We start from the raw sequence: 72089 nt of genomic DNA on the forward strand, positions 1-72089 counted from the left end.
TATTTTTAGCAAAGCTTCGAGTGATCAAGTGATATGGATTTTTTTTTTTTTTTTTTGGGGGGGGGGAAGAGAAAGATTATACTGTTTGTAAATTATTTAACTGTTTGTTTGCAAATTATTATTTTTTTATTGTATAAAATACATTTGAAACTTGATAATGGAGTTTCTTAGGTACACAATGTAAACTATATATAGCCATTAATGTGCAGTGTTTTGGGCATATCTTGACGTAATTTAGTAGTATTTATAAGATTAATGGGGTAACAATTAATAATAAACAAGAAGGTAACACATTTGAAAGAAATTTTGCAATTAATTTAAATATTTTAAGTGATATTTAATGATGAAAGGCATAGACAATATACTTAAATTCTTAAATATATAAAACTGTATATTTGGCAGCAGTATATATAGTTTTTAATGTTCACAACAACTGTAAAATACTGGCCAATATGTAGGATAAGGAAATCTGATTAAAATTGGTTACACAATTTAAATAAATAAGGTACAGTATTTCTCAGCTTTTTTTTTAAACTAGCTGAGGAAAGTGGTTTATAATCTCAGAAAGGGGAAAGAAATAATATAAATAGCCAAGCACTGGAAATCATTAAGGAATTTCTGTCACAAATTACTTGACTAAATCCTGCTTAAATAAAATCACTATTACACGAGATGTTTTTTCAAAGTATGATCGAAGTGGTGATGGTATTAACAATGCCTATCAACCTCTTGCAGGATTATTTAGGATATGACATTAGTATGTTGACCAGACCACACACTAGAAATTGAAGGGACGACGACGTTTCGGTCCGTCCTGGACCATTCTCAAGTCGATTGTGATGAGGACAGGTAGGGACAGGCATTAAATAGGCAAGAGAGAGCTGAGGAGGAAAGTCAGGTGTAGGGGAAAGTAGTAATGAGAACTGGAGCAGGCCTATTGGCCCATACGAGGCAGCTCCTATTATAACCACCGAAGGAGATAGTAATAGGAATAAGAAGAGGATAGCAAGGGAGCGTAGAAGACAATGAACAGAAAAAGGGAGAAGAGAGAAAGAAAGGGAAAGAGAAAGAAAGATAAGGAAGGGGGAAAGCTTATGTTAAGTCACGTTTGTTAGAAAGATTAGAGCATTTGAGTATATACTGTGAAAGGGAAGAGTCCACAGCAACAAAGCCAGGACTCAAGTTCATGTTGGGTACATTGTTAATAAGAGCCGATTCTACAAGACGGCGTCTGTGTAGAGTAGAGGCAGGAAAGATTATTTTGGAGGAAGACCAATCAATGGGATGATTAGAATCCCTCACATGGCAGAAGAGAGCATTGTTAGTGTCTGCAGACATAACACTTCTCTTGTGTTCTTTAAGTCTGTCATTCAGTGTACGGCCAGTTTCGCCAAAGTATTGGAGAGGACAGGATGAACAGGAAATAGAGTAGACACCAGCAGCATTAGAAGCAGGAGGAGCAGTGTGAACTAGATTGCTACGAAGTGTGTTAGTTTGTCGAAAGGCGAGTTTAATGTCAAGAGGACGAAAGGTATTGGTAAAAGTTTTGAGTTCAGATATGAAGGGAAGGCATAGTACAGTGCTACTAGTGTTGGAAGCAGGTTTAGGATGAAAGAAATTTCGTTTAGCTTGAGAGTGGGCACAGTTGATGAAATGCAAAGGATAACCAAGGCGAGAGAATGATTTGTAGATAAAGGCAATTTCAGAATCAAGAAACTGAGGGTCGCTGATGCGTAGAGCGCGGAGGAAGAGAGAGACGAGGACACTTTTCTTAACAGAAAGAGGATGGTAGGAAAAGAAGTGAATGTACATGCCACTATGCATGGGTTTACGGTAGACAGAGAAAGAGAACCCAGACACAGAGCTGTGAACATGAACATCAAGAAAAGGAAGGAGGGAACTAGATTCCCACTCCACTTTGAAATGGATAGAAGGAGCCAGATTGTTAAGAGAGGCGAGGAAAGGCTGGAAAAGATTAAGGTCATGAGGCCATAAAGCAAAAATGTCATCAACATAGCGAAGCCAGAGAGAGGGACGAGTATCAATAGAAGGAAGAAGAATAGTTTCGAAGTATTCCATGTAGACATTAGCAAGAACAGGGGAGAGAGGGGAACCCATAGCGACACCGAAAGTTTGAGTGTAATATTTACCGTTGAAAGAGAAAGAGTTAGATTCAACACAGAGTCTAATGAGATCGAGGAAAACGTCAGTGGGAAGTGGGAGAGGAAGGAGACCCTCTGACGCCTTCTGTCTGAGGAAAGAGAGAACGTCATCGAGCGGAACATTAGTGAACAGAGAGTCGACATCAAGACTAAGCATTTTACAAGAGGGTTGCAGGCGCAGTCTTTCTATGAAGTCCTGAGAGTGACGAATCTGGCGAATCTTAACAATCTGGCTCCTTCTATCCATTTCAAAGTGGAGTGGGAATCTAGTTCCCTCCTTCCTTTTCTTGATGTTCATGTTCACAGCTCTGTGTCTGGGTTCTCTTTCTCTGTCTACCGTAAACCCATGCATAGTGGCATGTACATTCACTTCTTTTCCTACCATCCTCTTTCTGTTAAGAAAAGTGTCCTCGTCTCTCTCTTCCTCCGCGCTCTACGCATCAGCGACCCTCAGTTTCTTGATTCTGAAATTGCCTTTATTTACAAATCATTCTCTCGCCTTGGTTATCCTTTGCATTTCATCAACTGTGCCCACTCTCAAGCTAAACGAAATTTCTTTCATCCTAAACCTGCTTCCAACACTAGTAGCACTGTACAATGCCTTCCCTTCATATCTGAACTCAAAAACTTTTACCAATACCTTTCGTCCTCTTGACATTAAACTCGCCTTTCGACAAACTAACACACTTCGTAGCAATCTAGTTCACACTGCTCCTCCTGCTTCTAATGCTGCTGGTGTCTACTCTATTTCCTGTTCATCCTGTCCTCTCCAATACTTTGGCGAAACTGGCCGTACACTGAATGACAGACTTAAAGAACACAAGAGAAGTGTTATGTCTGCAGATACTAACAATGCTCTCTTCTGCCATGTGAGGGATTCTAATCATCCCATTGATTGGTCTTCCTCCAAAATAATCTTTCCTGCCTCTACTCTACACAGACGCCGTCTTGTAGAATCGGCTCTTATTAACAATGTACCCAACATGAACTTGAGTCCTGGCTTTGTTGCTGTGGACTCTTCCCTTTCACAGTATATACTCAAATGCTCTAATCTTTCTAACAAACGTGACTTAACATAAGCTTTCCCCCTTCCTTTTCTTTCTTTCTCTTTCCCTTTCTTTCTCTCTTCTCCCTTTTTCTGTTCATTGTCTTCTACGCTCCCTTGCTATCCTCTTCTTATTCCTATTACTATCTCCTTCGGTGGTTATAATAGGAGCTGCCTCGTATGGGCCAATAGGCCTGCTGCAGTTCTCATTACTACTTTCCCCTACACCTCACTTTCCTCCTCAGCTCTCTCTTGCCTATTTAATGCCTGTCCCTACCTGTCCTCATCACAATCGACTTGAGAATGGTCCAGGACGGACCGAAACGTCGTCGTCCCTTCAATTTCTAGTGTGTGGTCTGGTCAACATACTTCAGCCACGTTATTGTGACTCATCGCCTGCATATGACATTAGTACATTGAGTTTAGGCAAGAACAGTCCAGGACTAATGTAAACTGTGTATATACATTAAGAAGTATACCTCGAGTAAATATAGCCATAATTTATTGAGCCAGGCTCTGAATCTTGAAAAAAAAAAAATGCAAATTTCAATAGATTATTTTATATTTAGTCTATGTAACCCTCATCTTTAAAATGTTATGAATCATTGATATTTATTATTTATCAATGTACATGTCATCTAATTGAAGCATTATTTAAACATGTTTTGAAGCTTAAATCAAAACTAGCAGTATCTTCACTACAGAAGTTAGCTGTCTCAAATTGTCATCTGCCAATGTATCTATTAATGTCATTAGATGCCATTATTTACAATCAGTTATGGACTTTTGGGCCTAAGCCAAGCACTGAAGACCATCTTATTCAAAACCAATTTCACTAAAAATTTGGTTTTAGGCCTCTTCAATATCTTTCATATTTCCAATTTCTACATGTTTAAATCTATTATCTATTTCCCTCTAATCCCTTGTCTTTTTGCTATTCTCTCTCTTGCATTATTGTTTCTCCTGTTTTCTATTCTATATTCCTTAAGATCACCAATTTTAGGTCCAAGGCTCTTAAATAATAATATTCGATAATTGCACTTATTTATATTAATAAATTTTACAATATAATTACTGTACTTTAAAATTCATGACCAGAGTTAAATAAAAATAATCTACATTTTAAATAATTTATTATTATCTAATAGAGCTGCTGAACATTTTTTTGAAAAGCTTAGTCTAGATAAAAAAAATTATCCTTTATATAATGACAATGTTTCAGCTGGTAACAAAATTTAAACATTTGAAAACAATTACTGCATTAACTAATTTATTTACAATAAACATTAAATACAATACAGTACACTGATATAATTTTCCATTTAAAAATTGTAACAGATGTATTTAGTTACATCTTAAAAATCAAACACAGTATCTTTGATAATGAAAATGGTAGCTAACTACCGACCTACAGAAGCAAATGTGTGTACATTTAACCAAATTTTCTACCATTTTTTCCTCAGTCTATCTAAATGGCCACCTTTCTTCTTTCTAAACTTAGGTTTAGATTTTGATTGAACAGTATTCTGGGTGGGAGCAACAGTCAGGGATGACCCACCAGCTGTGGGTGAATCTTTGTCAGATATTTCTAAACGACTGAGAAGCTTGTCTTGCTCTTCAGAGTCCATGTCTTCATCAGCAGGCAATCCAATACGATTGCAGAATCTCGAGCGAACTACAAAAAAACAAAATTATTTGTGTATAGTAAACCACCTAATTGTAGTTCTTCTAGAAACACAGTGGGATAAAACAAAAAGAACAAAAATGAGAAAGCAAAAACAGGAAACGAAACCATGAACTTAATTAAACAGAACAAAGGTAACCAAGAAATGGACCATAATAAAACTGTCTTAGTAATCCGATGAGGTAGTTTTGAATGACCATCATTGCAATGATGCAATGAGAAGAAATATAAATGATACCTAACAATGAAGATGCAAAATATAGTTGTATAATATTAAGAGCAATTACTGACCATATTCTCAGTCTCCTATGCCAATACACAGTATATCACAAACTTTTATAACAGATTCTTAAAAATGCCAACTTAATGTAGTCAAAATTCATGTCACTTTCCCTACCCCTCCACTATTCTTCCATTCTCTCTATCATTATGTTACCTTATCCCCTCACCTCCCTCTTAGCACTGCTAAGCTCTCACAACTGTACAGTATACACAAAACAGAATGATGTAAAATAAAAGGTTTCAACCTTTCTCCTCTTCGGTAACAAGTGAGCTCTTTCAGCAAGGACAATGTACCACCAAATTCCAGACTATAATTGACTCAAGACTGAAAACAGTAAAAAATATGCACATCTCCTTTGCCCAAACTGTTTTATTTGAGAAAACTTCCAAGCCCCAGGTAGCACATACAACACCATTTAAGCTAAGTGAGAAAATGTGGCTTTTTTTTGGGTCATCAATAACTCAATCCTTGGTGTAATAATCTTTAATAGGGCCACTCTCATGGCATCCTCGGCTGAGGTATGTGGAGTGCTTGATTTTTAGGAAGCACAGTGCTGAGGATGCCTGGTCATATAAATCAGTATGTAAATCTTAAAATAACCCATAAGATTAATCTCACACACATGGGGACACGAGTACCCCAGATTGAGAACCACCCATTTAAAAGATTTTGTCTCCTATGCCACATGACTTGATTAGTCGTGTTTGGTTTAGTTTTGACTTTTTGGTGCCTTGGTTTTGACTTTTTGAATAGACTTGGTTTAGGCCCAGGACAGACCCGAATGTCGTCACTTCATCTTCTGATGTGTGGTTTGGTCATCACTAATTTAAAATATTGAATATATATATATATATATATGTAAATATGCCTGAATTGCTTAAAATCCTTAAATTATCTTAGAATTAAATAGTTACTAAAAAAAAAAGGAAGGATCAAGATAAAGTGCCATGTCTGAGAAACATGAATTTTGATAAATGCTGTTCAAGACAGAACTTACAAAAACTAATTACAAATACCATATAAAAAGCCACTACAAATCCCTACAAATAATTAAGAGATTTATATTCAGCAAAAATTAATTTCAAAATATCACACACTTTAAACCGATTAAAAGTAATGAAAATTGTTACACAAACAGAATATACTTAAGACCTTATTAATTATGATTCATATAAAAGTTTAACATAACAAAGCATGGAATATTGCATAAATATATTAATTATTTCAAGTAAAGCAAAATAATAAACAATTAAATAGTAGCTTACCATTACTTGATTCCCTAATATCCCAAACCTTGAAGTTATTTTCCTTGTTGTCCCCTCCCATGCAAAACACAAATGGAGAGTCGGAGCATGATGCAAGGCACTGGATAGTGCCAAGCCTGGGGTTAATCTCCTCAATAAAGCTTGGTTTTCCATCAGCAATATCCCATATTTTGACACTTCCATCAGCTGATACAGTAACCAAGCAACCAGGGCACTGAGGACTCATTCGTATAGCTGTGAACAAAATGCACAATTAAATAATTTATAAAACGTGATGGAGCAATATATATAGTAGTTTACTTTATTATGGACTATCATATTGTGTCTATCTATACTATCATAACTACTGTGTGAGCTTAAGCCTGCATTGAGCAGTAGTAACATCTAGACGTCTGCTGATTTTATTGGCCTATTCATAGATATTAGGCTCATTCTTGCATGTTAGTGTAAACATAGATGAATAGTTAGAATCATGATTACAAGATATTGTAGCAGAGGGAGATCGATGTGGCTGACAAATAAAAAGTAAAATTTTTTATCCATATTATTACGAATTGAGATTAATAACAAAAGATAATTAAAAATTGAAGATAATGAATCTCACCTGTGCACGCATCATTGTGTGCACTTAAAGTCCATAATGGTTTCTTTTGACGAGCATCAATACCAAAGACAGTTCCTTGATCTGTACTAGCCTGGAACATAATTTCACTGTTAATTTAATAAAATAATATGCATCATAACCATAATTTCACCATTACTTTATTAACCACTTTCTCAGGGTAGGAAAGCACTTGCATATACAGTAATGTGCATTATCATTACTGCATTTATAACTTTCATGGGGTGGGGAGGCATCAACCCAGAGAGAATAAGACGAGTAATGCCATAAAACATTATTATATATTATAATACACTAAAAATACCACATAACCATTCATTCTATCATTCACAATATAAAATAATACACAACATCAATAATTAAAAAGCACAACCCTATCAATGAATTTAAAATATGTATGATAAAAATGGTGTTGAGTGCATTCAACACACGGCACTCTGGTAGGAGCAGCTGGCAACCCCCCACTTAATGGGTTGCCAGCTTCCATTAACCAAAATTACTTACCAAACAGTTGTATGGCTCAGTAGTAACTGTCTCCCACACAACACATTCAATTTCTCCATCAAGATCCCAAGTCTTACAGGTGTCACTACTCCGGCCATCAAAAATTCTTACTTTCCTGTAAAAAAATACATCTAATAATTTCTTCCACATAAATCAAATTAATTACATTCTAGTGGGTTAATTATGCAATTGCAGTCACTTGTACTTGCCTCTTAAGTGATAGATGGTATTGGAAAATCTTAATATATCATAGACAGTATCATAATGATTCCATCTTTAAATTTAACCCCTTACTGTACTTAAAAGTTCCTCGAAGCATTTTTTTATAACACATTCTTTATTACTGTCTTAATATGTTATAAACCAAAGCAAAAAAAAAAAACTTCATCTTTTCATTTATTTTGTGTTAAAGATACATGTTCAAGATTTGTACATTACATAAACTAACATACTTTCACCTCTTCTTTTCTTTTTTGATATCAAGTAATAAATATATAGTCAAGACCTGCCAGAAAAATGTATAACATTTTGGCCATGATTTGACAATCAAATCTATTTATATTATAGTTCTTATTAAATATTAAAATAATTACATGTAACTAGATGTCACTTACCTATCACATGCTCCTGTAAGAAGAACGCTTGCTTCATTCGGGTGCCAGCTGAGGGACTGAACTTTGTCTGTGAATGATTTGATATGTTGAGCAACTGAGCCATGTTGAAGATCCCACAAGATTACTGTCTGGTCTACAGATCCACTTGCTAATACGTGCCTAAGGAAGAGAGAAAAATATGTGAGCATGCATGTGAATGTGTACAGAGAGTGTGTAAATTACCTAAGTGTAGTTACAGGATGAGAGCTACACTCATGGTGTCCCATCTTCCCAGTACTCTTTGTCGTATAACGTTTTGAAACTACTGACAGTTTTGGCCTCCACCACCTTGACACTTAGCGTGTTTCATCTGTCTACCACACTGTTTGCAAAAGAAAATTTTCTCATTTTTTTTGGCACCTACTTCCTTAGTTTGAATGTGTCCTCTTGTTTGTGAAACTGTTGGTTTCGGGAATTCCCCTTTGTCAATTTGGTCAATTCCTGTTAGTTTTTTGTAACTGGTTATCATATATCGCCAACTCTTTATGACTATATAAAATAAAAATTGTGCCCTGATATAGGATAAGAGAACCAGAGAAGTAACGGCCTAAACACTAACTCGGCATGTTTATTCCAAGCGAGGCTCAGGACTGGCTGTTGATGTCCAACTCCAGGAAGTTTCTTTTTCTTCTTGCCTCTCTTACCAAGAGTGTAAGCAGGCTCCATGCAATCTACTAAATCCAAGTCCCAGACATCAATCACAGGTGACATGCTCCCAATGGCTACCAGATTACCTGAAATATTGCACAAAAAGCAAGTTTTCAAGTCTGTACATTTTAGTCATAGAATCTATAAAATAGATTTACTCATCTAACTTTCATTGAAATTCAATAGGGCAAATAAACCAGGCTAAATTAACCATTTATGCTTAACATATAAACTGAAGAGACAAAAATAATTTGATTACCAGGCTGTTGCTCTCCTCTCATTGTATCACTTCAGTAAATTGTTGTTTTAATGAGTAAATTTGAGAACAAAAGGGCAGAGTATTTTTAATTTGAACATTATGAGATATTTTTCTTTTTTTCTCCTACAAAATAGTCTAAGCTTAACAGCAATTCCAGTTGTCAAGATTCTGACAACTGGAATTGTAAGATTTACAAGCAGATACTTGAAGTAATTATCTTCATAAATTTACAATGCTACAGTGGGCCAATTGTTATCTTCTAAAAAACAAGAAATCTTACAAAAAATAATTCACCAATGCAATTGTGCCAAAACTAAATTTTTCATATTTTTTTTGGTCAAAAATATTTTCTAAAAATATTTGTTAATCAAATTTATTTGTTTAAAAAAGTATTAAAGGCACTAAGACTGCAATCCTGCCTAAAACAATACTTTATAGTCTTCCCAATAACTGAACTAGAAAAATCATTACAGTATTTACCTTAATATTTTTTTAAGTTTCACCAGCTCATCCTCCAGTTTACATACTGTATTAGTTTTAGAACCAAGGATCCCATACATAAAACAAATAACAAAAAAGTCTAGTGTACAAATGTTACAATTAGGCAAGGCACTTATTCTGGCTAATGACCTGTGTAGTAACAGAATTGTGGTCAAGATAATTTACAATGTTGTGGTTTCCTCCCTCACTACTTGTGAGGGAGGAAATGTATATTTTTACCTCTCAGAATGTTTGGTAATGTGTTTATTTGTGATGTGTGTCTATGTATATATTAACACGATGTACTGAACGGGGTGAGAATAGCTTGAGCTACCTCATCCCTTTGTGTGTATTTTACCTCAATAAACTTATTTCAATTTCAATTTCAATTCAATGTTGTGGTAACCTATACTGGGGTTTAGAAAATACATTAATAAGTGGTCTAAGGCATGCAAATTGAAACTAACACATCTCAAGATAAATAAATTGGTCTAATTAACTACCAACTAATTATCCTATCTGAGATAACTGCACAAGTCAACAGAACACTTCTGGGTGAGATTAAAAAAGGTAATAAATATGATAGCCAATAGTTAAAAAATAGAGCAATAATGAAAATGGGGAGCAAAGCAGTGCGCGTCCCAAAAAGAAATGTGATGATAGGGGTACCTTTGTATTAAGGTACTCCTTTGAACTTCTGTGGCTTGCCTTCAAAAAACAGAAATTTAGGAAATCTTAAAATATACAGAAATGGTTAAGATTCCTAGCACAACTTTCATTCATCAGAAAACAAAAAATTGCATGCTTAACGAAGATGGTTAATGATATTAAGATCTAAAACTTCTTCAATTTTACTTATGTTTACTTTCTCTTTGTCCAATTAAGCTGAACTTCACTAGTACTACTAAATTTAAACTCCTTTAATACTATTATTCTTGAACTCTCTAAGTGAATCAGATTTGAAATCCTCTAATGCTATTAGGTTAGAACTTCCCAAGTTCAACTAGATTTAAACTTTCCTACTGGTATTTTGCATCTTAAATACAATGTAAAAACAATTCAAATTGTAATACTTGTAATCAAGTATGAACACCAAATGAGATACTGTACCTGGTCTGAGCTGCTCATCTCCTGGGTCATAATTGAGCCACTCCATGCACAATGGAGCAGCAGGAAGCAGAATGTCGTGATGGACATAAAAACTGCTCTCCTCGCCATTATATACTGTAAAGTAAGTAATTAATTATCAAAAGAAGGCACCAAGCTGGGGAGGCTATGTAGCTTCATCAAAAGTGCGGGATATTCAAAAGGCGCTAAATAGCACTAAGGATGCCAATATAAGAACAAAAGTGCATATCTAAACAACATCAAAGGCATCCGATTCACCAAAGACACTATCGAGGGATGGGTGACCACGAGGGACAGGTTCAATCAAAGGCATTAGAGCTAAGACGGAGCCCAGAATGGTGAAGAGCATCAAGACGACGAAGGGGTGGATGGAGAGGCAGACAAGCAAGCAGGACAGGCATAATCGTGTTCAGACAGCACGAGAGAGGAATGTAAAGAGAGGAACATGTACCCATCAGCTCCAGAAGTATGGGACAAGATATTCAGTAAGTTAAGGGCCTTAGAGCATTCAACTCGGAGATAGGAGATATAGGGTAACCAGGACAAGCGAGTGTCAAAGATTAACCCCAGAAGTTTAGCAGAATCCTCATACAAAAAACGATTATCATAATACGACAGGGGGAGGGGGGGGGTCGAAGGACAACCTGCTTCCGAGTAAAAGTCATAGCACAAGTCTTAGCCGGGAAGAACTTGAAGCCATGATTGGTGGCCCAGGATGACAAAGCATCAATCGCAAGTTGAAGCCGCCACTGGAGAAAAGGCGAGTCATTACTCTGACAGCAGAGGGTAATATCGTCAACATAAAGAGTGGAGAAAATGTCAAGAGGGAATGGAGGAAAGACCATTGAGAAGAGTAGTGCTCAGAACACTACCTTGGGCACCTTCATATTGCCGTAAAGAGGCAGAGAGTGCGGTACCAAGCAGCACTCAAAAGGAACAATGAGAGAGGAAGGTCTGGGGGAAGAGAGGAAGATTACTACCATATTCTGGAAGAAAAGAAGATTACAGACCATATTCTTTCCCAAAGTTGGGACAGAATATGGTCTTGCCAGGTAGTCATACGCCTTTTCCAGGTCAAAAAGGTTAGCAACAACAGAGGTCTTCGCAGCAAAGGCAGTACGAATATAGACCTCGAAGTTCACAAGGACATCAGTTGTGCGGCGACACTTGCAAAAGCCAAAATGACAAAGGGAGAGAAGGTGCAGCATTCCAAGAACCACATCAGATGCACATTGACCATATGCTCAGAGTTTGCTGATGCAACTCGTGACAGCAAAGGGGCGGAAGTTTTTAGGGGATGACCCTAGAGAACCAGGTTTCCGAATAGGAAGAACAACCGCCTCAAGCCAGTCCTCAGGGACTGACGACGACTCCCTAACAGACTCCCAGTTATAAACATGCAATAAATACTGAAACGTGCATGGAGGGAGATGGCGAAGCATCTCATAATGAATATCATTCGAGCCTGCCGCCATAGAACCGCAGAGGGCCAAGGCAGACTGGAGTTCTGAGAGAAAGGATCATTATAAAGAAGCTGAAGGGAAGTGCAAAAATCTAAGAGAAGATTTAAGAAGGGGGTTACGAGTAGGGAAAGAAGGAGGAAGATGAGAGCCGGAGATAACAGTCGAAAAGTGAGAACCCAGTTAAGTCACGACCAACACCGGATCCGCCACAATAGAACCATGGAGGTGAAGGACTGGCGAGACATCAGAAATAAACTTACCCGCTATCTTGCGGATTTTCTTCCAGATCAGGGGCAGAGGAGTGTCAGATGTAATGGTGAAAATGAAACATCTCCAACCCTCAAATTTAGCCATATGGATGGCCCTACAGGCCACCGCACTTGCCTTCTGAATCAAAAGACATGGGGTCCTATGGCGACGGTGCTTCTTCCAGGCTGCACGCTTACAGCCAGAGCAGTCTACATTCCACTAGGGAACACAATTCTGTGCACCCCTGGAGGTAGAGCAAGGCACAGAGCAGAGGGCAGCATTAAAAACTCATACAAAAGGAGGGAGAGGGAGGCTCAGGGGAGAGGCAGATCGGACAGGTCAGAAAGAGTAGCACGCAAGGTGAAGAGGTTCCAGTCAGCCCTGGCAATCTGCCACCTAGGGAAGGAGAGGGTAGGAAGAAGAGAGAAAAAGGTGACAAGGATGGGGAAATGAACACTTCTGTAGGTTATCAAGGACCCGCCAGGTGAAGTCCAAATAAAGAGAAGACGAGCAGAGAGAAAGATCAAGCCAGGAAAGGGTGCGAGTGCGTGAGTCAACATGAGTGGGCTCACCAGAATTCAGAAGACAGAAAAAGAGAGGACAAAAGATTCAAGAAAGCAGCCCCGGGTGTTTGTCAGAACACCACCCCAGAAAGTATGCTGACAGTTAAAATCACCCAAAAGGAGCACAGGCACTGGTAAGGAGTCCAACAGGTGGTTTAAGATCAGGAAGAGAAAGTGGGACATGCAAGGGAAGATAAATGGAACAACTGTATACCATTTACTCACAAAGATATGGGCTGCAGAACACTGAATGGGTGACTGAAAAAGTAGGGAGACGAAGGGAATATAAAGACGGATCAAGAGAACAGTCGAGGTATGGGCCACAGCAAGAGCTGGAGGGAAAGAGAGAAAGGAATAATCACGGAAGCAACCAGGACGAGCGCCAAGCATCGGCTCCTGGAGACAAACACAAAGCAGGGAAAACTGCATGATCAGAAGTTGGAGTTCATGGAAGTTGGCATAAAAACTGCGAATAGAGAGAACAAAAACAGATAACAAGGGAGAAACAAAGGCAAAGTAAAACACAGTAGACTAAGGAAGAACAAGATCAGGATCAGTGAAATCAGGGTGACAGGGCAAAAGCAAAGCTAGCAAAGATAACCAAGACAAGGGAGCAGGAGCATGGACCAGAGGAGAATGGACAGAGTCTGGAGCGGGAGGAGGCAATGAATGAATCGGGGGCAGGAAGGACAGAAACAGGTGAGGGCACCAGAGCAAGGGCAGCATCCAAGAGAGGATCAAGGATCAAGGAAACCTCATAGGAGGGACAGGAGACCCCGCCACTGGAAAGGAAAAGAAAGGGGAAGCAGGAATAGTGTCGGTGTCAGAAGGTGAGGAATACATCGAAGCCTTCTTACCCGCTGGGGAGGAAGGAGGAGAGGAGCCAGGTTTACGCTCCTGACAGAGACAGGCATACCATCAGCAATATACTGGGCAACCGTCTCAACAGTTTCAACACGAGAAGGAGAACGGGCATGGGTAACATGACGAACGCTGGGAGGAGGATGGACAACGGGCCTGAACAGACAGGCGGTAAGGAGGACCAAGAGACAGAGGGGAGGGCTGAGAAGGAGTGGGGCAAGAAGGGAAGGGGGGCACAGGAGACAAGGAAGACCAGGAAAGAAGGAAGAAACACCAGACGGAGAACCAGGAGGAAGACCCTCTGGCCCAGAACGCAAAAGAGCAGACGGAGCAAACAAGGTGGTGGTGGTGATGTCGGGGTTCAAGGCCTCGAAATGGTTGCGAAACTGAGAAAGCGGGAGAGGGCGAGAAGAAGGGAACGCAGCACACAGGCATAAGACATGCCAGAGAAAGAGGGAAGATGGTAAACCTGGTGCCTAGCCTCAGGAAAAGACAAATGATCTCGATGCTTCAAATTGAGGATGACTTCCTCGAACTTGTAATCCACACATGCGATGGAGAAGGCAGGGTGGGCGCCACCACAACTGATGCAGAGAGTTTAGGAAAAAGGGCACTCCATCTTAGAATGACCCCGAGGTTCCACACAAGGGGCAGACACACCTCACTTGTGCACCTGAAGGAACCATGCTCAAATCTCCAGCAACTGCTGCAGAGGCAAGGATAGGGAATGTACTCCTGAACAGAGCATCTGGCACCAGCCAGAATGACTGAAGAGGGAAGAAACCTACTATCAAACGTGACCTTCACAACGTGAAGAGGCTGATGGCAGCAACCACAAGGGGGTCGAGTGAAGGTATCCACCTGCAGGATAGAATGGCCTTGGGCTTCAAGGATATACTTAATATCCTCGTGGCAGTCTTCAAGTTTCCTGTCACTAGTTGCAACATGGTGCAGGAGAAGAATTGTGCCCATGCAGGCATTTAACCGGGCATTTTTGGAGATCCGAACACGGGCCCTAATACAGGACAATAAAGCAAAGTGGGCAGCAGTTTCCTGAGAAGGAGCTGCAATAACACATGGGTACCAGTATGGGTGGGGTTAAAGGTGACCAACGTATCCACCAAATCAACAAGGTGCTTATGGAGAAATAAATCAGGACGAGTAGGGTCAACATGAAGATCAAAATACTATGTCCATGTGGCAGGACTAAACAAAGCCTGGAAAGAAGGAAATTGGGAAGGAATCAAGCGCGAGCAAGTGTGGAAGTGATTATGCTGAGCACCCCCAGTAAGAGAGGGGGGGTAAAAGGTGCAGTTGTGACAACTAGAGACAGAGCCACACCATGTGATGAGGTCATTACCACTTAGGGCTTGGGGCTCAACTCCGCCACAGAGGTAGGAAGGGAGCAGAGAGGGGCAGTCAGAAGAGTCCGAGAAGGAACATGGTCAGGGCCCAATGTAGGAGGGGGGGGCTACAGAGCCAGTTTTTCCAGCACAGTCCGACTCGGGGGACCTGGTCATCTACCCCATGAGTCTGAGATGGTAAAGGAGGGTCAGAAAAGGCATAAAAATAAACAAAAACAAAATTCATCCATGAATAAGCCCCCATACCCACCATGGAGCCACAATTAGAGGATAGGATACCTCACAAGATGGGGCCCCCTCAGGGGTGCATCGTAGGTATACGCCATGCAATCACCACCTTAACACTTTCGCGTTCCACAGACTTAATATCTCTTCACTCATTTTTCTACTGAATGTGTTCCAGTGACGCATTTTTGCGTCACTCGATATAAAAATTTGTAAAAAAAAAAGTTTCTATGCGATCTTCAATTTTTTTTTTTTTAAATGAGCGCCATTGTTTTCCCACAATCCTCCGTAGGCCGCATGGGATTCTGGGTCACGCCATGCGGTCGGCCTAGTCCTTTGTTTACGTCTCTCGTGACCGGACTACCGCGCTCCCGCGTCCAGAACCTGTGCCACTCTCTGCCCTGTGTGGCAGTGTTTATTCGTTCCTGTCTCCTTACAACGCATTATTACTTGCAAACATGGATCATGGTAAAGGACAGAGCACCTCTACCCCCAAGAAGGATAGTGAAATGACCAAGGAAGATAAGTTGAGTGAGCTGTACAAAAGGTTCAGCAATGTGAAGCTTACCCCTAGTAAAATTCCTGATTTGTTGGATCGTTTGTCAGATGTGGAGGCAGATGCTGAAGGGGAAGAGCGTCAGAGTGATTTCAGTAGTGATAATGAGGGGACAGCGTCGTCTGATGAGTTTGATTCATCATCGAGTGAGGAGAGTAGCGAGGGGATTGAGGATGAGTCAGCGGATGTGGGCCGCCCCAAGGCACCTGTAAGGAGGCGTGCAGGACGTCTTCAACAGCCTAATCCCGATGCTGCCTGGTCAACTGACAATACACCACCTATTGTAGGCAGTTTCAGTGCCACACCAGGCATAACTGTCCCAGTGCCAATTACCCCCCTGCAATTTGTTCAATTATTTCTGACCCGTGCCCTAATTGAGTTCATCACAGTGGAAACTAACAGGTATGCCAGGCAGTTTATTCAGAATGCTTCCAGGCGCACTATGAGGTTGTGGAAGGAGGTATCTGCGAAGGAAATGGCAAGGTATTTGGCTTTATCAATCTTGATGGGTATTGCACGACTCCCAACAATGCGCATGTACTGGCAAACAAGCCGGTTGTGGCATATGAGGACCTTCAATGTGTTCATGACTTCAAAACGATTCCAACATATTGCCCAGTTTTTTCATACTTATAACCAGTTTGCAATTCCACCCAACAACAAGAACCGCATGATAAAACTCAGCACCATCATTACCTATTTGACCAACAAATTTGGCTCTTACTACGTCCCCAATCAAGCACTCAGTTTGGATGAAGGTACAATGTCGTGGCGTGGTCGTCTATCCTTCAAGGTTTACAACCCCAATAAGCCTGATAAGTATGGGGTAAAGTTGTACATGCTTGCTGAGGCAGGGACTGGTTATATTATTGATTTCGAGGTTTATTCTGGAGTGGGCAAGACAACAGTTGAGACAGTGATGGGCCTTATGCGACCCTTGTTGAACAAAGGTTATCATCTTTATATGGACAATTATTATAACTGTCCATCTCACAGAATTGCTAAGGGAAAATGGTGTGTACACTTGTGGAACACTCAGATTGCAGCGTGGTGCCCCTAAAGAGCTGCAAAAACTTGCCAAAGGTAAATTCGCTGTTGATCAGACTATTTTCAGGCGCAAGGATAACACTTTTGTTATCCTTTGGAAAGACAAGAGAGTGGTGTCAGTGATCACAAACTGCCATAATGCTGACACACAGGAAGTACAGAGAAGGAAGAGAGTGAAGAAACGTGACGGAACATCATCTGTTCAGATTGTAACTGTAAACAAACCAACAGCCATTTGCGACTACAACAACAACATGAAGGGAGTTGATCACTTCGACCAAATGGTCAAATATTACAGGTTCACCAGGAAGTCGCATAAGTGGACTAAGAAGATCACATTTTACTTCCTTCAGATGGCTATACACAATGCCTATGTGTTGTACAAGATGTACACAACTGATGCCAAGAAACTGACCCTACTCCAGTTTCATGAAGTAGCAATATGGGCCCTGTTGGGGTGGGACATGGATGAGTGGCCTGCTACTGAAAGCCCTCTCCCACATGCTGATGATTACCAGGATCCTTCTCATGATTTGGCAACACCTGGCCCATCTGGAGCGAGGCGTCCTTTATTTCATCGTCTTCCACGCCAACCACATGCCTCATCCTCATCAGACACTGAACCTGAAACTGAAACGCCTGCACCTCAAGCTGAAGCTACTCCTCCACCTGTGAAAAACCCCCGCATTGTTGATTCAGAGGACAGGCTAAACAGGAAGTTGACTCATGCATTAGTGAAAATTGCTAAACGGAAACGGTGCCGAGTTTGTATCAAGTCGGGAATTAGAAAAGACTGTATGTATCAGTGCAGGACATGTGGAGTTGCTCTATGTGCCACACCATGCTACTCAAAATATCACCGCAAGAGGATATTTTGGAAAGCAAAGAAATAACTCCTCTGCAAGCTTCCACTCCACCTAACGTAACATCTGTTGAGCAACTTCAGGGACATTTTCCTGAAGCCGGTGGAGTGGATAATCAAATGCTCAACTTGTTGACCTTCCTTCATCACATCGTGGGTAAGTACACATAATTTATATTACACATTTTGAGGTTATTACTTCTTCATACTTTGCTGTGGGTAGCTCTATATATATTCCAGTTCTTAGTGCTCAGATTGGTATGTCTACATAGTGCATCTTCTTGCGAGTATTTTGACACCAAAATGAACAATGTAGCACAAAAACTTCCATTGGAACAATATTTTTGTTTGTCGGGTGTATTGGGTGTACCGGGCGTGGAAACGGGTGTTTGGGCGGGTGAGGCATCGACGTGTTTGGGGGTGTTTGGGGGTGAGGCGCGCACGTGTAACCCACTTTTATGCATATGTCTGTGTAGGCAATTTTATTGCGATCACCGTGATACCAAACAAAACCATATGCAACAAGTTTTGACTTGATAAACACAATCAGAGTAGCAACATATAGGGAGAGTTTAGCGGAGTTTAGCGTGAGCGCGAAACAAAGCACGCAGTTCTTTGGTTGCTGGTCGCCTAATGTTAGCTTTGGTGAAATGTTATACATATGTTCTTATAGTACATTTCATTAGCTACACAGTGATACCAAAAAAAAACACGTACATCAAAAATGAGGGTCACAGACATGAGGAGAGTATAAACTTTTCAGTTGTGGTTGAGCGCATGTGCAGCTGGGCGCGCTCCGGCGGGTAACCCTAAGCCAACTTCCCACATTCCTGTGGGTGGGGCGACACCATTATTTATTGTGTATATTTATATGTCCGTGTAGGGAATTTTATTGCGGTCACAATGATACCAAAATAAACCACGAATAATAATTCTGGGGTTCGCAAACATAAAAACATCGTAAACATTGATGCCCGGTTTTACGCTCACAGCTAACGACCGCCACAGTTTGTTATTCGGTGTGGTTCTCATGTTGTCTTTGGTGACATTTTATATATATATTCCTCTAGAGCATTCTCTCGCGAACACAATGATACCAAATTTAAATACATGCCGCCAAAATTAAGCTCCCCACCCCGAAAAGATTATAAACATTTTAGTGCTGACGCGCAGTAGGCCGACACGAACGGCCCACTTAGGGCTTACCGTCAGCCTATTCCCAGGGAGCGCGAAAGTGTTAAGAACCATCAGTCCATCGAGATCGGGTTCACCAACGAGGGCAAAGATTGACAATAAAAGCTTCCCCTCGCTCAAAACGTCGGGTACCATAGTTCTACAGGTGAGAGTGCGCGCCTCCCCAAACACCCGGCATCAAAACAGAAGATGACATCAGAAAGAATAATAATAAAAAAGGCAAAAAGTCGGCAGGAAGCGACAACTGGAAGGAGAAGAGGGGGAAGGAAAAAAGAAACATAAGGAAAAGAAAAGTCATTCAGCACAATTTGTGAAGACGGCAACAGGAGCATAAGGCTACAAAAGGGCAGAGGACTGCTCCATGGAGCATCATACACCAGGAGCCGCACACCAAGTCCCCCTCACGATGAGAAGTCATCAGCTTCCTATTTTTGATGCAGTCACTAGAAATGGTGGTCATCAGATAAATCAGGATTGATATTTCAAGAGTTTATGTACACTTTTGTTCATATCGTAATGTATTAAACAAACGTGCATTGCGACACTAACCGAACCAATATTGAAAGCATTCACTATACTCGTACTTCGCAAAAGTTGTCAACAAGTGAAAAGACAGAGGATAACATAGAAACCACCTCAATCCATGATATCAAAAGCAAATATGGCAACTCAAAATGTCAAGAGAGATATAAACATACACCAAGCACAAAAAAGCTAGAAGTCACTTTGCCATAATCAGCGAGGTAAATATTTATTCCATTCTTAAGTGTTTTAACACATCACAAATACAGTGGCACCTCAACTTACGATTGCCTCCGACTTACGATAATTTTGAGTTACGATGTAAATTTGATCGAAAAATGCGACTTGACTTACGATAATGTCGCTGACTAACAATATTTGTTGGTACACGTTTGGGTCGACCGAGTGCATGGTTCCCGGTCACGTGGGCCAACCTGCCTCAGTTTACTAGAGCTGCCCGCTTAGTGACAATTACGCCTATAAGAAATTCTGTTTTTGTGGTGATTTTTTGCTTTTTGAACATAAAAACTGATTATTATATATCATGCCATGGGTCCCAGAAAGTCAGTGGTAAGACTCAACCTAAGAAAATAGTTGTGAGTAGAGGCAGTAGAGGATATCCCTTCCTCATTAAGAAAATGTGTGAAGTATGGAAAGAACTACAAAGTTTTGTTGAAAAAACTCACCCAGATAAAGCTGTAGCAGGCCGTTGCATTGACCTTTTAAATGACAATGTGATGTCTTACTACAGGCAAGTGTTAAAATGTAGGGAAAAAGTGTTTTCAGACAGATTCTTAGTAAGACAAGCAAGCAGTGAGCCACAAGCAATTCCTAGTGGTATGCAGGCAAAACATGCCAGAGAGTGTATCCCAGAAAAGTCATCACTGCCTGATGTTATAATAGAAGGGGACTCCCCTTTCAAACAAACAGTAACACCTCTCCTCCTCCACCCCTCATCACCATCTTCCATACACCATCAAGAGTCCTCCATAAAGGTAAGATAAACATATGTACTGTATTGTAGTTAGAGAACAAAATTATATTCAGTGAAAAATGTATTTGTAAGTTAATATTTTGGAGGGTGGGGAACGGATTAATTCAATTCCCTTTATTTCTTATGGGAAAAATTGCTTCGACTTACGATATTTCAACTTACGATCCGTTTCTGGGAACGGATTACCATCGTAAGTCGAGGCCCCACTGTAACAGTAAATTGTTATCCACACTTCCGTGGAAATAAACAGTTCATTCATCTGGACTCTTTTTAATGATGTTTCTCCTAAAGCCCAAGTGAATGAAATGTATATTTCCACGGAAGTGTGGATGACAATTTATATGACGAGGGCATAGATCACTAATTTCCGAGCTTCAGTAGTACAGTAGTCAAGAAAAGTTGAAAATTCCAGCTTGACAGCAGTAGCCACTTCCGAAATCTTTCCTTATTAAGACTACTCAATAGCCCAGTCGATAGAGCTTTGGCCTCACGTGCATGGGGTCCACGGTTCAAGTCTCCTAGAGTCCAAGTGAATGAAACCAAAAACAGTAATACTTCTTTTTACTGTACTTGGCCACTGGATAAAACAAAGTTCTAATATGGTGTCTGGAAGAGGTAGTGAATGCAAAAACTGATGAATATCACACCTACAGAAATTAAACAACGAGGAATACGTGTATATAGATGGATCTGCAACAGCATTATTTCTGACAGTTGTTTTAGGGTTAATCAGTAACCAGTTTGCATGATTTAACAAGCAGACAGCCAGCCTAACCAATAAAGGAAGATGTTCATTAGTTCAAGGAAGCATCACCAGTGCAGTGCTTTTACCCTCACTAAAGCAAAGATATTTTGATGATGATGTTGAGTACATCAAAACTGAGGTGTACAGAGTGAGGACAGGTTGTAGAGCACAAAGAGCTAACAACAATGAAGAGAAACACAAAATTGAGAGAAGACTATATTTGTAGCAAATATTATGCCAGAAAAGGCTTTCTCAAATTAACCAGACATCCAGAGCTAGTGCTTATAAAAAGGAAAAAAAGGGGAGGTGTGAGGTTCAGGATCAAGTCAGAATTTATATTAACTCCTGTAGCCAATGTACAAAAACCTGTAACCAATGATAATGTTCAATGGTATTGCAGTATTTGATGGTTAATACTCAGATGAAATTTAAGACTGATCAATACTGAAAACATTCTGTAATTACTATAAGCACTAATTTTTATGAATGAAAGACCAGTAGATTTGCAATTATGACTAGCAACACATACAAATTTATTTACTTTAAAAATGTGCAGTTATTGTCCTGGCTTACCATAAACTTCTAAGATGGCAGCATCTCCTTCAACGTGCCCAACAGCAATGAGGTTGTCAGTGGGTAAGATTTCATGGTCTCCATCCTCACTGTCTTGATCCTCTTTGTCCTTAATTGTAATATACGGGTCATCATCGTTACTTGCGTGGACAGTCAGTAGACCAAGCTGGAGCAACTGGCTCAACTGATCTAAGAGGAAATGTTCATTAACAAATTTATAAAATATAAAAACGTAGACAGTATTAGAAGTAGTATACCAGCTACCTTCAGTCACATCTGGAAAAGTATGATTGAGTTAAATTGAGTAATCTACAAAAATGGCTTCTTCACTCATGCACAGGATCCAGTTACTGGTTTACTCAATTTTCTTCACCTTTTAGCCAACCTTGAATAGTTTCCATTCCTGGTTTTTCTTGTACCCTTGGTTGCAACTTTTTCCCTTTAACCACCGTACTGCGCCGAGTTTATTGTGAAATTTCCCTGGTGCGCATGAAATAAAGTGTTTCCAAAAAATTATTTTTTCTTCGTAAAATGATAAATTCCCTTCCCTGAACATGTCTATGTAAAAATAAATACGAAATTCCACTTCCTTTGGCTGTGGGGACATGGACAAGGTGTGCTGTGATGTCACCAGGGCCTGGTCACCTGCGCGTGAATCCCCCAGACACAGTCGCGCGGGCCATTCAAGCACCGGGTGTTGCCACAAATATATTTTCAATTATTTGTTTTATGTATTTCCAATGCAGTTTTATTTTTTTTTTTATCGTATATGATGCATATTTGTGTCCTTTACAATATGTATACAGTAGAGCGTTCATAATGTTCCATGGAACTGTGATACATGTGTCAGTAATGTGTCCACAATAAATGTTTATTGTTGCAATATTACCTGTTAAAAATTCACTAAAATTACAATATATACAGTTTCACACACTATTTACACAGTAACACACTGTATTACACACTCAGTAGTACAGAAGTGAGTAATAATGAACGAAGTAGCCCATGGTACACAGCACGACTTTGCTCTCAGTGCATCTTGAGGTTATCTTGAGATGATTTCGGGGCTTTTAGTGTCCCCGCGGCCCGGTCCTCAACCTGGCCTCCACCCCCAGGAAGCAGCCTGTGACAGCTGACTAACACCCAGGTACCTATTTTACAGCTAGGTAACAGGGGCATAGGGTGAAAGAAACTCTGCCCACTGTTTCTCGCCGGTGCTCGGGATCGAACCCGGGACCACAGGATCACAATTCCAGTGTGCTGTCTGCTCGGCCGACCGGCTCCACCAGGTACAGATAAATTTTCACTTCCTGTTTCTTCATTCTGTGTGCTTGCAAATAACGCACTCACGTACACCCTTGGCTTTAGTACTTGTAGGTTGTATGTAGCCAAGCTTGTAAAGCATAAGGTAGTATTGAAAAGATTATAGGAAAAGATCAATTTGTAAGGTAGTCTTAAAAAGATCACTTTGTATGGTCCCACACAGGAAGAAATTCAGCTTACCTCAAGAGTGTCCGTCAGTCAGAAAGAGATTCAGCTAGCCTCAAAGAGTATCCGTCAGTTAGGAAGATATTCAGGTATTCTTGAAAATATCTATGGAAAACACCACCATGGAAGCCACTAACACTGTTCACCTATGCTATTTGTATCAGATGCATCATCACTGAACGCAGAAAACGATTCATCTATGTATCATCTAAATAAATTGTAGATAACACAGGATTGCAAGGGTGACGCTTAGAGCTACAAATGGATACGCTCGCTGTATCGTCCTCATAGGTGCTGTATCACTTGCATCCGACCTTTGTGTTAGGTCCTTATTGCCCCTAATGTTGACCCCATAAGGGTCATAATATTCACCAATATTACGACCCTTATGTTCTTCAAACAATAAGGTTTGAATTTCACCGACAGAACGTTATCTTTCAACACCGCGTCGAACAGGTGTTTGGGAGCCAGAGACGCGTGCGCCACCCATGGTTGCTCATTCAGTACTAACCCAGCCAGCAGCCCTAGAGCATTCTGGGAATTTTTTCCAAGATGGCTGCCTCTCACTGGAGGTCCTAAGAGTCCATTTCGTACACAACCAACCTCGTACACATTTAGAATTGGTACCGAAAAATCTAAGAATTTTCTCGGTTGGCGCAGCTTCCCGCTGACCGAGAATACTCAGTTGGCGCAGTAAAGTGGTTAACTCACTTGCATGTGCATGAGAGAAATTCCAGTTTTACAAATGTTTGTTTCTCATTCTAAGAAAGTATCAACTTTCACTAACACAAATAATCCAGCATGGGTAATTCTTTGGCAAATGTTTCATTGGGCCCTATAAAAATCTATCATTTGTACAGGGCCCAATGTATTTCTTCATATGTACAAATGAAGGCATTTGTAACATCAAGAGTGTTTACAAGAGGTCACACCTTCCTGCAGAGAATAAAGAGCCAATATAGAAACATATAAAAGAATTATTCAAAAATAAATAGGAATACTGTAATACAAATAAAATGGTGAATGTAATGAAATGCTCTTGCATGGGATGATGCCTTCAGTAGCTTCCTGAGCTAAGCGCTAGTCCAGCCATGCCTTAGGAAGATTCAACAGGCCTCTGAGACTTGTCTTACCTACTGAAAGCCAAGACCAGAATCTGGTTCTACTACAAGATGATAGGAGCTTGAGGATCAGAAAAACAAAACAAAAACAGAAAGCAGACGTGCAGCAAATCAAGCATCTCTTGATCTCTTTAGATACTTAAGAGATAACACGGCACATAATCATTGCTGTAAGGTAAGCACCCTAACCTTAATGTAACTGTCACAAGGTGGCAGACCAGGTCACTCAAGGCTCCAGCCAGACAGCTTATCCCATTACTCACAAGCTGCCTGAATCAAACCACTACCCTATGAGAAAGAAGGAAAAAGGGTGGAGACCAAGAGATATATTGAGAGCTCACCAGAATCAATGCTTTATTTCTGGGAGGGGTCCCCACGAGCTAGCTCACAATGGCCCCCCCCCCTTTCCATAGAAAAAAGAACTACAGAAAATGAGGACCCAAGGCAGAGGGGCACCAGCAGCATGCCTAACAATTGAATGCAACACAAGCATGGCATGGATGAGGGACAATTTGGTTGACCCATCAAAACATGCATCAAGCCCAGTCCTGAGCTATGGAGATAACACCAAGCAAAGCAACCTAAGCAGCAAGTAAGTGAAGACTGACTACTGCTGGCCAAAACCAAAAAGGCCAAAAGGATGCCAGGAAACCAACAAGAACTATCAGACACCTGGGCATGGAGGCCAAAAGCTTTAGGTTCAAGGACCCGGGTAGGTTTCTAAGTCCAGAGCCCTAGAAAACTACAGACAGGTCCAGAGTCAGAAACCCCAGTCAGAAACCACCAACCTGAGGCCATATCCCAGAATCTGAAGCCAAAGGGACCACTCAAAATGAACAGAACACTGCCTCAACAACCAGACCTGCTTGAAAACAGAGGGCACCCAGAAGGCAGAGGACATGGCATCCTCTGAGCAAAGGGTACACAGATAAACTAGTCCTGAGCAAACAAGCTACATGGCCTGGAGCCTAAAGGCTGCGTACAAAAACCTGAAAACCAGAGCAAGGAGCCCAAAGAAGCTGGTAAAAAAAACAAAAGTCCACCACACACATAGTTGGCCAATATGCTGGGGCCAAAGAAATGCCAAGTTTCTGAGTTCACAGGCAAAGAAACTAGGCCACAATTAGGCTAGCAAGACAACAAGGCCAAAACCCATGAAGCCAAGGAAAATCAGCTAAGCCCAAGCCCAGAACCACGAAGGTATGGAGCAAGGAAAACTCTGGGCCAGGGCAAATAACCCTTGCACCAAGGTACACAGCCCAAGAACTATAAGACACCGCCAGAGAAACCACCAGGCACATAACTCATAAACCATCCAGGATGGATACCAGGAAACCCTAGAACATAGCCCAGAACTACTGGTAACACAGCTTGCAAACCACCAAAAGCACAGTCTGGTATCAATGGGTCTTGCAGTACAAAAACTACATTAGTGCAGTATGGAAACCAAAGGATTTCCAAACCATGGAGAAAGGAAAACCACAGAGCCAGGAAAAAAAATTATGCAAAGAGAGAGCCTAGCAACCACTGAACACACTGCCAGGGAAAACCACCAGGGACACTGCCCATGAACCACCAGGGATGCATACTGAGAACTCCTAGAAACATAGTCCAGGACCACCAGAAAAACAGCTTTAGAACCACTGTTAGCACTACCCAGGAACAACCAATCGTGTAGCCCAGAAACCATGAAAACATGGAGTAGGGGAAACCTCAGGGCCAGGTGTAGCCAAGGAACTACCAGTCACTATGCCCAGGAACTACCAGTTACAGTTCCCAGGAATTACCAGTCACCATGCCCATTCACTACCAGACAATGCCCATTCACTACCAGACACAATGCCCAGGCACTACCAGACACCATGCCCAGGAACTACCAGACACCATGCCCAGGAAGCCATAGGAAGAAGTCCCAGGGATCAACCCAGCACACAGCTCAGGAATGTATAGACCCATGGACTGTAATGTCTAGACCATGTTCCTTGAATATAGTACGAAACACATTTACAAAAGAACATTAGTAATAGTCGGCAACAGTTGTAACAAAAGCAATTAATCTTAAATCATATTACTACATTACAAATATAGAACACATTAAACAAAGCTTTATTTTTTTGACATCACAGTTTTAATAAAAATTGAGATAGCCTTTCATAAATGATTCAATTTGCATCAATGCCAAAATATAGCAATCTGAAAATACTAACCATCTTCCCTTTCCTCATCATAACTACTGATGTTGTAGCGATTTTCAAGGTCTGCTTTTTCTTCTTCTTCTGCTTGTTTCTTTTTCTTCTTTTTTGTCTTTGCCGATTTTGCCTTTACCTCCTTGGTTACTGGTACTTCTTTGTTCTCTTTTTCCTCCTTTACATTTACTGCATCATCCTCCTCTACTGCATCCTTCTCTATGTCTTCATAATCATCCTCCTCCACCTCTTCCAGATCTCTGTGAAAATATTTGTAAAGGTGTCCAAGTACATTAATACACTATTTTATTCTCAAGTGCAGTTCTTAAAGAACTTACACTTGTTATACACAGTAAATAGAGTACCTATAGAGACGGAATGAACAATTTCATTATTAAAAGTAGTTTAACAACATACAAGTCAACTGTATATAAATAGAACTGTAAAGAAAATATAAATTCTATTTAGCACCAATGGATAACCCCCAAACTCACCCTTAGTTTATCACCTGTGTTTACTGATGGACCAGGTTATTTAAGTCTTGAAAAAGAGTATATGAAATGCTTGGCCATCTCCCCTATATTTTTTGCCTCTATAACCTCTCGCTGATACAGCTAATTTTGAAACAATGTGTCTCAATCTAGTGAGCACTGAAAATAACCGTGGTGCCAAATACATTTTAGTCCAAGTTAAAGTCCAAACATTGCTAGTTTATTTCCTCCTAAAAATAAAAATGTACAGTATATCAGTATCTTAAAAAAATATGTTCACTTGGATTTGGGGAAGCTGCTGCATGATACTTTGGAGCACACACTCATCTACATCAAACTGTAACTAATAGCATGCCAACAGCCCCAATAATGTTAATTTGCTTGACAAATGATTGCATCAAATTTGAAGTTCATAATTTATAGCAGCATTTGGACATAGACATACTGCATGTTGCTAATGTCCCACGATATCTAATGCCATCATATCTAAGATTAACATGGGCATTTGATGTCTCATGGTATCTAATACCATCATATCACAGATTAACTTCAAATATATTGATAACACTTGTTCAGCAAGCAGCCAATATGTACCCAGGAGCAAGGTAAGTGTTAGGGGATGATGCTGGAGAGGGTCAGTAGTTAGCCAAGTGGGATCTCAGTAACCCTACTCTCTTCTAACTTCCTTCTCCCCAAGCTAAACTACAGGGGTGAACCATTACATCATAATAAAACAAACTGCTAGAAAGAAAAAAAGCAGGAGCATAAAAAATGTTTCACCACTGAGAGATAAACATGATCCCATTAGAGTACTGAAATGTTCAAAAATGTTGAAAAAGTTAATAAGTTCAAGTAAAAGTAGATTTTAATGTTAAATAATTTAAAACTAACACCAGTACTGTATTTTATAAATGAATAAAATACTAACTTTATATTTCCCTTTGTTTCTTGAATTATCCGTTCCAATTCTTCTTTCGAAACTTCAACCTAGAAAATAAATACATTTAAGTAATACAAGAAATATAACATAACATTTATACTAGTATTAAAGGTAAATGCCCACTTCAGTATTTACAATGACCAAAAGTATAGGATGAGGTTGCCAGCATTTGATAAATTGCTGGTACCCGTTTGCTTGGGACTATAAAAATGAGACATCAAATATAATGAAATGATAAATCCACCACACCACCATCTAACAACCAACCAGGAGTAAGTACTAAAATCCTGTCCTCTCAAAGAGGTTGGGGAGCTGAGGAAGTCAGAAGACTCCACACATTGAGAAATCCCCACCAAATTAGCTAAAAAGGGTTCACTCAACACATTGCCATAAGACATAGGTACCTGTAATTGGAAACTTATACTGTATAAATAAAAGAAACTTTGCCAAAAAATTTCAATCTCCTGCATGTTGGACCCAGCCCTACATGGGGAAGAACTCAATGACACATTAACCTCCCCAAAGTCATACATCTGTATAAAGATGTTAAAGAATGCAGCCACAACAGTAAACTTACAGATATGAGCCCAAGGAAAAATGTTTAGCTCACTCAGTTTTACCACCCTGCTCTGCATTGAACAAGCTTATGAGCAGGGAAGAGGAGAACAATAATTATAACAAAAATCAGCCATACAGAATGACCTAGCTGTTTGAAGGTACAGTACTGTACTGTACTTGTAAAGAAAAGTCACTGGATAAAATTTATGATGATTGCCTGGCCTGACACACCAGGCCTCAATCACCAACAGATTACTCAGATATGAAGTAATGTAGACTCGTTCTTGGCAAGAAAGGGGTGATGGTCTGCAGTCGAAGAACTGACTCCCATAAATAAAAGAACAATAAGCCCCATAATAAAATTGCATCCTTAAACATAACATTTGATGCTGATGGGGGGTACATAAATTCTCATACAAAACAAGAAATCCAGTACCCTGTCCAAAGACCAGAATGGTTTAGGAGGATAATGAGTGGGAAGGAGTTAAACAAAAGTGCTTTTCAACTTAATAAAAGGTTCTGAAAATAAATATCTGAAAAGCAAGGAAGAGAAACTTTGTCAAAGTCAATTAGTAGGAGGTAAATGTAATGGTATGAGATGGCGATCTAGGAAGAGCTAATTCAAGAAAGACTTCAAAACAGCAACCGAAACATGACGGAGGGCCAAAAACTGATGAAAAGTACTAAGCCACTTCATACTGTCGATGGGACGAACAGTGCAAATGATATCTTGAGTCTGTTGTTTGCGAGGCTTTCTGCGTCTGTAGGCAATTGATAAGGGTCTCTGCCTCAATCTTCACAATGTTTTTCAGCTGGACCTCGATAACCGACTCCATACAAATAATAATAATAATTATAATAATTTTTATTCAAAAGAATGCATATACAATGAACATAAGAGGAATGTACAATTGCAGCGACAGGAGTTACACATGCTATTGAAACCACTGTTATGCAAAGGGTTTTGGCAAATGATTATACAGTACAAGTGTTAAAATCTTCAAACATGTAGATTTGCAACCAAAACATCTGGTAACAGATCTGCTGACAAACAGGAAGCTGGAGAAGGTACCCAATGGAAGTAACACACGAGAAGATAAGAAAATTATTATTGAGCTGGACACAACAGAGCATGACCTGACCCATAAAGAATTCCAACTTGGAGGACAGCTCAACCTTAATCCAAGGAAAAAAGGTAAGTAAACTCCAATCAATATTAGTTCAGATGAAAAGCATCCACCAAGACTGCTTAGCTGTCCAAAAATGGGATACACTAGATACTGATGATTTCATGCTGAAGTGAACAGATCTACCTGTGGCTTCCCAAACGTTGTGCATAACCACAGGAAAGATCCTGTTCATCACCCATTCTGTAGAAATCGAATAAAGTGATAGACCGTCTGTAATTACATTTAATAGCCTTCAAATGTAGACTGTACTAAGGACTTAACTCAGAAAAGCTAAAAGAGATACTATATGCAGGGACAGGGAAGGGAATCTGAGACTCCTCACTTTAGACAGGATTATGGGAAGGCAATCTGAAGGCAATTTAGTTTATTGTACTTTTAATTTCCAATTACTGTACACATTTTATATGGTGATTTTTCAAACAATTTACAATAATTGAGATAAAATGCAAGATTAACAGGATGACCATTTACGAAGAAACATCTATTACAATACAAGGTAAACATTGTGAATTTAATACAGTATAAATCATAGTCACTAAGTTGTCAAGCAATGTGCAGTCAACCTGAAAAAATATACTGTATAGTACTTGTATAAAGTGATTACCAACCTACCTTTTCTGGATTAGATTTTGCAGTCCCCCTTGGCACCCAGGCTGCACAGGTGATGAAGCTCACACGCTCTTCACCCTCTTCCATTTCTTTTATCTCCAAAATCACTGATTACGTATAAGAATCTGCAACAGAACTGAACATTACTACAGTCCTGTATATGGGGCTTTGATGATACACTTGCAGTATGTGCTTCAGCTACTAATCCCCCCCCTCCACCCAAGTGTCAATAGACCAACCCGTCCTCTTAAAAATAACGTCGCTTTTCACTCGTATGCGCACTATGACCAAAAATGGACGTACAGTAATTTGAAATGAAATCAGCTCACGAAAGTGATGTGCTATCCCGTTTTCTGTGAGAGTCCTCTGACTTATTCGGTTAGGTTAGGAGAGGAAACATTCAATTAACGGTTTTCATGACATTTTGAAACCTTAGGAGAATTTCCTGCCCTTCTAACCTACCAGAGGACCCTTTACTTGCTGTTTTTGAAAAAAAACAAAATCAAAATTTATTTTCAATTGGTTTCCTTTTTAAAATTACTGTACATCCATTTTTGGCCATACAGACAAATGGCCAAATTCAGACGTAATTTGTAAGAGGACAAGTTGAATAGACAGATGAGCACTTTGTGATTCAAGGACAAGATGCAACCATTCCTGCACAAGTGTAGCATAGATGCAAAAACTGGCTAATACTGTACGACTAAATAAAATACTGTTACAATACATTACCATACTATATTTATATGAGTAAATCACTCAGTGTCAATACAGTTAAGAATTTAAAATCTAATCAATAATAAACCAACATTTAATTTTGTGAAATTTATTTATTTTATTATTACTTAGCTACAATGACACCATTGATGATATTAAATAAAATCAAGCCCTGAAAGTAATGAAATGTAATTTTTTGACGAGTGCCCAAGCAGCTCTCTGAACTTAACTCAGGCACCATCAAGGCTTAGCTCAACACAACAGGCCTCCAAGACCCTTCCATTGACTACCAGCAAGAAGAACCAGAATGTGGCATGCTTTATGAGACAAGAGTAGCAGGGAAGATCAGATCAATCACAAAACTCAGAAAATTGCATCAAAAAGCACAGGTGCAACCATGCAAGCAACTAGGTAAACAAGGCAAACAGTCATAGCTGATGTTTAAATACCTTAACTGTGATGTACAATATTGCCACCAGATGGTAGCAAATAATAAACACCCAGCCTATTTACATACATGATCATGCCATAATTTAGAATACATTTTTAGCTAAAAATACATAAAAGTTAGGTTAAGTCTAATTAGACCTGACCATTCCATCCTAAATATATGATCCGCTATTGAAATCATTTACTAACAGCTTTGACAGAGTGCTGGATAATACCATAACAAAAATTTCGTTAAGTGACAATTTCTTTAACCACCTTTGAAAAACTTGAGACCACTACCAACTTGGACCACAGCAACCGGCACATCTTGCAGGGTGATGCAGAGTGCAGCATTAGGGAGCTGTTACTACAAACTACGCACTAGACTTGCTTATTTCACTGAATAGGCAATATGGATCAATCCATATTGTCCAGAAAAAGTTGTATGTGAAAAAATAATCCAGATAAAAAGAGAAATGTCGTGCCCAACATTCATGTATTTAAACTGGTATTTCAGCTATTTCTGCATATGTAACTTGGCTACTGATATACGTACAATGTGAAAGAAGGTAAACAGGTGAATACTAAGGTAGTCTTCTCTACGGTGAGGGCAGAGTGCTGTGAGTCTCCTTCACCACCTCACACGTGCATCTATCAACACAGCTGACGGTTCCAATAATACAAATTGTTATTTACTTCAACTCTATTTGAAAGAAAGACTTCACAAAACAATATGTTCAAGCAAACTGAACTCAAGCAAATATAGTTTTTATTAACACTTAATAATTGAATATTTGTGCTACAAAGAATTAATAGCACTGTGCAATATGTTCGGTGCTGACTTGTCTAGCAACATCAGAGGGAAAAATAAGTTTAGAATAGGTATCGTTGATGATTCATATGCATGCTCTTACTTTTTCTCTATAAATTTGCACTAATTTACGATTCTAGCCGCAATATATAATATTTCGCATCATTTAAACAAATAATTTATTGTTGTATTGGTGTGGTGTTGAGTGGTTGCCATGACGACCGAGGACGCTGCCGGAGCCAAGTACCAAGTACGGAGCCAAGACACAGTCGCTGTGAGAAACTTATCTTTAGTTTTCTGTTCCCCATTGTCGCCTATCGAGGCCCCCATTGGCCAGCAACTGACCTCTTCCAGAATACAACCCATAACAGTTGCGTAACTGCTACATAGATGCTTAATTATGGCGAGATAAACATGCAGTCTCCGTGGTGTAGTGGTAAGACACTCGCCTGGCGTTCCGCGAGCGCTATGTCATAGGTTCGTATCCTGGCCGGGGAGGATTTACTGGGCGCAATTCCTTAACTGTAGCCTCTGTTTAACGCAACAGTAAAATGTGTACTTGGATGAAAAAACGATTCTTCGCGGCAGGGGATCGTATTCCAGGGACCATAGGATTAAGGACTTGCCCGAAACGCTACGCATACTAGTGGCTGTACAAGAATGTAACAACTCTTGTATATATCTCAAAAAAAAAAGAAACATCTCTAAAAACGGAAACACACACACACACTTGAATAAAAAAAAAATCGTGTATGTAACAACTCTTGTATAAACAAAAAATATTTTGGAGAAACTTTCTCATGTTATTGTTAGTTGATTCTAACTTTCATAACGGATAGAATAGCTGCGAATGGTTTTGTTCTCGACAATGGGTGGACAAGTTTCCTTTCACCTAAAGCTGCTGTTCACCAAGCAGTATATATGTACCCAGGAATTAGACAACTGCCTATAAATATCACAGTATCGTGAATAACCGAGCTGAATTGCGTGCTCACTATAGCCCGTGCTACATGAACATTTCGTTCTGAGTAGCTAAATATAAAACAACAACAACATCATACACAACTGGAGTTGTATCCTGGGAAGGGTCAATAGTTCGACCTTGGGGAATATTGATACAAGCCTTAATGTTATTTTTTTATTGATTTATATTCAAGAGGGTACATTGGGTTTGTGAGATAACATAACATTGGCATTCTAGTGAGTATAGTGACCTGAACAGTAACCCACAGTCACCAGCCAGGACTGAGAGCAATGTAGTGGGCGAGGCTAAGACACCTGGTGACTTAAATACCACCACTCGTCTAGCTAGTGGTGGTATGGATAGGATATATCACAGCTAGGACCTACGGAACTTGAAAGCCTATTAAAAACAGTGTTCCAAAAAGTTTACAAACAGATGTTAGAGAGTTCATCAACAACATTGTTATAGATAAAGAAACGAGAGACTGTATTGCAGCTGTACTGCCTTGCAGCCAGCTGCATCACGGAACTAAGAGGGATACCAGGAGTGATATCAAACAAAGCAAGGAGCTCCCTAGATTATAAAAACACATATAAGCTCTTGTGGACTAATGTATTAGATATCAACTATGAATCCCTCCACAAACTCCCCCAATACAACGATGCTTCGTATCCTCAGTTGGAACATGGCATCACTCAGGAAAAGACTTCCTGATCTCCACCACAAAGTGACGACCGAGCCCATTGATGTCGTCTGCCTTTGGGAGTGCAGAGTTCCCACCAGGTCTCCTCCCCCTAAATTACCCTCCTTTGTTGTCTATAACCTTAAATCCAGTCACTCTTGTGTTTTGTATGTTAAGAAGTCCCTTCCTCACCAGCCACTCCTAGCCAAGTCAACCGAAGGGTTTTCAGTATCATGATGTGAGGATCTACGTGGGGAACTCTGCCCTCAATATCTTTAACTTGTATGCTCCTCGTGATAAGTTTAATTATACTGACCATCCTATCTGCATTAAGACTGAGCCTACCATCATTATAGGTGATTATAACGCTAGACATAGGAATATTGGTAATTCGCAGTTCTGTAATGGTAACGGCAACCAACTGTTGTCACTATTAGGTAGTCACGATGATGCACAGGTTGTGGTTGACCTTGAACCGACGCATATCTATGGAGGTATTCTTGATCTATGTCTCGGTGTCAAGGTCTCCCACACCGTGTGCGCCTCGTCAATAGTGCCAGATATGGCGTCTGATCATCTGGCCATATTAGCCACTGTCAGCATTGGAAGCTCTATTCTCCCCGGCGGAGTGCTCAAGCGGAAGAGGCTGGCTGTGCCCATCGATCAACGAGACAATTTTGTTGCTCATGTGCAACAAAATGGTACAGCTCATCTGAGCCTTCATCAGTTGAAGATTTTAACAATGAGCTCACAGGTACCACCGAGCAGTTTATAGAATCACTTGATCCATCGTCCAGGCCACGTAACCCAAATTACACTGGTCATAGCAATTATGCTTATTATAATGATTCTAAATTGCATGCACTTAAATGCACTGCCAGATGATTTTGATTAGCTTATAGAAGGACCCACACTGCTGAAATGCTTAGGCTCTTTCAAACAGCTCTGGCTGAGGCCAGGGAACGTATGGTACAGCTGAGGCAAAGTGGGAAACTTTTGTCAGTGGTCTCAATTCTCACACACCACTAAGTCGGGCATGGAAGGACATCAACAAGATCAAAGGGAAAAATGCCTGCAGAGATTACGCACCTTAATCCTCTGCACAGAGCAGATGAGCTTGTTGATGCTTGGGCCACAACTTCCAGCTTTGACAGTCCTCCTCTACTTACACAAAATTAATTAAATAATAGATATGCTGATAGAGCAAGGCTCCTTGACTTCATGCTTCATCAAGAGGATGACTGTGGCATGTTTCTTGCTGAATACGAACTAGACTCTGCTCTACATAAAGGCAAAGCTACATCACCCGGGGAGGATGGAGTTACGGCATACTGCGTATGCTTCTGCTAGTTCCAGGGAATCCCTTGCTTGAATTGTACAATATGAGCTATGTAACTGGGGAGCTTCCAAAGTCATGGACCAACAGTCTTATTATTCCCATTCCTAAACCTAACCAGCAGAGTGCTTTTCGCCCAATCTCCCTCACCAGTTGGAAAGAGTGTTCATCACTGTATTACCACATTCCTCACCCTGCATACTGATAGGTCATATACCACTTTCCTAGATCTTAAGTCAACCTTTGACATTGCTAACCCACACGTCATTCTGAGCGAACTTGCTAAAATGAATGTTGGAGGATGGCTTCTACGGTGGATAAGAGGCTATCTATCCAACAGGATGTCATCTGTACTGTTCCAAGTCTGAGATGACTAGGCTTAGTCATCTCAGTAGAGAAAACAAAGATCCTGAACCGACGCCCACCCAGACGGGGTGGGGCTGTTCGCAAGGTGCAGTTGCATGATGGCTCTCTGCTCGACTATGTAACCAGATACAAATATCTTGGTCTTGAGGTTCCACTGTACCGCAATGTTGTAGCCAGATTGGGTCGCCAATGTAGAGAGAGGCTCCGTGCTCTCAAGACTGTGGCAGGTTACCATCCAAGCTATGGTGCAAATGTGAGAATTGGCAAAATGATGTACCTCTCATATATGAGATCTCTGACCGATTATGCTACACCCATGTTTGCTCTAGTGCCTCAGAGAATGCTTGGAGGACTGGAAAACATGCAGAACGAAGCCATGAGGATTATCCTCGGATGCCCCCGTACAACTAAATTACTAAACATCAGGAAGGAACTGAATATTTCATGTGTAAGTGATCGTATTACTGAAATTAATGCTTTAATTGGTATCAAGATGCTTAGGCTAACCCACCCTAACCCCTGCACTGAAGCCCTCCAAGCCTTCTTCCTTGAAGGTCAGCATCCCTTCAAATGGATTACCAAAACCGCCACTGTTCTCAGAATGTATAATATTCATCATCACCTCTAACAAGAAAGACAACAACAACACTTTCCTGCTCCATGGGAGATCACCCTTTTCCAAATTACTGTTCCCCCTTTCCCACCCAAGAACCTGATTATTAAGGAACAGGCCTTGCTTCGACAAGAAGCAAAGTACAATGACTTAAGCCAAATTGATGCATTGGTCAGAGAACGCTCCCTTTCCCAAATTATTTACACTGATGGCTCTTTGCACCAGTCCCATGGTGCAGCAGGAAGTGCAGTTGTTGTGACAGAGAGAGATGGTTCATTCTCCCATGAGTGTGGAGCGCGTCTCAGTAACTGGGCCTCCACTCTTCAAACAGAATTGGTTGCCATAATCCTTGCACTCGAGCGCGTATATGAATCCAAAGTTGACACGCTAATTGTAAGTGACTTCTTGTTATCATTGACTGCCCTCAGCTCCCCAAGGCATAACTGTAACGTGCTTGTCTCCGAAGCTAGACACAAATACGGTGAAATAATCAATGGAGTCAGAGTTTGTCTCCTGTGGATTCCTTCCTATATTGGTCTCCGAATGCATGATAGAACTGATGAGTTGGCCAAGACTTTTGCTCGTAAAGAGGGAATTGATTACCTTCTTGGACTGCCTTTGAGCAGTCTGCGGGCAGTAATGTTCCCGGAACATCAACAAAATCTCGTAGACTTGAGCCAAAGTGAAATTCACACCAGTTCCTCCATCTATCATCATTCTATTATGCAGGAAGAACCGCATGTCTATGGGTCATCCAATGAGGTTAGCAGACTTCTAAATGTTACCACTGCTAGGCTTAGGCTCGGCTACAAGTACCTCTGGGAGTTTGTAACATCTGGTCATGTAGATTTGACTAAATGTAAACTCTGTTTGCAGAACTATTCGCATACTTTGTGTCATTATATAATGGAATGTGAAAAAAATCGCAGAATTCAGAGATAGCACTATCAATGGAGTCCAAGAAATGTGTAAGTACTTCATTCATCATGATATACTGCCAGGAATCTTAGCGAAGTATCCAAAATTTGCTTACTGTTGGTAATGCATGCACATGACTGTAAAGCTGCCGCCCAGTTGGGTGGGTGTGGAGCAAAACTATTAACTGTGTGACTCACCATAGATGTAGAATGCCTTGTATAGTGACTGTTGTGAGCCTCTTGTTGAATTACTTGTGATACAAAAGATTATCAATGTGTATGAATTTGTGTAAATGATTGTATATATATGTACATGTATATATAACATTAACAATTGTGCAACTAGCTTCAAAAGATTGTCACTTGCTTGGCTAAACGAACTATGGAAAGTCTCCCATTATGTGCCTCTGTAACCCTTTCCACCACCGCCCACGGGATGGGTATGGGGTGCATAATAAAGAAAGAAACTGAATTACAGTCTTACAAAGCCACTAACACGCAGCGTTGCGGGTAAATAGGCTATGCGTGTTATTTAAGTATATTATACATAGGTTTCCTGTCCTCAACAAAACAAAATTAATTATTATTGTTATATATATACATATATATCCAACCATCACCAATGCCGGGGACAGGAAGCCAGATGTATTCATACACGTTAGGCTTATATCAAGGTACCCCCACCCCCAGGGTTGAATTTGTGACCCCGCCCAGTATGCAACCCCACAACAAGCTGACCTGAGAACCTATTTACTGCTAGGTGAACAGCCCATTAGGAGAAAGGAAATGTGCCCAACCATTTCCGTCCCGCCAGGGATTCAAACCCGGAGTTTTCTATTATTTCTACTGTACTAGAGTTTTCTAGTACAGAACGAACCCGACTGTACTACCGGGACCACACCAAAATAACCATTGTACCATGCAACCATCACTCACAACAACCACAATCCACACCACCCCCCACACCAACCACCACCCACACTAACCATCACTCACACCAACCACCACCCACACTAACCATCACTCACAAGAACCATCACCTAGCTATACAACAGGAGTCATGTAACTGGGACTCACCCTATTTTGTAGACCAATATTATCATAATTCCAATTTTGTGTTGTTCAATGTTTACATTGGAAGTTTTAAATTGTCACCTCTATATTTGTGACGTTATTCATTCATTTACAATTTAGCTCACTTCGCACCCGACGCCCATCCTGTGAGCTGCAGTCGAAAATGTTACAGAAGTGCATATTTTTGGGTTGTGGAAATGAACCCTAAAATTCGTTTCAGCTAAGCAAGTTACACTGTAATTACCAAAGTTATATTATGCATAACTTTGCAGATTGCATTGAGGTCGTATGTCAATACTTACATAAGTACAGAAAAAGTGCTGGTGGACCTCTTGGTGCTGGTGTTGGTGGGCCCCTCTCTTGCTGGTGGGCCTCCCTGGTGGTGATGGGTACACCCCTCTGGCGTTGGTGGGGCCCCCCTGGTGTTGGTGGCCCCCCCCTAATGTTGGTTGGTCCCCATGGTGTTGGTGAGCATCCCTGGTGTTGGTGCCAAACCCCCCTCGTATTGGTGCCCCTCCCCCCTGGTGTTGGTGGCCCCCCCTGGTGTTGGTGGCCTCCCCCATGGTGCTGGTGGGCACCCCTGGTGGTGATGGGTACACCCCTCTGGTGTTGGTGGGGCCCCCCGGGTGTTGGTGGGCCCCCCTGGTGTTGGTGGGCCCCCATGGTGTTGGTGAGCACCCCTGGTGCTGGTGCCAAACCCCCCCTGGTATTGGTGGCCCCCCTGGTGTTGGTGGCCCCCCCCCCATGGTGCTGGTGGGGCACCCCCTGATGCTGATAGGGGGGTCCCCAGGCCGTGCCCTACTTGGCCTATTGGGTAATCCGATTACAGTTACGTACAATTTCAATTTGCCTCTCATGCACCCCCACAGTCATACAGTTAACGGCGATGGAAAGGTTACATCATATTATCTGGATGTACTACCTACAGTTAGCAAACTGGGTATTACTTGCTACATTTTCTGGCAGTAGATAATTTTGAATAAAATACATGCATATTTGGTGAAGATTTATGATAGAATTATCTATAAATTCAATTTTAATTTACAATTCCATACATAATGATGCAAGGCATGCAAATAATTTGGCTGTCACAGTTACCTTTAATTAGATCTAGATCTGCTGATAATGCCAAATCCCAAACATACATATTACCGAGTCTAAGTTGAACATTAATAATATTTCAAAATCTATTGATTTTATAGGCTAATCTATTGATATTTGGTCATTCTCGCATGGCAGTATAGTGTAAATCAAAATTGTTATCAGATCTTCATACATAAATACACAAGTACATTCATTTCGGTCGCGTCTGATCCCTTGACCGTCGTCGTCCCGCTATCAACAACATATATTAATTTATTCCTGTAATTGGATTTAGTTGAAATGTAATTCTGTTTTATGTTCAGACTTTAAACATATATATTTTTTCAATTGTAAAAACAATTTTGTTTTTATTATTTTGTTCATAACGCGAAGTTCTAGAGCGTCCATATTTATAGTCGTGGTGCCTGGGAGGAGCGCAACATGGCGGAGGACGCGGGAGAAGACGGCGCCGTCAGGGCTGGCGCGCGGGACCCGTTGGTGCTCGGCCTAATGCCTCCTGCAGGAAAAGAAAAACCAGCAGCTGCATTAGACTTTCCCGGAGTCCGCTTTGTCGATGAAAACATCACAACTAAACCCCACCAGGAGACGCAGGTGGTGGTGGAGAGCCTGAGGAAGAACACCGTACATGAGGTGAGACCCCAGCAGGAGGCGGAGGAGGAGGTGGCTGAAGTAGACTGGCTGGGAGTGCCTCTTGCAGCCTCCACCCTTCCAGACTACACCTCCATGTACCGCCACAACTACCCTGATTACTCTGGTGGCGCCTACAGCACCCCGGGTCAGGAGCCTGGCCTCGCCACAGGCAGGGCGAGGGGGCGAGAACTCTACGAACAGGTGGGTGGACGGTGCATACAGTTGTCTTCATCATCACCTGTGCATGTCGTCATGTCTATACAATGATATAATGAAAATTGATCATTTTTGAAATATTTATGATAATATCGTTCGGTAGTTTGAGGGCGTGGGGTGGGTGGCGCGGGATACCGTGCCCGCCGGCCAAGTGGGCGGCTACGTCAAGAAGGGCGGCCAAGTGGGGCGGGCGTTGCTCCACCCACAGAGTGACCGCTGGAGCACCCCGGCGCCCGTGGTGGAGCGGCTACGACGGACGGACCCCATGGAGTACCTCAACCTTTGTGATCCCCTCAACAAGATACCGTAAGTACTCGCTATCGTTCCTGTCCTTGTATTGGCCTCTCGGGCAAGCTTTGAGCGCCGGGCAAACCAGGATGTTTCTCAGCAGTCATTAAATTTATATTAAAGGCGAGTTCGAGATATTATATCCACAGTTTAACAGATGTTTCTTTCCAGAGTATCATAGGTTTTAAAAGTTAATGGCACATATTTCATTTTGTTTCTACGGTCTATATTAAGAATATAATGGCTGGTCTTAAGTGAGGAATGTGAGTGCATGGGCCTAGGCGATATATAGGCATAGCTGGCCTGCAGTGCAGTAGATAGTGCAGTCAGTTCGCAATCGATTAGTCCTGAATTAAAACCCAGGACAAGGCGAGATGTTTGGGTTGGTTTCCTAATATTTTTGTTATGGCTAGAGTAAGGCTCACATTAAACAGAACTCCAGTACATATATAAGGATTTAATTTAAATAACGGACTCCGTGCCGTCTGTATAATAAAACTAATAAACACAAACACATAATATCAAGAATAAACCCCCGTAGAACCTGGAGTACTGAACAAGGTCATAGAAATTTAATGAACCAGCAAGGCACTATGAAAAATACAAGGCAACGTGTATAAAACATACTTAATGAAATCACTAGGAGCTTAGCACACTCCTCCATACACTTAACGTCTAATTAATTAGTGAATATGTGATAACACGTCAAGTAGAATTACCCATAACCTTGCAACTACAATCTTTGTATAAAAACAAAAAATTCCCCAAATAGTTGCAATGGTTGTGTGCATAAAATTCCATATAAATAATTTAATAAGTTCTATGTTGGCCAATCAGGTGAACATCTTAACTAGAGAATACAAGAGCACAAATATAGTATTGTATAAGAACAGGTCAAGAGTCCAGTGTCTTGTTTCTTCACTTAGGTATTTGTAATCATTCAACTGACTGGACTAATTCGTACAATTATAAATACAATTATATTCGTATATGATATAATGTATATATATATATATATATATATATATATATATATATATATATATATATATATATATATATATATATATATATATATATATATATATATATATATATATATATATATATATATATATATGTCGTACCTAGTAGCCAGAACGCATTTCTCAGCCTACTATGCAAAGCCCGATTTGCCTAATAAGCCAAGTTTTCCTGAAATAATATATTTTCTCTATTTTATATATATATATATATATATATATATATATATATATATATATATATATATATATATATATATATATATATATATGTCGTACCTAGTAGCCAGAACGCACTTCTCAGCCAACTATGCAAGGCCCGATTTGCCTAATAAGCCAAGTTTTCATGAATTAATTGTTTTTCGACTACCTAACCTACCTAACCTAACCTAACCTAACTTTTTCGGCTACCTAACCAAACCTAACCTATAAAGATAGGTTAGGTTAGGTTAGGTAGGGTTGGTTAGGTTCGGTCATATATCTACGTTAATTTTAACTCCAATAAAAAAAAATTGACCTCATACATAATGAAATGGGTAGCTTTATCATTTCATAAGAAAAAAATTAGAAAAAATATATTAATTCAGGAAAACTTGGCTTATTAGGCAAATCGGGCCTTGAATAGTAGGCCAAAAAGTGAGTTCTGGCTACTAGGTACGACATATATATATATATATATATATATATATATATATATATATATATATATGTCGTACCTAGTAGCCAGAACGCACTTCTCAGCCTACTATGCAAGGCCCGATTTGCCTAATAAGCCAAGTTTTCATGAATTAATTGTTTTTCGACTACCTAACCTACCTAACCTAACCTAACCTAGCTTTTTCGGCTACCTAACCTAACCTAACCCATAAAGATAGGTTAGGTTAGGTTAGGTAGGGTTGGTTAGGTTCGGTCATATATCTACGTTAATTTTAACTCCAATAAAAAAAATTGACCTCATACATAATGAAATGGGTAGCTCTATAATTTCATAAGAAAAAAAATTAAAATAATATATTAATTCAGGAAAACTTGGCTTATTAGGCAAATCGGGCCTTGCATAGTAGGCCGAGAAGTGCATTCTGGCTACTAGGTACGACATATATATATATATATATATATATATATATATATATATATATATATATATATATATATATGTCGTACCTAGTAGCCAGAACGCACTTCTCAGCCTACTATGCTAGGCCCGATTTGCCTAATAAGCCAAGTTTTCATGAATTAATTGTTTTTCGACGACCTAACCTACCTAACCTAACCTAACCTAACTTTTTCGGCTACCTAACCGAACCTAACCTATAGGGATAAATTAGGTTAGGTTAGGTAAAGTTGGTTAGGTTCGGTCATATATCTACGTTAATTTTAACTCCAATAAAAAAAAATTGACCTCATACATAATGAAATGGGTAGCTTTATCATTTCATAAGAAAAAAATTAGAGAAAATATATTAATTCAGGAAAACTTGGCTTATTAGGCAAATTGGGCCTTGTATAGTAGGCTGAGAAGTGCGTTCTGGCTACTAGGTACGACATATATATATATATGTCGTACCTAGTAGCCAGAACTCACTACTCAGCCTACTATTCAAGGCCCGATTTGCCTAATAAGCCAAGTTTTCCTGAATTAATATATTTACTATATTTTTTTTCTAATGAAATGATAAAGCAACCCTTTTCTCTATGTATGAGGTCAATTTTTTTTTATTGGAGTTAAAATTAACGTAGATATATGACCGAACCTAACCAACCCTACCTAACCTAACCTAACCAATATTTATAGGTAAGGTTAGGTTAGGTAGCCAAAAAAAGCTAGGTTAGGTTAGGTTAGGTAGGTTAGGTAGACGAAAAAACATTAATTCATGAAAACTTGGCTTATTAGGCAAATCGGGCCTTGAATAGTAGGCTGAGAAGTGCGTTCTGGCTATTAGGTACGACATATATATATATATATATATATATATATATATATATATATATATATATATATATATATATATATATATATATATATATATATATATATATATATATATATATATATGTCGTACCTAGTAGCCAGAACGCACTTCTCAGCCTACTATGCAAGGCCCAATTTGCCTAATAAGCCAAGTTTTCCTGAAGTAATATATTTTCTCTAATTTTTTTCTAATGAAATGATAAAGCTACCCATTTCATTATGTATGAGGTCAATTTATTTTTATTGTAGTTAAAATTAACGAAGATATATGACCGAACCTAACCAACCTTACCTAACCTAACCTATCTTCATAGGTTAGGTTAGGTTAGGTAGCCGAAAAAGTAAGGTTATGTTAGGTTAGGTAGGTTAGGTAGTCGAAAAGCAATTAATTCATGAAAACTTGGCTTATTAGGCAAATCGGGCCTTGCATAGTAGGCTGAGAGGTGCGTTCTGGCTACTAGGTACGATATATATATATATATATATATATATATATATATATATATATATATGTCGTACCTAATAGCCAGAACGCACTTATCAGCCTACTATTCAGGGCCCGATTTGCCTAATAAGCCAAGTTTTCATGAATTAATGTTTTTTCGTCTACCTAACCTACCTAACCTAACCTAACCTAGCTTTTTTTGGCTACCTAACCTAACCTTACCTATAAATATAGGTTAGGTTAGGTTAGGTAGGGTTGGTTAGGTTCGGTCATATATCTACGTTAATTTTTACTCCAATAAAAAAAAATTGACCTCATACATAGAGAAAAGGGTTGCTTTATCATTTCATAAGAAAAAAATTATAGTAAATATATTAATTCAGGAAAACTTGGCTTATTAGGCAAATCGGGCCCTGAATAGTAGGCTGAGAAGTGAGTTCTGGCTACTAGGTACGACATATATATATATATATATATATATATATATATATATATATATATATATATATATATATGTCGTACCTAGTAGCCAGAACTCACTTCTCAGCCTACTATGCAAGGCCTGATTTGCCTAATAAGCCAAGTTTTCATGAATTAATTGTTTTTCGACGACCTAACCTACCTAACCTAACCTAACCTAACTTTTTCGGCTACCTAACCTAACCTAACCTATAAAGATAGGTTAGGTTAGGTTAGGTAGGGTTGGTTAGGTTCGGTCATATATCTACTTTAATTTTATCTCCAATAAAAAACAATTGACCTCATACATAATGAAATGGGTAGCTTTATCATTTCATAAGAAAAGAATTAGAGAAAATATATTAATTCAGGAAAACTTGGCTTATTAGGCAAATCGGGCCTTGCATAGTAGGCTGAGAAGTGAGTTCTGGCTATTAGGTACGACATATATATATATATATATATATATATATATATATATATATATATATATATATATATATATATATATATATGTCGTACCTAATAGCCAGAACGCACTTCTCAGCCTACTATTCAAGGCCCGATTTGCCTAATAAGCCAAGTTTTCATGAATAAATGTTTTTTCGTCTACCTAACCTACCTAACCTAACCTAACCTAGCTTTTTTGGCTACCTAACCTAACCTTACCTATAAATATAGGTTAGGTTAGGTTAGGTAGGGTTGGTTAGGTTCGGTCATATATCTACGTTAATTTTAACTCCAATAATAAAAAATTGACCTCATACATAGAGAAAAGGGTTGCTTTATCATTTCATAAGAAAAAAATTATAGTAAATATATTAATTCAGGAAAATTTGGCTTATTAGGCAAATCGGGCCTTGAATAGTAGGCTGAGAAGTGCGTTCTGGCTATTAGGTACGACATATATATATATATATATATATATATATATATATATATATATATATATATATATATATATGTCGTACCTAGTAGCCAGAACGCACTTCTCAGCCTACTATTCAAGGCCCGATTTGCCTAATAAGCCAAGTTTTCCTGAATTAATATATTTTCTCTAATTTTTTTCTTATGAAATGATAAAGCTACCCATTTCATTATGTATGAGGTCAATTTTTTTTTATTGGAGTTACAATTAACGTAGATATATGACCGAACCTAACCAACCCTACCTAACCTAACCTAACCTATCTTTATAGGTTAGGTTAGGTTAGGTGGCCGAAAAAGTTAGGTTAGATTAGGTTAGGTAGGTTAGGTAGTCGAAAAACAATTAATTCATGAAAACTTGGCTTATTAGGCAAATCGGGCCTTGAATAGTAGGCAGAGAAGTGCGTTCTGGCTACTAGGTACGACATATATATATATATATATATATATATGTCGTACCTAGTAGCCAGAACGCACTTTTTGACCTACCTTATTTGACCTTGGCTTATTAGGCAAATCGGGCCTTGCATAGTAGGCTGAGAAGTGCGTTCTGGCTATTAGGTACGACATATATATATATATATATATATATATATATATATATATATATATATATATATATATATATATATATATATATATATATATTTATATATATATATATGTCGTACCTAGTAGCCAGAACGCACTTTTTGACCTACTATGCAAGGCCCGATTTGCCTAATAAGCCAAATTTTCCTGAATTAATATATTTTCTCTATTTTTTTTCTTATGAAATGATAAAGCTACCCATTTCATTATGTATGAGGTCAATTTTTTTTATTGGAGTTAAAATTAACGTAGATATATGACCGAACCTAACCAACCCTACCTAACCTAACCTGACCTATCTTTATAGGTTAGGTTAGGTTAGGTAGCCAAAAAAGTTAGGTTAGGTTAGGTTAGGTAGGTTAGGTTGATGAAAAACAATTAATTCATGAAAACTTGGCTTATTAGGCAAATCGGGCCTTGCATAGTAGGCTGAGAAGTGCGTTCTGGCTACTAGGTACGACATATATATATATATATATATATATATATATATATATATATATATATATATATATATATATATATATATATATATATATATATATATATATATATATATATATATATATATATTTTGGTAGCAGTCTTTCATGTAGACATATATTATTAAATATGACCGAAAAAGTAAGATTAATAATTCTAACACGAATTTTCTCAATCTTTCGTACATTATGCTTCACTGTTGGAGGTAAATCAAAAATCACTTCTCCAAAATTCATTTTTATTTCTAGTCTGACGCGACACGGGCGCGTTTCGTAAAACTTATTACATTTTCAAAGACTTCACAAACACACAACTGATTAGAACTTGCGTTTCCCTTATTTTATATCTACATTTGAGTGAGGTGGGAAGGGTGATGTGGCATTACATTTGAGTGAGGTGGGAAGGATGATGTGGCATTAACACAAGACAGAACACTAGAGGATATTAATAGGGTATTAAAAGTATCAACACAAGACAGAACAGAAACAATGGGTATTGAATAGAAGTGTTTGTAGAAAGCCTATTGGTCCATATTTCTTGATGCTTCTATATTGGAGCGGAGTCTTGAGGTGGGTAGAATATAGTTGTGCAATAATTGGCTGTTGATTGCTGGTGTTGACTTCTTGATGTGTAGTGCCTCGCAAACGTCAAGCCGCCTGCTATCGCTGTATCTATCGATGATTTCTGTGTTGTTTACTAGGATTTCTCTGGCGATGGTTTGGTTATGGGAAGAGATTATATGTTCCTTAATGGAGCCCTGTTGTTTATGCATCGTTAAACGCCTAGAAAGAGATGTTGTTGTCTTGCCTATATACTGGGTTTTTTGGAGCTTACAGTCCCCAAGTGGGCATTTGAAGGCATAGACGACGTTAGTCTCTTTTAAAGCGTTCTGTTTCGTGTCTGAGAAACTCTCCAGACACGAAACAGAACGCTTTAAAAGAGACTAACGTCGTCTATGCCTTCAAATGCCCACTTGGGGACTGTAAGCTCCAAAAAACCCAGTATATAGGCAAGACAACAACATCTCTTTCTAGGCGTTTAACGATGCATAAACAACAGGGCTCCATTAAGGAACATATAATCTCTTCCCATAACCAAACCATCGCCAGAGAAATCCTAGTAAACAACACAGAAATCATCGATAGATACAGCGATAGCAGGCGGCTTGACGTTTGCGAGGCACTACACATCAAGAAGTCAACACCAGCAATCAACAGCCAATTATTGCACAACTATATTCTACCCACCTCAAGACTCCGCTCCAATATAGAAGCATCAAGAAATATGGACCAATAGGCTTTCTACAAACACTTCTATTCAATACCCATTGTTTCTGTTCTGTCTTGTGTTGATACTTTTAATACCCTATTAATATCCTCTAGTGTTCTGTCTTGTGTTAATGCCACATCATCCTTCCCACCTCACTCAAATGTAATGCCACATCACCCTTCCCACCTCACTCAAATGTAGATATAAAATAAGGGAAACGCAAGTTCTAATCAGTTGTGTATTTGTGAAGTCTTTGAAAATGTAATAAGTTTTACGAAACGCGCCCGTGTCGCGTCAGACTAGAAATAAAAATGAATTTTGGAGAAGTGATTTTTGATTTACCTCCAACAGTGAAGCATAATGTACGAAAGATTGAGAAAATTCGTGTTAGAATTATTAATCTTACTTTTTCGGTCATATTTAATAATATATATATATATATATAATATATATATATATATATATATATATATATATATATATATATATATATATATATATATATATATATATATATATATATATATTATATTATTAAATATAATATAATATAATGATACATCATTCCACAAGAAACAAAAATAGAAAAAGATAATTTCAGAAAAACTGTTTTTAGGCAACTTAGCCTATTGGCAACGGGACTTTCAATTTGAGTTTGAGTAGAAGTTGAAACTTGTCATTGTAATATTTGTGAGTGCATAGATCCCCGCAAACACAAGGAGATAAGAACAGCCCCCATGATTACAAGTCTCCCTCCATGTCTTCCCTGGTGGCAGGTCGGAGCGGTTGATGTACCAGTGGGTGATGGGGGACCAGGCGGCCGTGGACGAGCGCGTAACAGTAGGACGCTCCTGCAGGACCTCGGGCTTCACCGCTAACTCCTCTCCACACCTTCCCCCTGCCGAGGACAGGTCCTTTTACTCCGTCTACGCCAACAGGTGAATAACGATCTTTATTGCGTTGAGTTTATAACGATGAAGGTTTAAGTACGAAACCCCATTTCCTAACCTCCCGTTATAGATGACGTTTCATACTTGTTTTCAAAAGTTTGTACTTTTACTTCATTCCTACGCTAGCAGACGACAGGAAGGTCTAGTTGACAAATGGCAGCATTTTTATTTAATTATAGTAAATTCATTAATGATCTTTTGTACCCTTTTTGTGTTCAAATAGTTTTTGATTGCTTGAAAGTTTGGCTTAAAGTCTGTGCGTGGCGTGACCTGCGCCTCTGTACTCATTTCTACACTAAGCTGCAAGTTATTGCTATGATCTTTGTACAGATTAGAATAAAACCTTAATGGCTTCCGAAGACAATGCAGTATTCAGAGCTATAAGACAATGGTTGCGAATGACAACAGCAGAATCAACTACGCCAATAATAGTAACTGATAGAAGTAATATAAATAACAATGAAAACAAATAATATAAATAACAATAAAACAAATAATATAAATAATAATGAAAACAAATAATATAAATAACAATGAAAACAAATAATAGAAATAATAATAAAAATATAATAGAAATAACACTAATGACAAAAACATCATTGCAAAATTTCAAGGACAAATTAAACAAACATTTCCACGCTTTACGATGCAATTCCAATTTCCTTATAGACAGCTGGAATAATTTTTTGTTTTTTACTTTTTTTTTTACTTTACTTTTACTTTACTTTACTTTTTACTTTAAAATAGTTTTTAAAACTATATATTTTAGTAATATATAACTAAACTTGGAACAAAGTAAGACAACCTAAATTTGTCCATCACATGATAAGGAAATACATACGGTGTTCACGTTATTCCCCTGACGTATATAATTTGTTGTGTTTGCTTCAGTGCCAGTTACAGCCCCGCTCCTGTGTCAGATAAGTCCATTACGGATAAGACCTACCATTAATGTATAATGATTAATTGTAAATATATAGCTATTGAACTAGAATATTCTCTGTAACTATCTGACATTATAATTATAAGGTGTGAAGGATAGATGAAATTGTTAATATAATAATCTCCGTTGAGGTTCGATCAAGACTTTGTGCCCTCTGCAATCCTTTTTGCGCTACTGCTTAAAGGATGAGAATGGGGTGCATAATAAACTAGCCGCCTCTGGCGGCAACAATAAAAAATCAAAGGGTTCAGCATAGCCCCGTGCTACTTGGAGCTTTTTGTTCCGAGTAGCTGTATCTAAAAGAACAACAACAATATCATTGCTTCAGTGTTTCAACTCTATCTAGAAGGATAAACATTAGTTTTTTGTTGTAAAAGAGAGAATGCATTTGTTTATACAGTATAATGTAGTCACGAATATCTCTAGGTCTTATTAAGTGGTGGTTCGGTGCTATGAACCACCATGGCACCATGAACCTATGATGCTACACTCCTTGAATGTGGTAATTATTATTTATCTATGAGGCTACATGTTGAATATGTGGTGTGTAGAATCGAGAGGATATAATAATATTTTTGTGCTAGGCGGCGGGAGAAAGGTTGAACTATATCTTAAAAAAGAGCACTCCCTGGTGTAAGATACAGTGGCGTCAGAATTGACGCAATCATTTGTAAGTCACCGTGGCAAGCACAAGTAGGAAGGTCACGGTATATACACTGGAAGGTGTCTCACTTCTTGGTGCATATACTTTTAAGGGTCCCGGAAGTACAGTGGGGTGTTCGTTTTTAACTCAGAATCTAGAGAATTTCGGGTTCGAATCCCGGCCGCGTTTCCCAATTGGTACCCCTCCCTTGACCCTTGATACACCACTGGGCAGGACTAAAATACTTGCTGGTTAGTCAGCAAGCAATTGTGTTGCCTTAATAATCCTCTTACTAAGAGGTTGATAGGCCTTAATCTCAATGTAATGTCTTGCACTGTGTTTATTAAAAAATAATAATTTTTTAATAAAAAGCAACACACCTTACAGCAACACTAAACCAAACCAAGGAATCATATAAATTAAGGTAGACGCATAATGCCGTGTACCAATTTCAATTAATAAGGAAATAAGACAAGATAAACCAATAACATTCAAATAATGCAGTTGTTAATTAAATAATAACTGTAAATGATTTATAAGTGTTAAGTTTATTTCCTTCTACAGCTACAACGTAGCCGCTCCTCGTGACGATGTGGAGGGCCTCTACCCCTCCCTGCAACCTGCCGTGTCTTCCTTCCAGTACCCTGGCTATGGCGGCACCTCCACCATGGACGACATCCCCTCCACCTTCCTCAGGTACGTCGTCCGCACAGAGTAGAGTAGCACAGCGTGTGGGCAGAGGTTTAGGGGCAAACTTCAGGGACATCGTCTGCTGTGTGCAGCGTAACGCAACGTGTGGCAGGGGCTCGGGGGCACGTCTCAAGGATATCGTCCACAAGGGGTAGAGTAGGACAGTGTGTGAACATGATTAGAGGCACACCTCAGAGTGTGGCTGAGGTGTGCGTCTGCTGTGGGCATGGGCTCTGGGCCACTCCTTATGGAGAAACAAGAGAAGAAATGTGTTACAGCGAAAGGATTATTTATCATTTCCTTAGGACAGGTAATAGAAGTAATTCTTAGACAGGTCCCTAATTATATTATATCATTAAAGATTAATTATTAGTGCTATTGTGACGTCTGTCATCAATAAGAAGAATACCCTAAGATGGTGCTCGTTAATTAATGTTGCAGTAAAACGTCACAAATATGTCTTACACCTTCATTTCCTATAACGAATTTCCATAACCCTGGATCAAACTACTATCAAATAGAATACCTTCACGCTATAAAGTAATGTTTCTATCTGAGTGCCACATAGCTTTCTTATCCTTGGGTCGGTATATTCTCTCATATCCCATCACTTAGTATCTCTACCAGCATCTTTCTAGAAAATGCCTCAGCTTTCTGAGATGGGAACTCTGCTCCATTTCCGTCCTCGATATAAATGTAGAGGTCTTCAAGTAGCTGAGTATTCTACTACGTTTTAACAAAATTTGCTGGCTTTCTCGCATACAAAAAATCGTTCTCAACAACGCAGCTCTATCCAATATAATTGCTTATCCAGACTCCTGGGAATAGAATGAATTTCTTTATAAATGTGACCCAATCCTGGTTCCCTAAGAAAATCGTCATCTTATCTTGGATTTTCCATTCAATAAAATTCTCCTCTGATTAGCTAAGAAAGTAAGGTGACAGCACCATCGAAACTTTTAGGTTCCCAGACCCAAGACATATAGACAAACAGAATAGAAAGATACATTAACATAAAATGCTCAGAAGCTTCTTATTACTAACTTAATGGTAAGTGTTAAGTCATTATTATACTAGATAATATGATGATAGTATGGCTCAGACTTGTGGTAATTAACATAGTCAAAGGATTTTTGAGAGTAGTAAATTAAAGGATGGTGTCTATTCCCTTTGAAATCGTAGATCTAGGAGCAGCTCTGGTTTCAGCTTGAAAATTTCCTAGGTTTTATTATATTCTTCACACACACTTCCTCGTTTTCTTTTCTAAAGCCTGTATGATAACTTGATCATTTACTGACATCTTCCTTCTCGTGTTGGTATATAGCAGTTATGCTGATCCTTGGCCTTGGTTGCTATGTTATTATCATACTGCTTCTCTAGTACGTTGCGAATTACCGTGTATTAATTTCACTCATGTATATACTGTATTCTATGCTCCCGTTTTTTCTTCCATTCCCGTTTACTTCTTCCCCCCCCCCTAGCAAGCCTGTTAAACCAGGGGTATTTTTTTTTTACCTTGGCTCTTTTATCTCTTCGAGGTGAAATAAATCTTCCTTCAGCTTCTTATAATTTGCTAGTTATGAAGGTCATTATGTCTTGTGTTGTTATATTCTCTGTTTGTTTGTTCATATTCTCTGTTGTTTCCTATTATAGTCTCTTTTTGATTTTCTAGAGAGCTAGCCTCTCACTCTCACCCTCTTATGTAAACCTATCCGCAACAGGTTAACGCCGCACCAGCTGCGAACACAGCCAGACTTTCTAGATGAGAGGTCTGGCTCACACCATCTCCGTCAGACACACAGACTCTTCACCAACTGTTGACACCCTTCCCTGGGTCCACTGCCCTGGCCGGGTCGCCTACTGTGGGTCGCCTGCCGTGGGTCGCTTTTCCTGGGTCGCCTTCCCTGGACCGCTGCCGTGGGTCGCCATCCCTGGGTCCCCTTTCGCGGATCGCTTGCCGTAGGTCGCCTTCCTTGGGTCACCTGCCTTGGATCGCCTGCCGCGGGTAACCTTCCATGGGTCACGTGCTGTGGGTCGTCTTCCATGGGTCGCCTGGCGTGGATCGCCTTTCCTGGGTTGCCTTCCGTGGAGGATCGCCTGCCGTGGGTCGCCTTCCATGGGTCGCCGCACTTTTTCTTGTGGCGTGTTTGTATTGATGAATGTGTGATAATCATAAAAGAACACGCCTACTACTGACAGTATCTTTATTTCCCCAAATTCCGGTCTGTATCAAGTAGTTATATCAGGTTTATACAAGATAGCCATAGAATATTTTCCTAAACTGGCTGATCTTTGACACACACGCACACAAACACACACACACACACACAGGGGCTTCATGGCTGAGTGGACAACGCTCTGGGGTCGTAGTCCTAAGGGCCCGGGTTCGATCCCCGGCAGAGGTAGAAACAAATGGGCAGAGTTTCTTTCACCCTGGTGCGCCTGTTCATCTAGCAGTAAATAGGTACCTGGGAGTTAGACAGCTGCTACAGGCTGCTTCCTGGGGATGTGTGTGCGTGTTAGAGAGAAATATATGTAGTAGACATAATAGAGGAAAAATAAATTGGTTGGAAAGGTGGGGTTCAAGAGCTAATAGTTCGATTCTGCAGATACAAATAGTAAATACACAGCCTTTATGAACTTGTGTAATGAATTATTCAGAACCTTATATACCACTTATGTCAGACCAATCCTGGAGTATGCAGGTCCAGCCTGGAGTCCATACCTAGTTAAACACAAGACAAAGTTAGAGAAGATTCAGAGGTATACCACCAAACTGGTCCCAGAACTGAGAGGTATGAGCTACGTGGAAAGGTTACGAAAGCTAAACCTCACGTCCCTGGAAGACAGAAGAGTAAGGAGAAACATGATCACCACCTACAAAATTCTCAATGGAATTGACTGGGTGGACAAAGACAAACTATTTAGCATGGGTGTAACACGAACAAGGGGACACAGGTGAAAACTAAGTGCCCAAATGAGCCAGAGACAGTAGAAAGATTTTTTCAGTGTCAGAGTAGTTAACAAATGTAATGTATTAGGCAGTCATGTGGTGGAGGCAAACTCCATACACAGTTTCAAATGTAGATTTGATAGAGCCCAATAGGCTCAAGAATGTGTCCATCATACAAGAGGGCCTGACAGCTAAGAGGACAGCGTTTGAGATTCGTAGTCCTGAGGTTCTGGGTTCGATCCCCGGTGGAGACGAAAGCAAGTGAACAGAGTTTCTTTCACCTTGATGTCCCAGTTACTTAACAGTAAATAGGTACCTGGGAGTTAGACAGCTGTTACGGGCTGCTTACTGGGGGTGTGTAACAAAAAGGTGGCCTGGTCGAGGACCGGGCAACGGGGACGCTAAGCCCCGAAATAATCTCAAGATAACCATCAGTTGAAAGGCGGAACCAAAGAGCTAAAGCTCATCCCCCCAGGCACAACTAGGTGAGCACACACACACACACACTGGGTGGCCTAGTGGACAGTGCTCGACTCGTGGACCTAGGGACCGGGGTTCGATCCCCGCACGCGGCGGAGACAGATGGACAGAGTTTCCTTAACCCTGATGCGCCTGTTACCTAACAGTAAATAGGTACCTGGGAGTTAGACAGCTGCTACGGGCTGCTTCCTGTGCGTGGAGAAAAAAGATAGTTAGTAACAGTTGAGAGGCGGGCCGAAAGAGCAGAGCTCAACCCCCGCAAGCACAACTAGGTGTATACACACACACACACACACACACACACACACACACACACACACACACACACACACACACACACACACACACACACACACACACACACACACGGAACAAAAAGCCAGAGCTCAACCCCCCGCAAGCATAACTTGGTGAGTAAAGGGGGCTGAGTGGACAGCGCTTGGGGCCGGTCATAGTCCTAATGGTCCGGTTTCAATTCCCGGCGGAGTCGAAAACAAATGGGTCACCTTAATTCCCCCTGTTCATCTAGCAGTAATTAACTCACAGTTCATCTGTGAGTTAATTACTGCCCAGGACACAGCTACTGGCTGTGTCCTGGGCATGTGTGTGTGATAAATATAAGTAGTAGATACGGCGGGGGTCGAAGAGCTAATAGCTCGATTCTGCGGACAAATAATAAATACGCGCACACACTCGCTCGCAAGAGAAAGGCTTCCTGTCTAACAAAAATAATTATTATATGAATTAATTATTAAACATTCGTTTTCCCTGTCTTAAATATATACTAATACAGAAAACGCTTTCTAAATATAAGAAAGAAAACTACAATTTGTATGCGTAACTAAAATAGTTTATCAGCATAGCTGAGTTTTTTTGTAATAAATATTCTCGTTTTATTAGAGGATTCATATGTAGACATATGTCAGCTCAGTTGGTCAACTCTCCGCATGCAGTTTAGATGTACAGTAAATGAGTAAGATATAAAATTATATGCCCGAAATTCTGCCCGAAACGCTGCGCGTGCTAGTGGCTTTACAAGACTGTAATTACCATATTTGTATCCTCACATTCCTTATGTACATTCTTGTATATGCATAAATAAAATAAAATAAAATAAAATATATATGCAGTCCCCGAGGTGTAGTGGTAAGACAGCCCTGGCGTTTCGCGAGCGCATTTTCCTGGGATTGTATCCTGGCCGGGGAGGATTGACTGGGCGCCAATCCTTAACTGTAGCCTCTGTTTACCCAACGGTAAAATGGGTACCTGGTTGTTAAACGATTTGGCGGGGTCGTATTCCGGGAAACATAAGATTCATGACTTGCCCGAAACGCTACACGTACTAGTGGCTCTACAAAATGTAAGAACTTTTGTATATACTAATAATAATAATAATAATAATAATAATAATAATAATAATAATAATAATAATTTATTTAGGAAAAGTACATACATAGTTGCAGAGTTACAGTACAAACTTTCTGTTTGACTTAAAGATAGAGGTAGTACGTAATACACTACCTAAAGCCACTAGTACGCATAGCGTTTTGGGCAAAAACGATATATATTTATTTATATATAAATGAATATATATTTATTTATTTATAAATATATATATATTTATTTATATATAAATAAATAAATAAGAGATATAATTGAGCCAGGCCTGTAACCAATTTTCATAACATTCTCACCTAATAGGTGCGTTAACACTGACAAAACAAAAAAATATATGGTTGGTGGATATGATTCATCGTCATTTGTATTTTTCTCATCTACTTTCTATATAAATAGCAGGAGTCCGGTGGACGTAAGACGTGCACTGTGGGTGCCTTACACACTCCAAAGTGCCTCACCTTATCACACACTTACTCAACACATACTGCATATTAGGAAATATATATTCCAGCCAAAAGATCTAATAATAATCGACTTCCAAATTAAAAGTAGAATGGAATGGAAATTCCTAGTCTTATAAAGACTATTAATTAAACATTCGATTGCGATATCCAAAATATATCCAGGTGAATTTAAAACTATAGGCCTAGTCTTTACTATCTGCCACTATGTACATTGCTCTGCACGGATTACCTGAATTTACACAAGGGCCAGCATCTCTAATGGCCACGACGGGGACAACATAGTGGTGGCTTGTCGAAGGTCTTCCCATTATTCATGAGTTTTTTTTTTTTTTAGCTGGAGTCTTGGCATGTACAAATTCAGCGGGTAGGCGATTCCATGGGTGAAAAAGCATCTCTGTCGTCTGTCCTACATTGTGGCTTGTTAAGCCTTGTAATCTCAATGCGTTACATTGGTACTTTGAAATAAGTGGTCTGGATTACTGTATTCCAATTTCTGCAGTATGTTAAAGATCTCGATGAATTTAGCTGTCATGTCTGATTTGTAATGATGTTGGCATGTGGCCCTCAGCTGTTCCTGGTATGACCTTTGAAATTATTTTTGTCGCTCTGCTCTAAACTTTTTCCAGTGGAGATATCTCCTCTTGAAGGTGAGGTCTCCGAGCTTGGATACAAAAGTCCAGATGGGAACGTATGCAGAGATTTGTGCACCTGAATAACGATTCTGTTTTCCTCGAAGTATAAGGCTCGTTTGATTATTCCTAAGGTGTGGGTTAATTTTTTACCGCAGCTCCTACTTGTTGAACAACTTTCAATGACTATTGGATCATTATATCGAGGTCCTTTTATCTTTCACTCTGTTGCATAGCTATGTTGTTGATATGGTAATTATGATGTGTATTGTTATGTTCTTCATGTAAGGTTTTCCGTATTTCAACAATGGAACTTTGCTGTATAGAAATCAACAAAATTTTCCAGTCAGCTTCTTTTCAATTTAGTAGGACCTGATCATTCTTTATTTTAACCATTATTTTATTAGTTAAAGTATTTTACTGTTTATTCCTTGTGCTTGTAGTTTCTGTGCCAATCTTTCGTGTAGTACGTTACTCAAAGCTCTAAAAAGTTCATGCATGCCACATCTACCACGTCCTATGTATGTCGTTGGAGGCAGTGTTCAGGAACGTGGGCGTAACTTATTGTTTTAGAAAACCATATTGTGATACTTTCACGTGAGTCTTTTCACTGCAAGATGGTGAGTGATTTGTTCCCTTAAGTTCTCTTCGTGAGGTTGCAGATATGTGAGGTTAGGTTGATTGGGCCTTAGTTTCGTATTGCATATATTTTTCCATATATTTTTATATAGGTGGCATTTGCATATTTCCAATTTTTTAAAACTTTTTCTTTGTCTAAGGATTTTCTGAATTGAAGTTCAGTGGTAGGTGCAATTCATCGGGCAGTTCCTAAACGATTTTATATTGAATTTCATCCACAGTTGTAGCTTTTTTATTACATTTATTTGTCATTTATTATTCACTCATATATCGATATCTCACGGTATCTAACTCTTTCCACCACCGCTCACGGGATGGGTATAAGGTGCATAATAAACGAAGGAATGAATGAATAAAACTCAAAACTACCACAGGCACATAAATATTCATCTCAAGCCAATAATCAGAACTGGGTTTTATGTATAATTATTTATCAAAAATCTTAATTATAGACAAGAATATTAACTCACATACGGAATTGAGTATGCAGCAACTGCATGAAACCTCACCTCAGAACTAGAGTGTGCAGCATCGAAATGGAACGCTTCCTACATTAAACTCAAGAGTGTTTGGAAGGCAGGGCAAGGACCTGGTGCTTGACCCTGTACACGCATACACACATACATACATATATATGTGTTTATGAATATATACATACGTATATGTATGTAGGTGAGTACATACATATATGTATCTACATATTCAGTATGAACGAAATGGTACTGTTTATGAGTCAATTGGAAAATATTTCTTTCGGAATTGTTTGGGTTCAAGACCAGTAGCGAGTCCTGTGACCAGTTCTGACCAGGCTCTCTCGCCAACCTGTCCTCTTGCCGTCTCCATCTGTTCTCGTTCTTCCCAAGAGTTTGGCGTCATTGGTGACAATTGACATGTAAGAATTGACTACCGTAGTTAAATTAATGGTGAAGATCCGGAACGGGATCGGACTTAACGCTGATTCTTTTGGTTCTTGTGGTACTGCTTTTCATTCCGATGTCGCTTCCTTCAATACATTACTCTTCTTTCTAGATATTCTTTGACACGTCTCAGCACCACAGAGGTCACTTATATCTTTCAAACCTAAGTATCAACTTTCTGTACAGCACCTTGCTGAAGCCTTTCTGGAGTGCCAGGAAGATACAATCAGCCCATCGTTGGCTTCTCTGCTTGTTCGCTGTTAGGTTGTCATAGAACTTCATTAAGTTTGAGAGGCAGTATTTTTCTTCAGTGAAGCCAAGCTGTTTTTTGTTTACGAACTTGGATCATCTCCGGGGCGCCTGAGTCTTCCCCTTATTAGTTTCTATTATCTTTCATGGTGTGCTTGTTGGCGACACGAGCCTTCCCGTCCCTCTCCTCTCTTGAATATTTAAATTAAATTAAAATTCACAAGCTAAGTTCGTAAATGATTTTTACAAATCGTTACTTGGCAGGACTGAACAGGTGTACATCCGTAAAGAATTATGGCTTACAAGCAGAGTGGCGAACATTATTCGTAAAATATACAACATAAGATATAAATGATGAGACTTAACATTTACAAATATCTGGGAAGTTCATCACTCTCTTAGATGAGTTGTCTGTCCTCGCAAGAGGATTGCATAGAGCTTGCGCAGACTCTTTCAGAACCCATTGTGAGATTTTGTCCGACCCTTCAATCAATATCAGATAGAGAACCTCAAGTAATGCTTCCTCATCTCTTCCTATGACGCTTCCATCTCGTCCAACGTCTCACAAATTGCGTCCTACTCATTTACTTTGATCTTGATCACCTGGAATCTCTCAGAAGTTCTAAGTTCTCTTCTCATTGCCGCCTCCATCTCCTTATATATGGTCGCCAGATAATTTGTTATTTTCTTACTAATGTGAGAGTATGTGCGAGTATATCTTCATTATAAAATTAATTCCCATTAGAATTTTAATGCTAATGAGTGCCATTTTGTTAACTAAATCCTGATAAACATATGAATTGATAAAACATAATCTACTGTGTTGTTATGGTGAGTTGTCCACTAGCTGTAGCTGTTATGTTTGTGTAACCTGTCCTGGTGTAGCCCGTTCTTGTGGTGCAGTCCACTCTTGTGGTGTAGCCTATTCTTGTGGTGTAGCCTATTCTTGTGGTGTAGCCTATTCTTGTGGTGTAGCCTATTCTTGTGGTGTAGCCTATTCTTGTGGTGTAGCTTATTCTTGTGGTGTAGCCTATTCTTGTGGAGTAGCCCACTCTTGTGGTGTAGCCTATTCTTGTGGTGTAGCCTATTCTTGTGGAGTAGCCTATTCTTGTGGTGTAGCCTATTCTTGTGGTGTAGCCTATTCTTGTGGTGTAGCTTATTCTTGTGGTGTAGCTTATTCTTGTGGTGTAGCCTATTCTTGTGGTGTAGCCTATTCTTGTGGTGTAGCCTATTCTTGTGGTGTAGCCTATTCTTGTGGTGTAGCTTATTCTTGTGGTGTAGCCTATTCTTGTGGTGTAGCTTATTCTTGTGGTGTAGCCTATTCTTGTGGAGTAGCCTATTCTTGTGGTGTAGCCCACTCTTGTGGTGTAGCCTATTCTTGTGGTGTAGCCTATTCTTGTGGAGTAGCCTATTCGTGTGGTGTAGCCTATTCTTGTGGTGTAGCCTATTCTTGTGGTGTAGCTTATTCTTGTGGTGTAGCCTATTCTTGTGGTGTAGCCCACTCTTGTGGTGTAGCCTATTCTTGTGGTTTAGCCTATTCTTGTGGTGTAGCCTATTCTTGTGGTGTAGCTTATTCTTGTGGTGTAGCCTATTCTTGTGGTGTAGCATATTCTTGTGGTGTAGCCTATTCTTGTGGTGTAGCCTATTCTTGTGGTTTAGCCTATTCTTGTGGTGTAGCCTATTCTTGTGGTGTAGCTTATTCTTGTGGTGTAGCCTATTCTTGTGGTGTAGCCTATTCTTCTTGTGTAAATTTGTCTTCAAGTGTAACATATTGTTTTGTAATATACAGTCAGTGTTTATCGTGAAATATACCAAGGAGGGGACGGGCACACCTTCCTCAATTGCTAAAATGTGTTGGCAAATATATTTTTATATTCATATATTTTTACTCAAGGAAAATCAATCCAACCTAACGCCCAAGACGTTGTCTGCACACCCGCAATACGCTTCTAACTCGTGTATCTTTCGTTCAAGAGAACTGTTTCGTATCCCAGGAGTGTATTGGGCAGAGGAAGAACAGTCAAATCTATAACCTGTACCAGCATGTACATTATGACGTCACATTCCTCATCCTCACCATATATAAAATACATCTTATTGCTGATTTTCGCTAGGTTGGGCTAGGGTAAGATAGGTTAGGTTAGGTTGGGTTGGGTTAGATAATTTATATAGTATCGATTGTGTAGTGGGGGTAAATACCTTTCTCGGGTTTTAGAGCGTACTCTCGAGAGCGTGGAGGACTGGATCACCGTCACTTTATATGGAGATGTGTGTAATTATGGCTCCAGAAGGACCTGTGCTGGTGCTGGCCTCGCCCCCTTGTGTTCAAGCACCGGGATGGCCGCCACCCACACCTCTCTGGCCCCCGGTTATCTAACATGTATGTCGCTTGCCTCCTCTATAGCACCCCCCTCCCCATGTTCATAAACATTTTCCTCTAGCACCCCCACTCTCTAGCACACCTCTCTAGCACCCCCTCTCTTGCACACCCCTTTACCACGCCTCTCTAGCACCCCCCGTTTCTATTAATTATTCTTTAGCACCCTCCTTCTGCCATTCCCCTTTCTAGCACCTCATTTCTGTCCTCCACTCTAGCACGCCATCTATAGTTACCTACAAAATAACAGGGAGTAAAAGCCTGGAGTCGGGTGACATCCCGCAGACCCTAAAAACTGCAGACACTCTCACCCCACATTAAGGTCCTTGGAAGGCTGCTATGAAGACAACTTACCAGTTTTATGGACAATAGTGAGACATCAACCAAGGGCATCACGAGTTTAGAGAAGGAAAAGCCCGTCTTTTACAATTAACTGATCATTAAGACAAAATTACAAGGAGTTAGACGTAAAGTAAAATGCACAGGTATAGAGTTGGGGAGCGTGACGGTGATGGTGGAGTAATTCCGGCAGCCTATGACACGAGAGGTAAGGGAATAACACGTAGAATGGGGAGTTGTATTTTAAGTTGTCTAACAAGCATATTGTGAAGAGTGGCAGTAAAGCAAAGGAGCGAAAGTTTATGTATGGTATGACGCTTGGTCCCACCAGTGATGGTCCACGTACAGGTACTCCTCATGCAATAGACAGGAATACATCATGATCATACAGCTTCGTGTGATCCATCACTGACGACTCCAAAATAAGTTTGAATATTATTTTGATGAATGGCTGAAAAAAATGACATAAACAAGATCTTATAATGGGAAAAGTTAAACAATATGACGTTCCTTGGTGACCAATTTCAACAACAAAGCAAACACGGCCAGGAATAGGATAGGGAGGATAACAAGAGTATTCAGAACAAGCGACACCCACCATTGATGGTGCTCTTCAAAGCACCGGTGCTATCTCCAATGGAACGTTGCTCGGTCCTCAGAGCCCCTTTCAAGACAGGCGAGATAACAGAGCTAGAGAATATACAGAGATTCTTTACTGCTCGCATAAAATTTACGAAGACCTTGCACTACAGGGACCTCCTGAAAGCACCTAAACTGTACTCCTTGAAACAGGGAGGAGAGAGCATAACAAGACAACCCGTCCTCACATAGGCTGCTTAAAGCAGTGGCCGTCCTCCCCAGACGCATTCATCAATTTTAACATACTGTGAATTAAAGATTGGTTTGTTCTCATATATAAATTAATATTAATGTTATTATACATACAAATTCTATCTATAGTTAGGCGTAGGTTTAGGTTCTGATGGCGATTATTTGTATATGTAGTACGTGGGTGAAGCATTTACCAACCCGTCCTGGACTCACGTCCATTACATCCAGCGGTCGACCCCACAGACGCATTGATAAATTATAACATCCTGTTATTCAAAACGGGAATCATTCAAAACTCAAATATTAATTAATATTATTATAATATATTAGCATATTGTCCATATACAGGCATAGGTTAGGTTAGGTGTTTAGATTCTGTTGGCGATTATTTGTATTTGTAGTACGTGGGTGAAGCATTTATAGCGTTGTGGTTCGAACAAAATTCGTCAGTGAAGCCCTTGTTCCGGAAGTGTTCGAACATCATCAGTTGTGAGTCATGTGTAAACCGTTTTTCATTCATAAACAGGGGGTTTGGCGGCTGGATTAACGAGCTTGGATCTTTGTATGCATGGATGGACTGAACAAAAAAGCCTTTATCTCATTAACAGGTGAGCTGTGTGGTTCGGGCTCCCAAAACTGCTCTAGCCTCATAAATCACAGAGAACTGCCCTGTTGACTAGTGCTTTGTTCGGTAATGTATCTTCTTCCATATAGAGAGATTTTATTCCTTGCCAATTTATTAGGCGTCGGGATACGTATGTCTTGTATTTTATATGTAACCCGAATAAAGTAAAGGAGTTTTGAGAAAGCATATAGATAAAGCTATCAACATACTTTTGTATTTCTGCATCGCAGAAATCAGTCTTTGTGTTTTTGTATAGTAACGAAGGAATATATCTTGCTGAGAGAGAGAGGAGAGAGAGAGAGGAGAGAGAGAGGAGAGAGAGAGGAGAGAGAGAGGAGAGAGAGAGGAGAGAGAGAGAGAGAGAGAGAGAGAGGAGAGAGAGAGAGAGAGAGAGAGAGAGAGAGAGAGAGAGAGAGAGAGAGAGAGAGAGAGAGAGAGAGAGAGAGAGAGAGAGAGAGAGAGAGAGAGAGAGCCCAAATGAGCTACAGGGATGTTAGAAAGAAATTTTTCAGTGTCAGAGTAGTTAACAGATGGAATGCATTAGGCAGTGATGTGGTGCAGGCTGACTCCATGCACAGTTTCAAATGTAGATATGATAGAGCCCAGTAGGCTCCGGAATCTGTACACCAGTTGATTGACAGTTGGGAGGCGGGACCAAAGAGCCAGAGCTCAACAAGCAAACACAACTAGGTGAGTACACACGTCGAGACATGCAGACAGACGGACATGGAGACGGACGAACATACAAACAGATAGACGTGCAAACAGACAGATAAACAGGCACGCAAACAGACAACAGAGTGAGACGAACATCACACAGAAAATCTCTGTGACTGGCCATGGATGTCCGTCCTTCCAGTTGTTTATGGTCACCACGGTGTTTGTGCAACCATACACAGATAACCATAATCCAAAGTACGTCCCAGCCTCACAACACAACAATAATCGAGTCATTACTGCCATTGGCATTTACGCCTCACTGTGACGAATTATCGCAGCAAATCAATTTTCAGGCAAAAAAATCTCTAAGAGTACCCAATCTTATAGCATAGACAAAAAATACGGGCATTTACGTCCCTATTATATACTGCTTCAGGGAAATATTGCTCATAATCAGCTTTGTAATAATTCCCGCTAAGAACTGATAGGCACTCGTGCACATTTTTAAAGGTCTTCATGTTTACCTCCTTGTAATTTCGTGGCATCCTCGCACCTGTGACCTGATGGCAGAAGGGCGTATGGCCGGGCGATAGTAGTTAGTATTTATGGTCCTTGTATCTTGTGCCGAGAGAGGCCATTGTTTTGTCCCATGTGGTGTGTTAACTCTGCCTTCCTTGTACACTAAAATGCCTCACGCCTCAGCCTGTCTCTTTGGGAAAATACACATATTCGTTCATCCCAAATGTATACTAATATTATATTTTGGTATTTCTAATCCTGGCGAGAAGGTTCTGTGCTAAATACACATATATTATGTTTAATGAGCGTTAAGGCTGATAGGGTGATAATGCGGACGCGGAACAGAGTAAAGTTGCTGGACCTAATGGACGAAATGTAAAGATGACAGCCAATGTTGAGTGAAGCAGCGAACCGTCGCTTCATTACAAGATTCGTTACGGCCCGGCAAGTCAGGCCCGCTCAACCCTGTTTGACCTCCCGGTACCAACCCAGCCTGACCTCCTGGTATCTCAACTTGGTCTGGCCTCTTAGTCCCTCCTCACGTTCTGGTGTTAATACCATGCTAACCCTCTGGTATCAGGTGTTGCCTACTTACCGATGACACTTTATTTTCTATTGGGCGACAGTCTAATTTGGATTTTTTATCATGCAGCGTAATATTTGTAAGTCTTAAGGCCCACAACATGATCAAATTCCAAGGCGAACACCTCCGTCTTCCCACAACTCTCACTACACACCTCCTTGCATACCATCATATGATTTGCATCATTAATTTTCCAGTGTCATTATTTCCTCCGTTATATTATTTTCTTGAATGTGTTGGATGATTCATGCATTGTCGAGACCGGCAGCGGCCTCAGCTTGACCTGTGCTGGAAGAGGTGGTCATCCACCACCTCTCACCTTCCCCAGATTACCGCATCTCAAATTAATTTATCGGATCCCCCGACAGGAAAGAGCTTCCAGGAAGGATTTTACATTGTCTTAGTAAGTAATCATCATTTGGCCTAACGTGAATTGACTTGTCTCGAGATTATCTTGTAGCCTTCCAGGAATGGACCTGGAACCTTTCATGAGATAGGTTCATGGTCCTATGAACACAAATAGAACACGAAACAATGGGTATAAATAGATTAAGTTTAGATTTAGGAAAGACCTGGGCAAATACTGGTTCGATAACAGGTTTGTTGATTTGTGGGACCAATTACCGCATAACAATAGAAGTAGGACCCCTTGAGTGTTTCAGGCGTAGGTTGGACATCTATATGAATGAGATTGGGTGGATATAAATAGGAGCGTCCTCGTATGGACCAATAGGCATTCTGCAGTTACTTTCAATCTTATGTTCTTATGAGGAAGATCTGTCTCGGGAATTACTAAAGCTGTCTTGTTGTTTTTTCCTTTGGAAGTTTTTTTTTTTTTTTTTACATGTGTACATGCAAATAAATACAATAAAACAAGAACAAACAGAACACAAACACAAATACAAAAGCAAACAAAGAAAGACAAATACACTAAATACCGGTCCTTCAGGCCGGTATTTAGTGTATTTGTTTGTCGACAACAAAAACACAACAATGAGCATAAACACAATGGAACACAGTAAAAATGAACAACAATACAATAAAGGAGGGTAATGGAAATAAACACAAGAAAACTACACAAAGTACAAAATCACAAAAACACAGAAAATACCGGCCTGAAGGGCCGACAACAAAAGCCAAACATAATGCAAGAGAGTAGAAAAATAACAGTGCAAGACGTGTCATTCAATTTTAAGCGTACAGGCAAACATGCGTAAGGCAAACAGATTAAATAATCACAAAAGCACAAAGTTACAACGTACAAAGGCACAAAGTTATAAAGGACAAAAGCACAAAGGTAGAAATTACAAAGGCACAGTTATAAATTACAAAGGCATAAAGTTATAAATTACCAAATACACAAAAGATCGGCCTGAAGGGCCGACAACAAAAACATTAAGCACAGCAGTACAGCAGTACAATGACAAAATACCCAAACCTGCACCCAACAACCCAACCCGTGAAACAACACAAAAGCCAACTGGCCCCGAAAACTACACTGAGAGGTACAAATACATAAGTACAACAAATTAAATAAAATACTCCCACGCAAGCACGCACACAACCGCACCCCACGCACACAAACTGACACAACACCACAACACATAGCACACACAAAAAAAATCACTGAAAAGGAGGAAACTCGTCAGTGGGAGGCGAATATTTCTCAGGAAAATCATACAGAGGATATTTCTGCTTATAAGCTTCCCACACTAAGTACTCCCTGTCGGTAGGACAACGATTCCCCCCACTTCATGGGGGTGTGCATAAACTCGGGAACCACCAGATCAGGCGGAAATGGCAGCACCCGGAGCTGGGCGGCAAAAGTCGCATAACGAGGTAAGGCAGAGTGAAGGGAGGCAGAAGACATGGAAGAAGCAGATGCAGGTCTCCGAGACGGCCCCGCCGCCGGACGCACTGGAGAAGAAGACGAAGGCCACCGAGACGGCAACCCCACACCCGACACCGAAGGAGACTCAGTAGAGACGGTCAGAGATGGGAGAAGCGGCAAAACCGCCGCCGATGAACCAGGGGACGAAATTGGGGGCACGGAATCCCCAGAGCGAGCAGTCTTCTTTAACACCACCACCAGGTCACTACGCTCACCAGCAGGAGGAACCACCCCTCACGCAGAACCGGAACATCCGACGCAGGCGACGCACCGGAAGCAAGCTCCACAGGCACCTAACTAGAAGAAACATCGACACTGGCAGCCGCAGGCATATGGACCTTCGCCACCACCGAGGAATGCGACGCAACCGGAACCTCACCACCGTCACTAGAAGACCCACCATTGTCGAATTCACCCGCATCAGCCCAATCAGAAGATCTCCGGGAACGATTGGGCACCGGCCGCATATCATCAGAGCCGGATGTCGACCCAGAGACCCGGTCAACACAAGCCGGGGGAATGACGCTCTCCGCAGGATGGCAGCATCCTCAAGCACACAGGGAACCAGGTCGAGCACAGTAGGAGGCCCCACAGCCACCCCAGCACAGCCTGGGCGCACGACGAGGGTTCAGTGACAGGCACCACGGACGAAGAACAGGAAGACCGGGGAGCCGTGCAGACTGGAGCCGGAAGAACCACGGGAGTATCCAGGACAAAAACCGGGGCAGGACGAACACCCGACGGCAACACAACCTCCTGAGGAGAGGCAACCGCAACAGGCGACACAGCCTCCAGAGGAGGGGCGACACCAGCAGGAGGCGCATCAGGTGACACATGGGGCACATCAGCAGCCAGAGTCGTCCACATCCACAGCCACCGAATCCTCCTCCATAGGGAGCGGTGGGAAATCCTCCTCACTGAAGAGGTTGACGAGCACGACGGCAGGTTCAGAGCACCCATCAGCCTGATGGCCCAAGAGGCCATAACGGTAACACGTACGGGGTTGACGAGTATAAAACACCCGAACAGAACACCCCAGAAGCTTCACTTGTGATGGAATGTCCGCCCGCAGCCTCATTCCTAGGGTGCGAATATTTGACCGCACACCCTTTAGCGGACACGAGGAGAGCAGGTGCAACCGCACACTGACGACCGCCCCAAACTGGCCGAAATAATGCCTCAGGAGCCCCTCCGGAAATTCCAGGGGCGCCCCATGCACGCTTACATACAATGGCACCACTGCGATCGGAGACAGTCACAGTGCCTGCACCTTCGGGCTGGGGCGGACCTCCTCCCCCACACGGCAGCATCCTCAACTACACGGGGAACCAGGTCGAGCACAGTAGGAGGCCCCACAGCCACCCCAGCACCCAGCACAGCCTGGGTGCACAGCGAGGGTGCAGTGACAGGCACAACAGACGAAGAACAGGATGATGAGGGAGCCATGCAGACTGGAGCCGGAAGAACCATTGAAGTATCCAGGAGGATTCGGCGGAGGGGCGAACACCTCCTCTGTCGTTAGTTTAACAGTCACCCTATGGGCAGACACCAGCTCAACGTCACAAATATCCCCCACAGGGACCCGCAGCATGTCACACAGCACCAATCCCACCTCAGGATATCCCGCTCAAGCAGAAAACTCGAGGCCTATAGACTGGGCACGCACAACAGGGGGGAGGGCCCCCATGGCGCCGACACGCCAAAAGGCACCTGCCCCCTCGCAACTCCAGGCAGCAACTGGCAGGTCAGGCGAGCACGTCTGAACCCCCTGGTGGCCAACGAGGCAATCCTTTCCTTTGGAAGTGGTATTATTCAAGGATTACGCTCATGTGCGCCTAGTACTGAAATTATTTTAAAAATATAAGAAGTAAAGGCCACTACTTTGTTTAGAGGACGGGCTGAGCATTTATAGAATTGTGGTTCGAACAGAGGACGTGAGCAAAGATCTTGTTCTGGAAGTGTTTGGACGTCATCAGTTGTGAGTTGAGTGTAAATCGCTTTTTATTCATTAAAGAGGGGCTTGGCAGGTGGGTTAACGAGCTTGGATCTTTGTATGCAAGGACGGGCTGGTATGTGTAGTATGTGGGTGAGGGGTTTACAGTGTTGTGGTTTGAACAAAAGTCGTCAGCGAAGCATTTGTTCGAGAAGTGTTTGAACGTCACCAGATGTGCAGCCCGCAGCCCGTCCTCTAAACAAAAACGCAAGGTCCATTCCATGCATCTGCCAAACCCCTTGTTAATGACTGAAAAGCGGTTTACACACGACTCACAACTCAACCCGTCCTCGGACCAAGTCTATTCTGTCCAGCAGTCGACCCCAAAGACGCATTCATCAATTTCAACATTCTGTTCATTCAAAACAGAACTTTTTATTGTTATATATTAGCATATTGTGCATATGTAGGCATAGGTTAGGTTAGGTGTTTAGGTTCTGTTGGCGATTATTTGTATTTGTAGTACGTGGGTGAAGCATTTATAGCGTTGTGATTCGAACAAAATTCGTCAGTGAAGTACTTGTTCCGGATATGTTCGAACATCAGCAGTTGTGAGTCGTGTGTAAACCGCTTTTCATTCATAAACGGGGTTTGGCGGGTGCATGGAATCACTTTTGGAACTTTGTTTGGAGGACGGGCTGGCAGTTGGACTACGTGGATGAAGCATTAATGGAGGTGCGATTCGAACACAGGTTCGCATCTGTGTTCGAACAGCAAAGCACTGTCCGGAAAAAGTTCGAACATAATCAGTTGTGAGTCATGTGCAGAGTTTTATTCATAAATAGTTGGATTAACTATGCATTTTGGCAGCTGGGTTTATAAGCATTTGGATTATATTTTGATGATGAAGTTTGAAAAAATACTATACATAAATCATAACTGATTGGGGGTCAAGCTTTTTTTGAACACTGCTTAGCCAACCCGTCCTCGATTCAAGTCCATTACATCCAGCGGTCAACCCCACAGACGCATTCATAAATTTTAACTTGCTGTTTATTCAAAACGGGAATTTTCTCAAGTATAAATTAATATTATAATATATTAGCATATTGTGCATATATAGGCATAGGATAGGTTAGGTTAGGTGTTTAGGTTCTGTTGGCGATTATTTGTATTTGTAGTACGTGGGTGAAGCATTTATAGCGTTGTGATTCGAACAAAATTCGTCAGTGAAGCACTTGTTCCGGATATGTTCGTACTTCAGCAGTTGTGAGTCGTGTGTAAATCGCTTTTCATTCATAAACAGGGGGTTTGGCGGGTGCATAGAATCACTTTTGGATCTTTGTTTGGAGGACGGGCTGGCTTGGCATACTTGTTGTGTTGGAAGCACTCTTTTTCTAAATACTCAACACCACGGAGTCGTCAGTTGGGTCACTAACTGCGCTTCTAGTAGTAGTAGTGGTGGTTTAAGTACACAGTGTATATGTAAGTGGCGTACATAGTGTATGTATAAGTAAAGTACACATGTGTATGTGTAAGTGGCATACACAGTATATGTATAAGTAAAGTACACAGTGTATGCGTAAGTGGCATACACAGTATATGTATAAGTAAAGTACATAGTGTAAGTGGCATACACAGTATATGTATAAGTAAAGTACATAGTGTATGTGTAAGTGGCGTACACAGTGAAGGATTACCATAGAATCGGTGAGTACAGAGTTAGAGGATCTGCATAATTTTTCTGCGGGAAGAGTAAGGAAGAGGTGAAGGTGAAGAGAATGATATAAGTAATGGGAAATATTGTATGAGTTATGATAGCAGGCGGGCTGTCCGCCTTGCTGACACGATGATTCTCTAGAACACTTATAGAGTGTCTGTGTGTGTGTACTCACCTAGTTGTGATTGCGGAGGTTGAGCTTTGGCTATGACTATGTATTATGGGTCTTAGTTTCCATCGAGTAGATCCAAGCTCATGGACCACCAGCTGCGGGGATGGGACGTTTCATTTTGGTGTAGTCGTTCTAGCATTGGGTCTTAAAATTTCGACCGTGTTCCCTGTTGTTTTAGATTCGGGTACTCGGAACAAAAAGTTCCAAGTAGCATGGGCTAGGGTGAGCCCGTAGTGGACTTACCTGGCACAGGAGCAGGGCTGTAACTGCATGTTCCACACCTGTTGTTGTTCTTTTAGCTTTAGCTATTCAGAACGAAATGTCCATGTATCACGGGTTATAGTAAGCCCGTAATAGAGTTCGGTTATTCGCGATAACCTTGTTATTGTGATATTTGGGTCAAAGTTTTGAATGGAGGTGGGGTTTTCTCCCCCGTTTCTTTTTCGCTTCTGTTTTAGCGCACTACTTTTAGTCTTGTTTTAATAACATTATCTTGGTGGCGGATATAGATGCACAGTGTTCATTCGTGTATCCCATTCTTCAACTGCTTTTCTAATCATTGTAGTCGCTGTGGAATTTGCATCTACTGCAGCTGCTGTCGTTGGATTAATGTTGAGTTTGATGCGCAGAGCTTCAGTTGCTTGACATTCCAGTAAGTAATGCAATAGTGGCACCTCTGCATCTGTTCCACAGATATGACACTCCTTAACTATTGGGTTTATTACCCCCCAGCAGCATTGTAACCAAGTCTGAGTCTGTGTATGGCTACTGCAATGTCTCTGGATATCTTTTTGTCAGGCTTGAAAGAGGAGTACCCAGTGGCTTGTTCGTACCACATCGCAGTGGATCTGGTTCCACACCCTGGTGGCTCGCTTTTATAGTCAGATGTTCAGTGGTTGTATGCTCAGGGCTTCATCCCTTTCATCCCATTGTTGTTGTTTTAGATTCAGCTATTGGAACAAAATTTCCCTGTAGCACGGGCTATGGTGAGCCCGTAAGTGGAGGCTCGTAGGAGCCATTATCTGTATGAATAGCTGATAAGGGAGATCTGGGACGGTGTGGGATGGGATCCGTGGACACGCCAATCCAATACAAGATCATAAGGCTGGTCAGACTGGTGAAGTGATGGGGTACACACGTTACTCACAGTTGAATACCACAGGAGTCAGCAGGGCTGTCGGCGGGGCGGGCCACAGTCGGACGGTCTAGGGGAAGATGTCCTGGTGTTACAAGAGGATTAGTTTTCTTATCTCAGTTCCCCGAAGTTGGTAGTCTGGTCGAATTTCCTTCTTCAAGGTATCGTAGTCGCAGAGGTGGTCGAGGTGTTCTTGAGGGATGACCATGCGAAGGATCCGTCCTTCTTCCCTGCACTTGTATTCCCAGTAGTCGTTGTGGATTATGGAGTTATACTCCATAACTCCACTTGGTACTTGGAAAGTACGCGGCAACGTGCGATATATCCAGTGGAGGCACCATGGAAGCTTGTCAGTCTGGTTAGTGCCGGTGTGGGATCTGGAGGGGTAGATGGTGCCCGGGCACCTGCATGAGGGGCAGGTGATCCGGTGCAACCTGTCCTCGATTAAATTTAGTCCATTCCATCCAGAGGTCGACCCCACAGACGCATTCATCAATTTT

General features: G+C 40.6%; 2 protein-coding genes across 2 annotated transcripts; one reads left to right on the forward strand and one right to left on the reverse strand.

Moving 5' to 3' along the window:
• Positions 1–4323: 4323 nt before the first annotated feature.
• Positions 4324–32376, reverse strand: nclb (no child left behind). The gene is made up of 12 exons (XM_045769418.2): positions 32237–32376; positions 30538–30659; positions 28166–28224; positions 26768–27006; positions 21952–22140; positions 10716–10829; positions 8778–8952; positions 8180–8338; positions 7566–7680; positions 7044–7134; positions 6440–6673; positions 4324–4882 (listed from the first exon to the last, which is right to left on the reverse strand). The coding sequence occupies exons 2-12, from the start codon at positions 30619–30621 to the stop codon at positions 4653–4655; spliced, it is 1689 nt and encodes a 562-aa protein (XP_045625374.1). The 5' UTR covers positions 30622–30659; positions 32237–32376; the 3' UTR covers positions 4324–4652.
• Positions 32377–32734: 358 nt separating this feature from the next.
• Positions 32735–53261, forward strand: LOC123774710 (uncharacterized). Its single transcript, XM_045769224.2, has 6 exons — positions 32735–32765; positions 39943–40378; positions 40497–40699; positions 48626–48787; positions 50950–51081; positions 52797–53261. Exons 2-6 carry the CDS (start codon positions 39968–39970, stop codon positions 52894–52896), a joined length of 1008 nt encoding a protein of 335 aa, XP_045625180.2. The 5' UTR covers positions 32735–32765; positions 39943–39967; the 3' UTR covers positions 52897–53261.
• Positions 53262–72089: the final 18828 nt, after the last annotated feature.

Source organism: Procambarus clarkii, chromosome 68 (genome assembly GCF_040958095.1).
Source record: "Procambarus clarkii isolate CNS0578487 chromosome 68, FALCON_Pclarkii_2.0, whole genome shotgun sequence".
Taxonomy (NCBI): Eukaryota; Metazoa; Arthropoda; class Malacostraca; order Decapoda; family Cambaridae; genus Procambarus; species Procambarus clarkii.

Bases quoted from the DNA above. Each gene is read 5' to 3' on its own strand.
- nclb (XM_045769418.2), bottom strand. From the start codon at position 30,621: ATGGAAGAGGGTGAAGAGCGTGTGAGCTTCATCACCTGTGCAGCCTGG. The intron at 8,953-10,715 runs GTACAGTATCTC...GCAATATTTCAG, and splicing joins AGATGAGCAGCTCAGACCAG to GTAATCTGGTAGCCATTGGG. The intron at 8,339-8,777 runs GTTAGTGTTTAG...TCTCTTCCTTAG, and splicing joins GCTTGGAATAAACATGCCGA to GCACGTATTAGCAAGTGGAT.
- LOC123774710 (XM_045769224.2), top strand. From the start codon at position 39,968: ATGGCGGAGGACGCGGGAGAAGACGGCGCCGTCAGGGCTGGCGCGCGG. The intron at 40,700-48,625 runs GTAAGTACTCGC...CCCTGGTGGCAG, and splicing joins GATCCCCTCAACAAGATACC to GTCGGAGCGGTTGATGTACC. The intron at 51,082-52,796 runs GTACGTCGTCCG...TATCCGCAACAG, and splicing joins ATCCCCTCCACCTTCCTCAG to GTTAACGCCGCACCAGCTGC.